The sequence below is a fragment of the Vicia villosa genome, linkage group LG1, assembly GCF_029867415.1.
Source record: "Vicia villosa cultivar HV-30 ecotype Madison, WI linkage group LG1, Vvil1.0, whole genome shotgun sequence".
NCBI lineage: Eukaryota > Viridiplantae > Streptophyta > Magnoliopsida > Fabales > Fabaceae > Vicia > Vicia villosa.
Window position 1 is genome coordinate 22,995,506 of NC_081180.1, and position 72,089 is coordinate 23,067,594.

Sequence of the window (72,089 nt, forward strand, 5' to 3'; positions counted from 1 at the left end):
GGGTTCGATCCCTGGGTTTAGTATATTTCTTTTACTCAATTGTGCCTTCAGATCCGGTGCAATAACTGGAGTAAAGCTTACGCTGCGCCCTCAGCTAACCACCATGAGATCTCCAATAATTCAGATCTGACGTCATGGTATACCATAGAACTCCAAAGGGCAGCTGCACAGGATTAATTCCAGGTTCTTTTATTTAAATTTTATTTACTTTTATTCATTTATATTGTTTAGTTAAATATTTAGATTAAAGATTAATGGTTAATTTAATTTAATTAATTTTTAATTTAGGATTAGAATATCAAACTAGGATTAGGATTAGGAATATAACATTTTCCCGATTATTCTATTACTTCGATTAAATTGTTTAATTAGCATTGATAAATATAAATCACAAAACCCTAGAACAATGATGTAAGTATTAGGGTTTACCCCATCCCATTTGGCCAAAGGATCAAATTATTAGGATTTAACTTGTTATTCGTTTCGACTAAATTTATTGGTCGCGATGGTTAATAATCGATTAATTTAATTAATCAAATCCTATAAATTAAAATAATAATTATTTTACTAAATGGTTTTAACCATCTTATTGGTTATGATGATTAGCATACTTCCCTTTATCAATTCGTTATTATTTGTAATCGAATCTATCGATTATGAGGGGTAACGATAAATTAATAATTATATTAAAATACATTAATTCATTATTAGTGATAATCGAATCAATCGATTTGAATTGGTAATGGTGCAAATCTCCTAATCTTTTAACTATGGTGATCAAACCTATTGATCATTGCGGTTAATAGTGCCATATCAAATCAGGGTTGTACGCCCGAAACATCAAAAATACACTAAACCACGACACTACAGAAAATTACCCCTTCAAACACTGCGATGTTCATAACTACGATAAGGTAATTCAAAATACCTTCGAACATTCGCATTTCAAAACAACTTCAAAACAACTTCAAATACATTCATAATTCTAATTCTAAGGCGTACAATCCTGTGCCCGAACTACATTGACTCTGATTCTCCATAAGGAGATACGTAGGCACTTGGCAACAAGGCGAGTCCCCTTCCTCAAAATCTCAATTTTCCCCCTCTTCCAAATCTAATCATGTTCAAATAATTAGCCTTTAACTCTATTTACTGTCTGTCATCTTTCTTTATGTTTTGCCATAACCCTTATCTTTGGAATGTTAACCTTTAGGAAAGGGTTGAAGGTGCCTAACACCTTCCCTCGACCTGAATATAGTATCTTACCCTGATCTCTATACTGCGTAGGGTTTCCTATTCGCCCTTCAGAATAGGTGGCGACTCTCTAAGCTATAAATTTTTAGGCAGGTTGCTACAACGTGTTATCGGTTCCCAACGTATTTACTCCTTAAAGACTTTGTTTGTTTCCCGATGTTTGCTGTTCCCCTTCTTCCTCTATAAAAGGAGGTCTTATGGACCTCTCTTTCTTTATTTCCCGCAGGAATGGGTGGAGCTAACAGGAAGAAGGTATCTTCAACCTCGTGTTCACATGGAGTGAAAAAGGTGAAGGAGAAGAAGAAGGCTTCGACCGGCTCTGCTTCTCGTTCTCATGGCTCTCTTAGTTCAGATGCTCGTGCTCGGGCGACTGGTGTGAGAGTCGTGGTTGACGCGAATGGTTCTGAGACCGAGTGGGATGAAGATTGGTATCAGTATATTCACTCGGAGGAATTCGCCAATCGGGAGGAGTGAAGCGTTTTCTTTTCAATTGATATTTGTTTTGTAATTTTCATGAATGATAAATAAAGTAATCTTGTTGTGTTTTACGGTTTATTTTGCATTTTTTTGGGAGTTTTTTGCTCGACTATAATATGTTGATCGCCAAGTGTGTGGAACTGTGGTCGATTACCGGGGACATGTGCCTGGCATATGGTGAGTCTCGGATTTTGTTGTATTGATCTCCGGGACTCATGGCGTGAACGACCCCTTTGCGAGCGGGGCGTTCTGCCATCATGGTACGTGTCTACGACGAGGATACTCTGTAGCTAGGGCTCCTCGAAGAACAAGGAGTCTGCTCGATTAAAAGAGCGGGCTCCCGTTGTTTTGCTTTAGTCAGAGGTGCTCGGCACGTACCAGACCGCACCTGTGTTTTTAACTGTAATACTGCTTAAGTTTTTCAGCGTTCCAAGGTCGAGCGAGTTCTTCTCCTTGCAAATTTTCTAGGTATTATGCCCCGTTCTCTGTCCTTGCTCGGACGCGATAGGGGCCTTCCCAATTCGCGGCCAGTTTGCCTTCTCGGGAGTCTTTGTGGTTTCTTTTGAGCACCAAGATGTCTACTTTAAATTCCCGTTTAATGACTTTCGCGTCATGTCTTAGGGCGATTTTTTGCTTGACTGAGGCTTCGCGGAGGGCAGCTCCTGTTCGGATTTCTTCGACCAGGTCGAGTTCCTCTCTAATTGCCTCACCATTGCCCTCTGTTTCGAGTGGTTCTTCGACGCGCCTCAAAGGCACGTGTATTTCGACGGGGATCACGACCTCCGTTCCGTACGTCAGTCGGAAGGGAGTCTCCCTGGTAGTGGAGTGTGCGGTGGTGCGATAGGCCCACAGGACGCTGTGCAGCTTTTCTACCCATCCCCTTTTTATCTCGTCCAGTCTTCTTTTGAGGCCCCTCAAAATTACTCTGTTAGCAGTCTCTGCTTGCCCGTTCGTTTGTGGGTGCTCGACCGACGCGAAATGTTGCTTCGTTCCCAATTTCGTGACGAACTCTTGGAAGCACCCGTCTGTGAACTGGGTGCCGTTGTCGGTGATGATAGCCAATGGTGCCCCCGAACTGGGCGATGATGTTTCTTTTGTAGAAGTGGAGTACGTTCAAGGACGTGATTTTGGCCAGTGGCTCGTCCTCGATCCACTTGGTGAAATAGTCGACCGCAACTATAAGGTACTTGTTCTGATTGCTTCCGGTCACGAATGGACCAAGGAGATCCATCCCCCACCACGCAAACGGCCAGGGAGATGATAAGGACTTGAGTTCGTTGGGGGGTGCGAGGTGCATGTCCCCGAAACGTTGGCATTTGTCGCATTTTTTCATGTATTCTTTGGCGTCGTCTTGCATCGTCGGCCAATAGTAGCCTGCTCGGAGGGCTTTCCGAGCGAGTGATCTTCCTCCTAGAAGTTGGGAATTGATTCCTTCGTGTATCTCTCGTAGTATGTGGGGAACTCAGCCCTCGTCTATACATTTGAGGAGGGGTATGGAAAATCCTTGCCGGTAGAGGCGATTTTCGACTAAGACATACGAGCAGGCTCTCCTTCGGATGGTGGAGGCCTCTTTTGGATCAGTGGGCAAGATGTCACTTGTTAGGTAACTGTATACGGGGGTCATCCAACCGGACGTGTCCCCAATTGCGCTTACGAGTGACAGTGAAGATGTGGTCTCGGTACTGGGTTTTGGCAATATTTCCTGGATTACGGATTTGTTACCTCCCTTCTTTCTTGTGCTCGCCAGTTTTGATAGGACATCTGCCCGAGAGTTGTGTTCCCTTGGGATGTGTTTTACTTTGGCGCTTCTGAATCGGGCCAGTCTTTCTTTCACGAGGGCCAAGTATTCGGCGAGGGCTTCGCTTTTGACTTGATATTCGCCTGAGATGTGGGATGCGACCAGTTGAGAGTCGGTGAACACCTCAATGTCTTCGGCTTCTAAGTCGTTTGCAAGGCGTAGCCCGGCAAGCAGGGCCTCATATTCGGCTTGGTTGTTGGACGTTGGGAATGATAGTGAGAGGGATACCTCTATAAGGGTTCCTTCTCCATTTTCAAGAATGATCACTGCTCCGCTGCCAGTTGAGCTTGAAGCATTGTCCACGTATAAGGTCCATCTTCGGGCGTTGTTGTTTGTTGTTTCGGGGAAGGCCATTTCGGCTACGAAATCTGCCAAGACTTGTGCTTTAAGGGCTTTTCTTCCTTCGTATTTGATGTCGAACACCGCAAGTTCCAACGACCACCGGAGCATCCTTCTGGCCATGTCGGGGCGTGCAAGCAATTATTTCACGGGTTGCTCGGTCCGCACGACTATGGTATGTGCTAGGAAATAGTGTCTGAGTCTTCGGGCCGCGGTTATTAACGCGAGTCCGACCTTTTCGATCTGTTGATATCTGATTTCGGGGCCTTGGAGTGCTTTGCTTGTGAAGTAAATGGGTTTCTGGCCTTCAAGGGTTTCTCATATCAAGGCCGCGCTGACGGCCTCGGTGGATACGGTGAGATAAAGGTATAAGATTTCTCCAGCTTCTGCCTAGATAAAACTGGTGGGCTGGATAGTGCCCGCTTGAGGTGGGAGAGGGCACGTTCGCACTCTTCCGTCCATTCGAAGGCGGTCTCTTTGCACGGGAGTTTGAATAGTGGCAGAGCATGCTGAGCGGATTTGGCCACGAACCTGGATAGTGATGTGAGCATGTCGTTCAAGGTTTGGATTGACTTCTTCGAATTTGGAGTGGGCAAGTCCGAGAAGGCTCTGCATTTATCCGGGTTGGCTTCGATTCCTCTTTCTGTTAAGTAAAAGCCGAGGAATTTCCCTGCGCGGACACCGATTGTGCATTTTTTCGGATTGAATCTCATTTTACACTTTCTGGCTTGCTCGAAAACCTTTTTAAGATGGGCGGCGTGATCAGTTTCCCTTTGGGATTTGACGATCATATCGTCCATATAGACTTCGAACATATCGCCTATTTCTGCTCGGAATACTTTGTTCATCATGCGTTGGTATGTCGCGCCAGCGTTCTTCAGACCGAAGAGCATTACGTTGTAGTAATAATTGCCCGATTCGGTCATGAAGGCCGTGTATTTCTTGTCAGTTTTAGCCATGGGTATTTGATTGTACCCGGAATATGCATCCGTAAATGAAAGTATTTTAAAACCGTCGGAATTATCGACTAGTTTATCTATGTTAGGGAGAGGATAAGCATCTTTTGGGCAAGCCCTATTAAGATCGATGTAGTCAGTGCACATGCGCCATTTTCCATTTGATTTTTTAACAAGTACAACATTGGAGAGCCAAGTGGTGTACTTGGCTTCAAATATAAAATTGGCCTCTAGGAGGTCTTTTACAGCTAGTTCGGCCGCTGCCGTTATCTCCGGTGATTATTTTCTTCTTCTTTGGGCGACGGCCTTGCAGGCGGGTTCGATAGTCAGGTGATGGCAGGCCACTTCTGGATCGAGTCCCGGCATCTCGGCGGCGCTCCATGCGAATAGGTCGGCATTTTCGCGGAGGCAAGCTTTGAGTTGTCTCTTTGCCAGGTCCGGTAGATCTGCTCCAATTTTTACTCCTTTGGTCGGATCTGCTCCGAGGGATACGAGTTCGAAATCTCCGTCTGGGATTGGCCGGAGGATCCCTTCCGTTGTTCCTGGGTTTGTGCTCTGCTCGGGGTCCCCCAGAAAATGACTGTCGAGGTCGACATTGTCGATGCGGGGCATTGATTTGTTGGGCTCGAAGATTATGTTGGTTGCCCCTTTATCTTGAGTTGGTTTTTTCAACGTGCATAGGCCTTTGGCAGATGCTTCGAAGCATCTCCTGGCAGCTTCGATATCACCATTGATTGTTGCGACTTGTCCTCTAGTCGTATAGTATTTAAGCTTGAGATGCACGGTTGAAGGGACCGCGATTAATTCAGCCAGAGTGGGGAGTCCGAGGATGCACTGGTATATTGATGGACAGTCGATGACTAGGAATTGGACTTTCACTGCCCTTGTGGCTTTTGCCGATCCGATCGAAACTATGAGTTCCACGAACCCCCATGGCTTGGTTACCGTGCCATTGAAATCTTATAGATCCGACCCTACGTATGGGGTAAGGTGACTGTCGTTCAGCTGCAGCATTTTGAATAGTTGGGAGTACATGATGTCCACTGAACATCCTTGGTCGGCCAATATGCGCCGCACATCAAAATTAGCCATCCGGGCTCGGATGAGGAGTGGGATGGTCGTGTTAGGTGCTCCTCCGGGCAACTCTTCTTTGTAAAAAGATATTGAGGAAGGACTTCCTTTGGCGTGGTCGAAGGTCGAGGCTATGTTCGCGCTGGCCAAGATGAGCTCGTCGAATTTGCGTTTCACGGATCCGACGGTCAGTTTGCTGAACCCCCCGACGGATATAACCATTCCGGACGGGAACATCTCTCAGGCGCTGTAGGAGGAGTTGGTGGTTGTCGCTGATTTTGCCCAGTCAGGGAGGTAAAAGTCTTCCGGCCTGGTGATGCTCATGGCCACTTGCATGGCGGGCGTATCTTCCGTCGGCTTTTCCTCGGTGACTGGTTTAGCTTCTCTGGTGGCCTCCTGCTTCTTCGCATATTGCTTCAAATGTCCCTCCCTGATTAATATCTCTATGGCATCCTTTAGGTGGATGCAATCCTTGGTGTTGTGCCCGTGGCCTTTGTGGAATCGGCAGAATTTCGATTTATCCACGTTCGATCGCGCAGGCATGGTTTTAGGGAAGCGGACCTTGCATGTCTGAAACTCGGCGTTTGCGCATTCGTTCAAGATGCGCTCCCTCGAAGCGTTCAGCGGGGTGTACTCTCGGAATTTCCCCGCAGGGGTTTTGTAGTCCTTAGGGTCTCGAGTTTTATCATCTTTTTTTTGTCAGTTCCTCGGCGAGACTCATCTTGGCGTGCATTTTTACTGCTCTCTTCGTGCCTGGAATTGCGGACAGCGTGGGCGGCTTCTTTCTCTTCATACTGTATGTAGGCTTGAGCTTTGAGGAAGAACTCGTCAAGAGTGGCCGGTGTTTCAATTCCGACGGCTTTAGCAAAGTCCGAGCGTGGTCGGAGGCCGCGCTCGAGCAAGAATTTCTTCATATGGGCAGTGGTGGATACTTGTACGGCTTCCTTATTAAATCTTTTTATGTATGCCCGTAGAGACTCATCTTTTCCTTGGATGATGGCTTCCAAGGAGGCTTCTGACTTGGGGTGTCTCCGGGATGCCGTGAAGTGTCTGGAAAAAAGTTTTCCGAGCACTTTCCATGAAGTGATAGACTCATCCAATAAACTTTTATACCAAGTCACGGCCCCTTTGCGCAGGGTGGTAGGGAACAAACGACATTTGATAGCACCGGGCACTCCTCTGTAGTCGAGAAGAGCGTCGATGTTCTCTATGTGTTCGTCCGGATCGGTGGTCCCGTCGTATGTGCCCAGTGGAGGGGGTTTTTCGAGACCGGTTGGCAGAGGAGCCTCCAAGATTGCCTGGGACAGAGGACCATGGCGCTCCTCTTCGTCGTCGCTGGCGATCGGAGAAAAAGATCAGCTTTGACTACGCCTGCGTCGCCTCCGGTTGTCGGCTAGACTTCCTTTTTGGCCGAGGGGACCGAGAACGGTGTCGGGAACGCTGGTCGCTCGACCCTTTCTTGGAAGAGGGATCCACATTCTCCCTGGGGGAGGGGGAACGAGGGCGTTTCTTGGTGACTACTTCACGTCGAGAACGAGTTTTATGATTGGGGGGAGTTTTTGAGTGGCGCTTCTACTCGAGGGCCCCGATTTGGTCACTTTGCTGCTGTATGAGCGCATTGGTCTGGGCAAGAGCAACTAGAACAGCGCTTATGGTCTGATCTTGAGGAGTCTGTCCTTTGGAGAGGAAAAGATTGCCCAGATTTTCTTCATGGTTGTCCTTTCCGCTCGTGTCTTCGAAGCGATGAAATTGATCATCTTGGAGATATTTTGGGGAAGGGGACGCTGTGACACTGTCTCGAGGGACGATGTTTCTGGAGGGCGGAACGACGGAGATGTCGTTTTTCTTGAGTATTGCAGCCTCTAATGAAGAAGGATCTTCGTTATTGCCGGCCATGAGTGATGATTTGATTAGAGCTTTGGTTCATGGGTTCTTGCAGGAGGCAATAATGAATCAAGAAGGTGCAAGAAGAGGAACGGGGGAGCTAGTATTCCCACAGACGGCGCCACTGATCTTACCGAGCAGATCAGATGGCCAGCAACAATGAAGGCTTGAAGTTCGGGATGATGATTATGAGAAAAAAGGGGTTGTACCTGCAAGGCACTCCGATGCCAAAGTAAGTATGTATTCCACAAGGTACAACAAAGTGAGAGAGTTTTGGGGTAAGAAAAGATTACCTCGCCCTTTGTATGTAGAGGGCTATTTATAGGATGTTTTTGGAGTGGAATCGACTCCTCCTTCTGGGGCGGATATTTAGGAGACACGTGGGCTGTTTGTTTGCCGGTCACGGGGGACCCTCGTGGTCGATCACTTGGCAAGTTTGCCCGGTCTGGTCGGATGGAAACTGCCACGTGTGATCTGACGCATATTGGGCCGAAGGCGGGAATGGCCCAATTGACTAGATTGGGCCGGTCCAGAACAGTTTCTTTTCATAGTCACAGTGATAGGTAACGCGCTGTTGGATTTTTACAATAGTTATCTATCCCCTACTGGTAAAGCTGGCACATGTTACCACACCTTACTTTACCACGGTTGATCAATCGTGATGGTAAACCTTTAAGAACCATGGTGAAAGGACCCTTATGTAGTAGGGGATGTTATTTGTTGATAAATAAATTTGTTTTTTTCTTAAGTTTTTGTCGGCTTGTCGCTCCCAGGATTTTCATCCAAGTACAAACGCGAAAGTGGCACGGACACAAAGTCGCCATCTGTGTGTATTTATCTCAAAAGAGGGAAAGGAAACACATAGTAAACCTGAGGGAAGAGGATAAGCAAAGTCATCGCAAACCAAGAGAAACGGGTAAGGGAGTCGGTTACATGAGGGGAAGGTGTTAACACCCCTCACGTCCATCGTACTCGATGGAATCCATGCTTTTTGTCTAATATATGGGTGTGAAAGTCTATGTCTAAAGCTAAGAACTAAAATGTAGGGAAAATAAAGAGTTGAGCTCGTTTGGGCCCTACCTGAATGCCTATGTATCCTTTTTGAGGAATCAGAGTTACTGTAGTTCGACTAATTAGTTTTGTTTGTTTTGTGTTTGTAGGTGAACAGTTACATTTGCATCCTAATGCAACTCGACCATTGGAGTCTCACCCAATGGAGGTATAAAACAAATAACATGCTCTTAAGTTCCGTGAGTCAAAAGAAAAAAAGAAAGAGTTGGTTTATGTTTTAATATGCATGAAAAGATAACCTAAAGTGAAAGGGAAATCTCTACCTATCTTGTCATACAAAAGGGAACTCTATTCTAAGCCTAGCAATCCTACAGGGAAAACAACACAAAAGAAAAATCACATAATCGAGCGCCGCTCGATAAACAAACAACTAACCATGGTCTGGGCACCAAGGTAGTGACCTGGGAACAGGAGGTGATTTAGCCAATGGGTCATATCGATCGAGGTAAACAAGCAAAAAAAAGTAAAAAGGGGGAGCTTTAGTCAAGGGGTCATATCAACCGAGACAAACAAGCTATCCATGGGAGAAAGGGGAAACCAAACACTTGTGCGTGCGTGCACAAAGCATCAGCATTGGTCAACGCGGGCTAGATATGGCATGGGGATCCGACTGCAAGATCCTTCGTCAAGGTCTTATTGAAACATGACTCCTACTAGCACAAAAAGTAAACACACAAAAATAGAGCCTCCTTTGAGGATTTCCAATATGCCTGCCAAGTGGCACGGTCTCCCAGTTCTACTTATCATGGCATCAAAAAGGAAAAAATGCAAAAATAGTAAATCGGTTCAAAAAAGTATACCGAACAGGTAGCAATCTGTAATAAAGCAAAAGTAAGCGGTAAAGAAACCCATAGACTTTTCACCAGCTGTCATCAAGCAAAAAACAAAGTCAGAAATCTGGTGTCAACATAGGCATCAAAGCATCATTGATGAGAAGACAAACCCCAAAATTGGAATGTGTGTCGAACATCCGAACAATACACCTGCAATAAATCGCAATCCAGACAAAGGAAATAAGAAGTGTATATATACATGTCTCAAAGAGTGAAATAAGATAAGTTGCAATTGGAAATGAATTCCTCTTCCACAAATAAAGTGGAATACGAAGTGCTCAAATCGGTGTCGGAAATCTCCTTCGAAAGTCCTTGCACAAGCTAGCAAACTTATTAGAAATAACAAGGAAATGCAACCAAAATTCAAATCAAAGGTGAATCATAAAGAAACGAGTAATCGACATGCATCGGAACCATAACATCAAACATGGGACAACATTGACATCACACAAGGAAGCGTACAAAAAGTTGTCGTAAAAACAAGCAAATATGATACCGATGTCAAGGAAATGTGTCAATAAGATCAAAGAACCAACTATCATGAATTAAATCACAACTTAGCATGCATTTAGAAATCGGGGGAGCCACACCGTAAGCGCATGAAAAGTCTACTTAAAAATGCACAAACGCAACAACAATGGTCCACAATCGAGCAATTAAGAGTAAACATGCATTAAATGAGTTTCGGATCACAAAATACATGTTAAAACAGAATTGGGACAACATTTCATCAAGTCAATGAAGCACATGGAAAATCACACCGGAATCGGAATTTATCGATTGAAATCATCATTAAACGCACAACCTAAAATCGGAAAGCGAATTACGACATATTTGCATTTCCGGGCAGCAACACGCACATGAGTTAATATCCACCAAAATCGGAATTAAAACCATGAATTAGTGTTCAAAAGCAATTACCAACTCAATTTATGTTCCCACAAAAATGGAAACGTGTCGTAAACCGAAAATTCACATTAAGAGCGGTGTTTCTCAAGCACGGACACATAATTCAAGAGTTGACAAAATTCATATTCGAACCGGAATTTTAGTATTGGAAACAAGTGTTCAACAACAGATTTGAATCTAAATTATATCAACTCATGAATTCAATATCAACTCTCAACAAAAACTCAATAATCAAGAATAAGAAATCATCACAAAATCAAGGTTCAACTCAATAATTCAACATTAATCATGAACTCAATTATCTAAACAATCAACAAATCAAGCATCATAATACTTCAACAATTAAAATTAAATTCATGCAAGATTTTCAAATAACCACTTAATTCTAAAACAATTATCCAATTAAGCACTTATATCAAACAAGTTCAAGAAACAATTATCGAAATGACGCGAAGAAGAGATTGGAAATATGATAGGGGAGAAGACGGGGGAGGTAGGTCGCAGAAATCGCACGGAGGAGGGAGTACCGGTCACGATCAGAACAATGGCGGAGGGAGTGTCTCACGCCACGCGCAGTTTTCTGACGGAAGGCGGACGGTCAGTCGTCGGTGGGGCTGGCCAGAGCTGCGCGGTGATGAACGGAGATGGTGAGTGGTGGTGGTTCATCGGAGATGATTTGATCGGAGAAGGAGAATGAAACTTGCTTGATTTTTGAAGTTTTTGGTGAATTTGTTCTTGGTGTTCTTGATAAAGTTCTATGAAGTTGTTGTGAAAACTCAAGAGAAAAAAGATTTTGATTCAAGAGAGAAGGAGAGAGAATTTGAGAAAGTGTTTTTGGGAATGAGAGTGAATGAGTGGGAAAATAGGAAAAATGAAATATATATGTATATATATATATATATATATATATATATATATAATGCTCCCAATTTTGAATTTCAAAAAGTGCGCCAAAATTGAAATTAAGCACCGTCGACAAGGAAACTCGTTTCGGTGCAAAATTCAGACTCGGGACCAATGAAAAAATTGAAGATGATGAAATTTGTGAACCGTTGCCGCCAGAATGGACTCAATCTGATAAACGGTGAAGAAGTTATGCGCGTTTGAATGACGAGAATCATCTGGTCATATGAGGTGGAAACTTGCGAATGCGGAATTTTCGTGCGCACCTCTAAAAGAATGCGAAGAAATTTGACATTCCAATCAAAATTTGAACTCGGGGTCTAAAGAAAAATCGTAACCGACAAAATTTGTGAAACGATTCGGCCAAAATGGGCACGATTTGATAAAATTGAGGAAGTTATGAATTTTTTAATCTTGTCGCACAGTACTAGAAACTCCATTTCGACAATTAACTTTCAACGCTTTCGCAATATTCTAGAATTTCTGGTGTAGAATTGGACTTCGGTCCGAACATTGAAATGTCGGGGACATCGAGCTGGAATTTTCTATCAGAAGTTATGAATTTTCGAACATGCGAAAAGTACTTGAACAGTAAATCTGGATTTCAGGTAATTTTCACTTTCGAGAATCTTCCTCAAAGAATTGACTTCCGACCCGAACATGAAAGATGTGGAGAACGTCAAAATAGTTCCAGTTTCACGACAACCAAGCTAATACGACATTCTAGTCGGAAGTTACAAATTTTGCACTCGTACCGTAAAAACAGACTTTTGATCCGAACTGTCTCGAAACAGCAAAAAACTCTTTAATCTTTTTTTTGAACGACGAAATAAACGTATTTTATAACTTATAAAAGAGGGGGGGAATTTTGGGGTACAACACTGCTATTACTCTTCAATTTTATGTTGAAGTCTATCCTATGGAGGTACTCAAATTGGATTGGTGATTGATTTTTAGGTTTTGCCATAAACCTAAATAAAGTTATGTCTTGGCTCGAGTGGGAATAACATGTCTTTTTGCGTGTCCATAGAGTTTTGAAAAATCCAAACATCTCAGAAATAGATAGAGAGGTTTGCATTTCTCGAACGAACCACACTCCTTCATATACGTCAAGAGTCCATTTATGATAATGGGAATGGGAAAACATGTATGAGCCTCTTCAAATGGGACTTGTGTATATTGATTCTATGATCTCTATAGGGCATGGCCAGCAAGAATTATTTAATGGGGATAGACAAACAGGTAAAACTATAGTAGCTACATATACGATTCTCATTCAATAGTGATTTTGAGAGTGAAGTTTTATATATGTGAGGTGTCTGGGTCTAGTGTAAGGGCGTTATTGTAAAATATTATTGGAAGAATTTTTTGTAAGGTAAAACATTTTAAAAGCTCTTGTTTGTTTCTTAAGGTAAACCAGTTAAAACCTTGGTTTTATTAAGGATGTCTTAGTAATTAAAACTCTCAATCGGCTTGTGAGCTTAACATGGTGTTAAAAGCTCTTAATTGGTTGGAGATTGTCCTTGTAGTAAAATCTCTTGGTTTGAATGTCTCTGTAGTTAAAACTCGGTGTTTGGTTTGAAATTTACCCATTGTGAAAATCCAATCATTGTGTAAGGAGGTTCGTGGAAACACTCAAGAAAAATTCTCAGGGAAAACATGAGGTCACATCATAGTGGAAACACTTCTCACGGTTGCTAAAATAATCTACATGCTTAATATATAAATAGTGAGAAATACATAATGGCAAACCTTAAAGTATATATCTATAGCTCATTATAGATACCCTTCCAACCACAAATATGAATAACTTCTTTTTTTAAACATGCAGTATATGTGATGATTATAAATTTTTCAATGTTACTAAATTCAACAACAAAAGTATTATATATATGAGATATGCATTCATTTTGCAATATTAAGTTGTTGATTATTGATAAGGTGAAACACAAAGATACCAAACCTCAAAGTTAAAAAGCAAAAAGAACAGACACTTTATTAGTACATTAAAAACTTGTATTAAGGAGACAACAACAAAGCTAGAAAAGGACAGTAATGATAGTATCAGTTGTAATTAGGATTAGCCAAAACGTAACCCTCAATGGCTTTGAAGAGAGCATCACTCTTAGCTTTGCCTTCCTCAACCTCCTTTTCAATAGGCTTAGCATCTCCTTTGGTGTGATATTTAACACTCATCTTCCCGACGGATCCTCCATTTGGACCTTCAAACAATTTGGCCTCAAAAGATATCTTTTCAACAATGTCAGATATACCGACACCTCCAACTATACTGTAATTATATTCCAACTTTACATCATCAATGGCTTCAACTTTGTGCAACACATACAAGGTTTGTCCTCCTTCGACGAAAGTGAGCTTCTTGACAGTGCCGGGGCCACCATTTCCTTCAACGATTTCAACAGTCTTGATTGAATCAGTAACCTTTGGAACGATGACATCTGCGTCATGCACCACAGCTTTGAAGAGCTTGGCAGGAGCAACGGTTGAAGTGGTATCATTCTCACATGTGAAAATACCCATAATGCTTGTTGATAGTATAGTATTAGTGTGTATGTTGGTGTATGTGATAATGAGCATAGGAAAGGTTTCTATTTATAGGCAAACTGCCTTCTTTGCTTGCCGACCATAATTTATTGCCCTGCTGCTAGTGAGACTCTGTTGACTCACTCTAACAAACATCACACGTTGTTGGCCCATTGTTTTCAATTTTCTATTATCAACAACTTCATGCTGCTATATCATCTGTTTTCAATTATTTTAATAATGTATCAAATTCAGCAATTGTGTGCTGTTTGTTTACTTTAAATGTCGTGAAATAAATGATATTCAGAGATAAAAAAGAAAAAAAAACTTTTTAATTTAGTTTTTTATTTTGAACTTCAAATGTTTTTTTTTTTCATTTTTGACATAAGATTCAATAAATTTTTAGTCCACTTATCCTGATCGGAACTATTGAAGAAAGAAAGAGAATGATGGCCCCTTTCGCCCAAGGGGCATCGTATGTACAAATTTTACTTGAATTTTAGTATCTAATTATTTTGTTTTTATATTAGTTGTAATGGTATGATTCTTTTGTTTAATTGTAAAAATTTAGCTAAATCCAGCAACTATTCCTCCCCATGCGACTCCTCTAGTTTTGCACAGCCTGTAGCCAAAGATCCTTTGAGTTTGGAAACCTTTAACCGAGGTTCATTGACTATTTGATATGGATACAAAACAACATCTAAATCTTAATCTAAAGTTGTACCATTTACAAATAAAGAACCAAAGTGTTTGATAGGGGATTGAATAATCATAATCATATCTGTGCATGGTCCAAATTGTACAATTTCATTCCGGAAAATGAGATTGAATGCAAACAAAGAACCAAAATCAACATTAACATTAACTTGTACCAAAAGATACACATATTTGTAATAATATACTAAAATTGTTCCGGCGAAACTCTCTTAACAAACTAGTTTGACAGCAGGATACAGCAAATGAGAATGCAAGATTGATGTTAAAGGATCAAGATCATACCTTAATGCAATTCAAGACAAATCCTCTCACAGTGCAACTATTGTAGACAGAGATAAAAACCCTTATGGAAAACATTTGTGGAAAAATTTATAAACCTTCTGCCATTATTCCACTACAATTCCTTCTCCTTTATTCTCATGATAATCTTGCCAATTCCCCTGTATAATTTTTTACAAGATAAAAAAATTTGTTTGACAAGCCACCAACCCCACATTAACAACTTCCTTATTATTGGTATCCTATAAATATAACGGCATACACATACAATGAAATAAAATGACCCTATAATAAGAGCAAGAAGAACAAAGACTAAACACCAGAAACATGTCCTCAGTTTGCGGAAAGGTTCGTCTTCTGCCCTCATCTTCCCATAAGGTGTGATCTTGAACTTGGTTGCGGATCCAAACATTGTTAATTTTCCCAAAATCATTAGTCTTCTAAAGATTAATGCTTCCAATAGATGATTTTCAGAAAATGACTCGTCAGTTTGAACAATAGATGCCTTAATTTTCCCATAAGATTTATTCAAGTTCATAGCATCTTGCTCTATCCTTCTCATTAACTCTTCCAATTCAGGATTGTAGTTTCCTTCCTCCAAGGATTCTTCAATGCTAGAGCTTGAAGCTTCCTCTGTACCTGCAGGCTGGCATTTCAATTCAACAATTATCACCTTTAGGTCAGGTGTCGAGGCTTCATTGCTAGTCCCAAGTCCCCAGGAAAGTTGGTTTTGCCTCTTCAACACTGGTTTGTAAAATGGATCTCCCAGTTTTATCTCCATGGTTCCCCAAAGGCGTCGGTTTCTTGCTCCCAATGCATCAGTATACTCTAGAATAATAGGCATACCGATGTCCAAGCTATTGTCTTCCGTTAATTCAACCTGTGCCCTCAATATCCTTTCCAGAACTCCACTTGCAATTTGAAGATCTTCAGGAGATAAATCAGCAAAATGTTCTGATATATTCTCTTCTATCATCTCTAATACTTGAATCACATGCTCTACAGAATCTTCACGGTCTTGCTTTAGACTTGCCCCATAGGCAGAGGAAGAAGTCTTTTCTATAACTTCAGCCTTGACATTTCTCAAAGACCGCAAAAGCACTTTTAAAGACCCAACTGGACCTTCATCTGATTCTAATAGAGGCAAATACTCATTAAACATGTCTCTTGGATTAAAATTTTCCAGCACATGTTTCATTTGCTGCTCTGGTGTCCCCTTTGGAACCAAACATGACGATGGCATGTAGGAACATGAACTGCGATTGGGAGGTATGAATTGGATATCGTCCATGCTTGTTTCTTGCTTGTACACATAAACTCCCCACTTGATCAAAATCAAGTCCGAATCATATTGAACCTGAATGGCCTTCCAGTCATCTTCAAGACTTGCATCAAGGTCCTGCCATTCTTCATCACTAAACAAAATTCGCAGGTCACACAATAGCACATGATCTTCCCCTACATTGAAATAATGGAAATCCCTGCCACATATTTCTCGGCCATCAATAAACAAATGGAGGCTAACAGTGTGCCAGTCTTTGACTCCAGTCAACAAATTTATATAATCTACAAATTTAAAATTACTGTCTGTCTGTTTTTGGAACACTAATGCTAAAGCAACAACGGGAAACTTCCGTCGAGCCCAAAAAAGTGGAATCTCTTGAGTGCTAACGCAGTCAAACCATTCTGGAATCTCCATTTTCGGCATTGGCATTACAACTTGTATTCTTTGGATTTCTTGTGAAACCTGTGATGCCAAAAGACATTAGTGTGTCTGCATCAACATGCTGCTACTTATAGATTGAAAGTATCTTCTATAATGTAAATAATGGAGAAAGAAGTAAAACCTTAGACCAGAGCCAACTTGATGCCTCTGAAGTTAAGGATTGACAGTGTCTTGCATCTATTTTCTGAATACTCAATGGAAGTTCTGGAACTCCTGTAAGATTCCTGCAAAAGCTCACATCAAGATTTTTCAAGTGAATAGATCCTCTGATGCAATTTGGGAGGGCAACAAACCCATTGTGTGAAACTTTCAAATCTTCCAGTTTTGGAAATATTTCAATAATAGCATTAAGATCTTCAAATGATAGATTAGCCTCGCTAAAATGAAGTGTTTCTAAATTTGGATAGCCGTTTGCCACTGAATGGCGCTCTTTGAACCTTTGAAATGATTCTCCTACTTGAGAGCATCCATCAATTTTCAAAGAGATCAGCTTTGGAAGCAATAAGAAGCTACTTGATAGATCTTTGAGCCCTTTGCAAATTGACATGTCTATATACTCAAGGCCTGTAAGGTTACCAATTGATTTTGGAAACTCCTTAATTGCAGTACTTATCTTGTGAATCTTTAATGGCCTATCCATCTTTTGCATTACTTGTGGGAAGTGTTCAAATTTTTTGCAGAAATTAAATGAAAGCACTTGAAGGGAGGGCAAATACATTTTTGGCACAAAACTTTTGAGCTCAGGGCACCCTGAAGCACTTAAATACACCAAATTAGGCATAAATCCAACAGATATATCAAACTTTGCTAGTTTGTGGCATTTATCAAGTGTAAGCACTCTTATGTTTTTAGCTCCAGATAGATCAGGAATTTGAGTTATGGATTGACTATGAGAGAGATTGATGAATGTTAAATCCCCAAAAATCTGCAAAAAATAATATAATCGAAATGACTAGAGCATAGTCAACTATGTTAATTTTTAAAGCTTCTAGTCACAGTGACAATTTTACCACATCTTTAAACAAAAAAGTCGAAGAAAATGTGCATACTTGAAAGGGCTTTTTCAATATCATCGAGCTATGAGGTAACTTGATGTCAACAATTCTATACGGATAAAAATCTGGCGGGAAATTCTTTGATGAGTACCACTTCCAATCGAGTAACCGTAAACTATTCGGAAGATTACTAGGTCCTGATGAAAACAATGTATTCCTAACAATTAAGATTCTAAGGTTTTTCATCTTCTTAAAGGCATTACAAGCCCAGTGATCTACTTTTTCTTGTTTTGGGGGATGAAGCATTACTCCTTCAACCTTGGCACTTCCCTATAGAAAAAACATGAAAAATATAGATAGTATGAGAATAAGTATATTTTCCAAAGTTCAAAGATAAAAAAGTATATTAACAAAGTAAAAATGATATAATTCTTACTAAATTTCCTCTCAGTACATCAAGAACTTCTCTATGGGACCATAATCTGGTGCGTTCCCCTGGGTTTGATGTTGATTCCTTCCGAACAATATCTCTACCCATGTCTTGGATTAGATCATGCATTTCTAAACAACCATTTTCATCAATTGTCATGAGACATTTACTAACAAATACTCGAATAACTGGGAAGAAATCACAAGCATCTAGTATCCTTTTAACATAATCCCATCTTTCCCCTTTGAAAAAACAAGCAATGTCTAGAAAAATTTTCCGGTCCAAGTCGGATAGGCATTTGTAGCTTATTTCTAGTACACCTTGAATCTCAGCATCTGGAACCTTTCTATATTTTTGCAGTTCAATATCCCACTCCTCTATGCTCTTAGCTTTCAAATTGGATCCTATTACTCTTAAAGCCAATGGAATACCCTTTGCATAACTTATTGCATGAGAACAGATTTTTGCAAAATTTTCTACAGGTATGCTCATATTAAAGGCATGCCAACAAAAGAGTTCAATGGACTCACGATGGTTTAGCTCTTCGAGTTTATATGTTTTTATTCTAACATCATGTTTATGCAGAACATCTGTATCCCTTGTTGTTACTATGATTCTACTACCAGAACCAAACCAATCATGTCCTCCAGCTAGTGATTCCATTTGTTTTACTGAATCAACATCATCTACTATCAGAAGAACTCTTTTTTTGGCAAGACTGTTCTTTATTTCAGAACTTCCTCTAAATGTGCTTCCCAACATGGTTTTTGATTCCTCACCCATCTCATACAAAAGTGTCCTTTGGAGATCTTCCAGACCTGTAGTGCTTTCATTTGATTTTTCTCTTACATTAGCAAGAAAACTTGCAGCTTCAAATCGATTTCTGATTTTGTTATATATATCCAAGGCAAATGTGGTTTTGCCTATTCCACCAGCTCCATAAATCCCCAACATGCTAACAGTATCATCAGAATCAATATCAATAAGAGATTTCACCTGTTCGAAACGAGAATCGAGTCCGACTAGGTGCTTGATTTGTAAAGGCATGGGAGTTAGTTTAGCAGAGATGTCTCTAACAATCTTCTCAATAAATTCAGATTCATAACTGCGTAGAATACAATACAAAGAATGAGAAATCAGAATAGAATGAGGAGAAAATGATTCAACAATACATTGCTCCACTAAAAACAAATCTTAGAGAGATGATAACTTATAAATCACTGCTCCCAAAGGACAAAGGACTTTCACAAAGTCGACTAATCACTTTTTTCATACAAGCCAATTCTATTTTGATCAAATAAAATTGATTTATATAAAATATACTGTGTTCATACTCACTTTAATTGGAGTGTTTGAATCAATTTAAGTAATCATGTTAGTATCCTCACGGCCGGAATTTTACCACTTAAAAGATGAATAAGCGAAATGTCGCAAATTCAAACTCACACGCAGGGAAGTTAGTGGTACAATTCAGTCAGAAAACGAAAATGAAACCGAACCAAACCAAATCATAGTAAAAAGTCACTCGAACTAAATCGAACCGTTTCAATTTACTCATAAGCGAACAGAATCAAAATTATTGATCCAGTATACCGTTTCGAAATTTCAAACCATACTGGAATATAATTTAAGCAAAACAATACCTATCGTCCTTGCAATGTAATCCGCTAAGAGCAGAAACTCTGTTCAAAGCCAATCTCCAGGCCTTCACCTTCTCCGATTCGCTTCCAAATCTCTTCTCATGTTCAGCCATAGCAACTTCATAACTATTTCTCTGATACCTAACATCAGAAGGTTCCACCTTATAGAAAACAACCAAAACTGTTCTCCCCTTCCTTTCATAATAACAGTCAACGATCTTAACAAGTTCGTCAAGGCACCAAGTGGAAGAAGCGTAGTCACGACACAGCACAACAATCGAGATTCTGGAACCTTCGATTGCATGTAGAAGTGAAGGTCCGATTTCGTTGCCGATTTTGAGATTTTGATCGTCTCTGAAGACGATGATTCCGTGGCGGAGAAGTGAACGGTAGAGATGATCGGTGAAGGAGTAGCGAGTTTTGCCTCTGAAACTCAGGAAAACGTCGTGTGTGAAATTATCGCGATTCGCCATTCATGGATTTGTGACCTTTTTTGGTTTTTGTGTAAGTGGAAGTTTTAAGCGTTTGAATATGAAATGAAGCTTTGAGCTTCAAAACAAAATTCACAACGCGGGGACTACAAAGAAACTGTCTGCATGCTGCCAAAAAAATTAAAATATTTAATAATTTATTTATATATGATTTTTTATTGACAAATTTTAAAATAAAAAAAAAACTAAAAATGATAAGTGGTGCATAATTTTTTTTAGATGTCTTTATTTATAAGCAATTATCCCCTTATAATTGTCAAGAACGGCTAATAAGTTTAGAATTGTTTATTTGAACTCATTTTTTAAAGAGAAATGCTAACAAATGTCCTAAGGATAATCGTTAAAACTTTAAAATAATAAATTTAATTTGGTAATCTGTGCATTTATTGCCTCGAAAATTGAAATATTAGATTTTTTATAAAATATTTTTTTATATTTTTATATACAAAAATTTAATATTGATCCAAACATTTTTGTAAATGATATCTAAATAAAAATAATATTTGTATATGAAAAAATCTATTATTTACGAAAAATGGTATTTATTATCCAAATATTTTTTATTCAAAAATGATATACGGGAAAAAATCTACTATTGATCTAAATATTTTTTATATACGGAATTTACTATTAATCTAAATATTTTTGTAAATGATACTTAAACAAAAATGAAGTTTGTATACAGGGAAAAAATCTATTATTCATCTAAATATTTTTATATATGAAAAATGTTATTTATGATTCAAATATTTTTTATTCAAAAATGGAATAGGCCAAAAAAACTACTATTGATGTAAATATTTGTATATATGAAAATTTGATATTGATCAAAATATTTTTGTAAATGAAACCTAAACAAAAATAATATTTATATATATAAAAAAAATTATTATTTACGAAAAATGGTATTTATAATTCAAATATTTTTATTCAAAAATGTTATACGGGAAAATAATCTATCATTGATCTAAATATTTGTATATACAAAATTTACTAGTGATCCAAATATTTTTGTAAATGATACTTAAACAAAAATGAGGTCTGTATATGGAAAAAATCTATTATTGATATATATATATATATATATATATATATATATATATATATATATATATATATATATATATATATATATATATATATATATATATATATATATATATATATATTCATATACGAGAAATGGTATTTATGATCAAATATTTTTTATCCAAAAATGTTATACGGGAAAAAATCTATTATTGATCTAAATATATTTTTGAGTGAAGACCCATTTTGGTCCCTCACAAATATTACACGAGCCAAATTAGTCCCTCACAAAACAATTGACCCAACTTAATCCCTTCAACAAAATTTAACCGGATCATATTAGTCCTTCTACTAATATTTTTCTCAAATCATTTTTTTCCTACTTATAAACCGGTTCTTTTCATACTTTTAAACTGTGACTGGACTGACATGTTAGATTTTTTTATTTTTTAAATGCTAAATTAATTTTTATTTTTAATTTCGTTTTTAAACGGAATAATATCAAAAAAAAGTCAAAATTGTTTCTTATAAAGTAATTTTTAAACAAATAATTTCCATGATTTCTACTAATATTAAAAAATTTCTATACATACATTTTTACCTATGAGATCTCAAATCCAAGTCCCTTCAAGTTAAATGATTTTCACTTTACAACTAGACAAATCAATTTCTATCGTTAATAAAGTGACTATCATTTAAAACTAAAAAAATCAATTTCAATTGTTAGTAAAGTGACTATTATTTACAACAAGATAAATTATTTTTTATTTTTAATAAAGTGACTATCATTTACAACTAGACAAATCAATTTCTATTGTTAGTAAAGTGACTATCATTTACAACTAGATAAATCAATTTCTATTAATAAAGTGATTATCATTTACAATTAGACAAATCAATTTCTACAGTTAGAAAAGTGACTATCAATAACCACTAGACAAATAAATTTCTATTATTAGTAAAGTGACTATCATTTATAAATATAGACAAATCAATTTCTATTGTATTAAATTGACTGTCATTTAATCTGAGACTTAGCTTCGAGACCATATTGATACAAATTTTGTATTTTTTATTTTAAATTTAAAATTGTTTAAGATTAACCGGGCCTGAGTTCAACTCCTTATACGAAACAATTTTGACTTTTATATATTATTAATTTATAATTTTTTAAAAATAAAAATAAAAATAAAAATCAATTTAGTATTTAAAAAATAAAAAATAAATAAAATCTAATGTGACAGTCCAATCACGGTTTAAAACTAGGAAAAAAACAGGTTTGAAAAAAATATTAACAAAAGGACTAATATGATCCGGTTAAATTTTATAAGGGATTAAATTGGGTTTATTTTATTGTGAATGACTAATTTGACTCGTGTAACATTTGTGAGGGGCCAAAATGGGTCTTCACTCTATATTTTTATACGAAAATTTAATATTGATCTAAATATTTTTGTAAATGATACCTAAATAAAAATAATATTTTTATTATTATTTACGAAAAATGTTATTTATGATCCAAATATTTTTTATTCAAAAATCATATATGGAAAAAATCTACTATTGATGTTAATATTTTTATATACGAATTTACTATTTATCCAAATATTTTTGTAAATAATACCTAAACAAAAATGAAGTCTGTATACGGGAAAAAATATATTATTGATCTAAATATTTTTATATACGAGAAATGATGTTTATGATCAAATATTTACTAACCAAAAATGGTATACGGGAAAAAAAAATCTATTATTGATCTAAATATTTTTTTTATACGAAAATTTAATATTGATCCAAATATTTTTGCAAATGATACATAAATAAAAATAATATTTGTATTTTTATTTACGAAAAATGTTATTTATGATCCAAATTTTTTTTATTCAAAAATGGTATGCGGGAAAAAAATATACTATTGATGTAAATATTTTTATATACGAAATTTACTATTGATCCAAATATTTTTGTAAACGATACATAAACAAAAATGAAGTCTGTATACGGGAAAAAAATTTATTATTGATCTAAATAGTTTTATATACGAGAAATGATATTTATGATCAAATATTTTTGATCCAAAAATGGTATACGGGAAAAATCTATTATTGATCTAAATATTTTTTTATATGAAAATTTAATATTGATCCAAATATTTTTGTAAATGATACCTAAATAAAAATAATATTTGTATTATTATTTACTAAAAATGTTATTTATGATCCAAATATTTTTTATTCAAAAATGGCATACGGGAAAAAAATCTACTATTGGTGTAAATATTTTTATATACGAAATTTACTATTGATCCAAATATTTTTGCAAATGATACATAAATAAAAATGAAGTCTGTATACGAAAAAAAATTTATTATTGATCTAAATATTTTTATATACGATAAATGGTATATATGATCAAATATTTTTGATCAAAAAATGGTATATGGGAAAAAAAACTATTATTGATCTAAATATTTTAATATACGAAAATTTAATATTGATCCAAATATTTTTGTAAATGATACCTAAACAAAAAAAATAATATTTGTATACGGAAAAAAATCTATTATTTACGAAAAATGGTATTTATGACCCAAATATTTTTTATTCAAAAATGGTATACGGGAAAAAATTTATTATTGATCTAAATATTTTTATATAGGAAATTTAATATTCATCCAAATATTTTTGTAAATGATACCTAAACAAAAATGAAGTCTGTATACGAAAAAAAATATTTTGTTGATCTAAATATTTTTATATACGAGAAATGGTATTTATGATTAAATATTTTTAATCCAAAAGTGGTATACGCGAAAAAATCTATTATTGATCTAAATATTTTTATATACGAAATAATCAATTATTTATCGAATTGTTTTTTCTTTTTTAACATTTTTATTTAAAATAAATGATGTTTTCAAATTCGCGTAACCGAACAGAACCCGTGCGTATGCACGAGTTTATTACTAGTTTCTTATAAATATTTCTTTTATAAAAAATTGAGATTTAGTTAAAAAATAGTCCCACTTAAATGAAAGAGACCTTAAATGTTATTCAAAATTTTAAAATATCAAATATACAATTCCTCTTTAACTTTTAATTTTTAAGGTGATATGAGATTTTTTTCTTATCAAGTAGCATAATTTCTGAGAATTTCATCTTTAAATATGAATAAGTAATATGTCATGATTCGAATCTGCACTCTTGCATTTATATTTGATGTCGCTATATAACTACCAACTGAATTGTCGTAATGGAACATCAATATGAAATTTATGTTACAAATATGTATTATAACAATTTTCTCTTGTGATCGTCCACTTATACATTTGACCATCACATTGTCAGGAAGCAAAAAATTGATTCCTTAATTGATGGGTCAAGAGAGAAGCATGTACCTAGAATTAATATAATATTTAATAGATAAATTGATATGTATTCTCGGTGTAAAAAAAATTATATCGTAAGTGCATCACAACCATTCATTTTTTTTACATAAAGTTAATTTCAACAGGAATACAAGCATTATGCAAAGATGCTCATTTGGTACATGTGCCAACCAAATTTCACAACGATTGGAAACAACAACCAAAGTGAAACATAGAACATATAACCACAATTGATTGAAACAACTGTAGTTATTCTACTTTCAATTTTTATATAACAATAAATGTTAAGGGACACTCTGATTACCGTAAAAATTTGATAAACAAGCGCTAGTCTTCCAAAATATTAATCTTTTGGTTACTCACATGATCGACTAGATTGATCTTAGGACATGTGCTTCTGATTTTAAACTTTGTTCTTGAGAATGAAGAACAATTCGACCGTGCTCAAGTTCTTACTAAAATGTTTGTTTTGATCTAAGTAATTATTTAAAGCAATATTATAAACTTGTAAAGAAACGAAATAAAACCAATCGTTAGTTGATCCAGTGGTGATTGGCGCTGGACTTGGTAGGGAGAACCGCGGTTCGATCCCCCGCAACTGCGATCGGGAGGGGGGTGGAACCACTTGATGCCAGAACTCGCCCCCGAACCGGACTAAATCGGTGGTATAAAGCCACAAAAAAAGGAAATAAAGGTAATTGAAAGTAAATTACAAGAAGTAAAATTCACGTACATTCTCAAAAGACTATTTTCTTAATACACATATACTATGAGTTTTTTAGTGAGTTTTGTATCCTTTCGTCCTGAAGCTTCACGCGTCTTCTGATAAAATGGATAAGGACGAAAATGAGTTATTTCTTCATTCAAACGCAACTTCTCTGAGGAATATTATTCTTCTTCGTCGAACCAACTACAAAACTCAGCAAATATTTATAAGTCCAAGTCCAACACTTCTCTCTATAAGGAGTGATTTCGACGGACTTTCAGCAAACGTGCCATTTTTGTCGAAATATTCACAATATCTCAAAAGATATTTCCTTCCCTTTATTAATAACATGGTGTCAAAATATTCAGCTAACGCACGCACTTATTTTTATTTAAAAATGGAAAATTGTTGATGTTGAGATTCAAAATTTGTTGCCTAAATTCTTTGACCACAGTTATTATTAGGAACCGTGATAAAAAGTGGTTTAATAAAATAAAATCATGCACGCTAAAAATAAGATATTACTATGGTTGACAAAATGAATGTAGTAATATAGTGTTACCGAAGACATATTTCGTAGTAGTGACATTAACCAACTTCAATACTTTATTAACCAATAAAATACATGATTCTATGTGATTTTGAGGTATCTGGTTTTTTAAAAGTAGAATTAATTTTGCATCCAAAATTGATTTTATTTGAAGCTAAAATTTGTAACTTCTACCTTCAGAATTGATTCTGAGTGATTTTTATATTGAAATTTATCATTTAACTTAGTTTTACATAGATGTAATCAAATATAAATCAATTATGTTATACTCAATTCTATTAAAATTAATTCTATCAAACTCAATTTTATTAAAATCAATTATATTCACCGTTAATCCAAACATACCCTGTATAAGTCCTACTATCTACAATGGAGTCTATTATTATAACCGATCCACATTTATCTGACAATGATCCCTAGGCTAACCCCAACAAGGATAACAACCAACTAGAGTGCATTATATTCCACTCACTTTATTAATAAGGTTCTTACCTCCTAGATATGAACACATAATCAATTCACTCGTGTACTACCTTCTACGACCTATCTAACTTATGCATCAAAGCATCTTGCGCAGTTACACCCTCTTCATTGCATCACCAAAATCATTAGGAAAACAAGAGTAGATTCCAACAATACGAATAATAATATTTATCACACATAAACTACACTTTCAATCCATCAAGTAATTTCATACAAAAACATTGGCCCCTACTATGGAGATCGGGCTCCTACTCATTAATTAACTTTCGCATTCAATAAAAAGACAAGGCATGCATAAGGATCTAGGGTACATGACAATTCACAACCTAGGAACCATATATAAACGACAAACAACGCAGTTGGTGTAATGGAATATCATATCAAGATTCTTAAGAAAGAAAAAAATTGGAATGAAATCCACAAGAGACCTCAAAATCCTACCTCTTGGCTTAACGGTACTTCAGAAAAACAACATTCAGTTTAAATTGTAGAAGAAAGTTTAGTTGGTAGGCATGAGACAAAAAGAGAAGGAAGGAAGACATCATCTTATCCCCTTCATGAATCATATCGACACCCTAACCCTGAGAGGATTTCCATTATTTTCCTTCCTACAATGCTAGGAATAGGTACTAATGGGCCTTATGTAGTTAAGAACAACCATTCCCTCAATCATCTTTTCTAGCAAAAATTATAAGGGCAGTAACAAAGCTAGCTATATGGGATGATTATAAACTTTTCAAAGTTACTAAATTCAACAGTATATTATATGGGATATGCTTTCATTTTGCATTAAACTTTTGATTATTGATAGGTGAAATAATACAAAGATACCAAAACTCAAAGTTCAGAACCAAAAGAAACAGACACTTTATTATTATTAAAAGATAACTTGTACTCCATCCGTTCCTTTAGCAAAAAACTCTTCAACCAAGATAGTGGATTATTAGAGTTATTTTTCCTATTATATCCTTATTTATTTTTCTCTCACCAAATAAATTCAATCATACACTCTCTTTTTGAAAAATTCGAATTGGTTCGTGAGTACCGGTTCGCGGTACTTTTGTGAACCGGTTCATGACAATTCTTCCACAATTCAGGAAAAACTTACGTACCAACGAACCATACTTCCTAGAGCCAAAAATTTAAACTATTTTGGTGCTATTAAAGCATGCACTTAATTGTCATTAATATTATATTATTAATGACTACTTATGCTTGGCCCCACACTTCCCAGGACTTATTGCAACAAAGGATAGTTGTTTGCTTTGTTTGACTGCACGTTAGCAGTCCTTTATTTATAAGCTATTTGTACTCTCTATGCTATCAATATATCTCCGATGTGGGACTTTCATAAGCTACATTTACTCTACATGCTTTCAATATTTATAAGCTTACATTTAGTTTTTTCTCATTTATTATTTTATACTAATAATTTTTTAATTATGATATGGATTATTACATTTCAACGTATCACGAATTCAAACAACGTACCACGAACCCAAATAACGTACCAACTATGCATACCCCCCACGTACCGAATTGGCGAATTCTTTTAGGGTGGCGAACCACGGTTATGCAAAGGGTTATGCAAAGGGTTATGCAAAGGCAATTCGCTTCGGTTCGTGGTACGAATTCGGGTACGCGGTTCGCCACCCTAATAGTTTAAATTTTTGGCTCTAGGAAGTGTGGTTCGTTGGTACGTAAGTTTTTCCTGAATTGTGGAAGAATTGTCATGAACTGGTTCACAAAAGTACCGCGAACTGGTACTCACGAACCAATTCGCGGTTCTCTAGGGGGACATGCGAATTATGTAACTATGTTCCACCTTATAGAAAACAACCAGAACTGTTCTCCCCTTCATTTCATAATAGCAGTCAACGATCTTAACAAGTTCGTCAAGGCACCAAGTGGAAGAAGCGTAGTCACGACAAAGCACAACAATCGAGATTCTAGAAGCTTCGATTGTGTGTAGAAGTGAAGGTCCGATTTCGTTGCCGATTTTGAGATTTTGGTCGTCTCTGAAGACGTTGATCCCGTGGCGGAGAAGTGAACGGTAGAGATGATCGGTGAAGGAGTATCGAGTTTTGCCTCTGAAACTCAGGAAAACGTCGTGTGTGAAATTATCGTGATTCGCCATTCATGGATTTGTGGCTTTTTGGTTTGTGTGTAATTATCGTGATTCGCCATTCATGGATTTGTGGCTTTTTGGTTTGTGTGTAATTATCGTGATTCGCCATTCATGGATTTGTTGCTTTTTTTGTTTTGTTTGTGGGAGGGGAAGTTTTAAGCGTTTGAATATGAAATCAAGCTCTGAGCTTCAAAACAAAATTCAGAACGCGGGGATTACAAAGAAACCGTCTACATGCTGCCAAAAAATTTAAATATTTAATAATTTAATTATATATGACTTTTTTTACATTATAAACTTTTCAAAGCTACTAAATTCAACAACAAAAGTATTATATAGGATATGCTTTCATTTTGCATTAAGTTCTAGATTACTGATAAAGTGAAATACAATTATACCAAACCTCAAACTTCAAAACCAAAAAGAACAAACACTTTATTAGTACATTAAAAGATAACTTGTATTAAGGAGACAACAACAAAGCTAGAAAAGGACAGTAATGATAGTCTCAGTTGTAATTAGGATTTGCCAAAACGTAACCTTCAATGGCTTTGAAAAGAGCATCACTCTTAGCTTTGCCTTCCTCAACCTCCTTTTCAATGGGCTTAGCATCTCCTTTGGTGTGATATTTAACCGTCACCTTTCCAACGGATCCTTCATTTGGACCTTCAATCAATTTGGCCTCAAATGATATCTTTTCAACTATGTCTGATATACCGAATCCTCCAACTATACTGTAATTATATTCAAACTTTGCATCATCAATAGCTTCAATTTTGTGCAACACATACAAGGTTTGTCCTCCGTCAACGAAAGTGATCTTCTTGACGGTTCCAGGGCCACCATTTCCTTCAACGATTTCAACAGTCTTGATAGAATCAACAACCTTAGGAACGATGACATCAGCATCATGAACCACAGCTTTGAATAACTTAGGAGGTGCCACGGTAGAAGTGGTATCATTCTCATATGTGAAAACACCCATAATGCTTATTGATATGAAGTTGTAAAGAAGAGTTTGAGAAGAAGAAGAAGATAGTAAGTAAGTATGTATGTATGTTGGTGTGTATGATGAGCATAGGAAAGGTTTGTATTTATAGGCACTCAGCCTTGTATGCCGACCTGAATTTATCCCGCTGCTCCATGTGTGAATTTGTTGAAAAAGTTGTCAGACTTTTATGATAGGAGCATTCCAATTCAAAGAAGTTCGACGGATCAAATTCAACAATAGTATACTGTTTGTTTACATCCAATCTCATGAGTTAAATGACGAACTAGAAACAAATATAATAAACAGGAGAAACATACCAATGTGGACTGATTTATTTTACTCCTTTCAGGAAAGAAAAAAGCACTATCTATTTATTTATTTTATATTTTAAATTAAATTTTAATATATTAAAGTTTAAAATTTATTTATTTTGTATAAACTTTATTATATTAAAATGGTAGTAAAGATTGAGAGACGAAAATTATACTTTAAATATTAAAGTTAAATATGTTTTTCTATAGAAGATGGAATAAGTTTTAATCATTATAAATTTTTTATTTTTTGTATTTATTTTATATGTTTGGTTTATAATTGGAAATGATTGATAAAATGATGAGGTATGCCTGGCCTTGTTCTTAGATTTGTAAAACCCCGTGTAGGTTTTTCGTACATCAGTAGTAATTAAATTTTGAAAGATTTAGACATTCACATGTTGAAACATTCTGAGTAGATCTTGCTTCATTCTTTACACGATCCCGGTGAACTAAGGTCCAATGCTAGAGAATCTTTTCGTGTTTAAAGTCAGAGGTCGTTCTTGTCGGAACATTGATCCGCTATCGCTTTGTCGTTATGCATCCTACGAGGATGCGTTTTTGTAATATTATGGGTACAATATTAAAAAACCCTGATGAGGTTTTTGATCACCCTATTCTCATGATAGTGTCATATCCCCGATGAATTTTGTTTTCTTTACTCAATTTGTCCCCTCAACCGGATATAGCATATGGCTGATAAGCCCCTAACGATTTTAATTTGCTAAGGCATAAGTCATGTTGGTTCGAGTATTATGATAATTTGGGCTCTATTGTCGGCATCCCTCACAATACTCTGATTAAATAAGATCCGGTCAGCCCTCAGGCTATTCAAGCCGGGTTCATAAATCATGACCGAAATATAAGTAGGATAATAATTTTCAACTGACCACCGATTGTCCTAATCGGACCGTACTGAATCTGATTAGGCGCACATATCATGATGCATTTTTGAAGGTCCTAAGTACTCCCACCATTCCTTACTATAAATAAAATTTCACTTCTTAGATACATTGAATAATTAATGTATCTAAACTATATATAGTCCTAATACATTAATTATTCAATATATCTAAAAAGTGAAATTTTGCTTAAAATAAGGAATGGAGGGAGTATATTATATTGACCTGACCAGAGGTACTTTGACTTCGCCGGTTGGGTCAGAGGTATGCTAACTTGGTATTTTTAAAAAGTCGGGGGCAATGGGTCATGAGTGACGTTCAGAGCGCCACTTGGCGTTGACGTCAATAAGGGTCATAAGTTTTACTGAACATGACAGACGTTCAGAGCGCCGCTTGGCGTTGACGTCAAAAAGCGTCAGAGGCTTTTATTTGCATGACCGAAGTTCAGAGCGCCATTTGGTCTTTGTACCTGGTATACAAATTAAGAGAACTCAATCAATTAGTAGTAATTTTATAATAGGTTGTCGAACTTGGTGTAAGATTCTTTCTCGGATGAGATGAATCAATTTTATCCTCTTTGATTCCTACTTTTGTTTTCTGGTAAGACATCTTGGTATCTTTCGACCATAGTGTGTATTGGTATTTTATGGAGAGTTCGACATCTTCAATGATACATAGGCTCTTTTCAACAACCATTCTTATCCCTAAGGATGGATCTAGGCCTAACTCAACCCTACAAAACCGGCGGCTTGTAGGGTGAGGACTGCCCCCACTTATAAGGACATGTTCAGGCCATATATTGTCCGATGTGGGACTCTTAACACACCCCCTCACGCTCAGAACTAGACAACTGGAGCGTGGAAATAAATGGTGGGTGGCCCGATAGCGGAAACCATAGAAGGTGGCCCACCGGATCTTAAACGAGGCTCTGATACCATGTTAAGAAATGTGGTTAGGCCTAACTCAACCCTACAAAACCGGCTTGTAGGGTGAGGATTGCCCCCACTTATAAGGACATGTTCAGGCCATATATTGTCCGATGTGGGACTCTTAACACCTCCTGCCCAAACAGGAGAAAGGATCGACGCTCTTTATTCGCCTTGAACTTTAAAGGAGTTACACAAGGTAAAGACAACAGCTCGCCTTATCCAAAATAAATTACAACATAAATTAACCTAAATACAATCATGGATTCTCGTAGCCTTCAAGTCCTCCATACTCCGCAATATAATTAACCTTAGTCTTAAAGCCTGATGCACCTACGCGTAATGCTCGACTTTGTCGATCCCTGCTTCAACAACATTTATCAGTAGTAAATGATAGTGCAGTCCAAGAAGTTCAGACAAGTGTGTGTATAATTTGGAGAACGAAGCAGCTTCCTTATTGTGATTTCCACTGCCAGTAATATTTACCGAAAAAATCCGTTTGGAGTATTCATTCATGTGTCATTGAAAGAGAACAGCGATATCTTGTATTGTGATATATATCAGGCAGCCAACTTGACAGTAATCAAGAATAGAAATTGGCATATATTGTCCATGATCAGAACTGAACCATTGGACTTTAATGCATATATTGTCCCTATATGAAAAATATTGCTTAATTAGACTCCATATATAAGATTAATATTCACAAGGAAAATTCAAAATTCAATTGCACTGTAGGAGTTTATCCAAATTAACCATACTGTTATACAACGAAGTTTCTACACCAAACTTATGAACTTAATAATGAGAAATGAGGATGTTACTATTTTCAACTAGATTCAAACTCATCCAATCTTTTCATATGCTATCATAGAATTCACTTGTCCCAAAATAACTATTAAGTTGTTGATTATTGATAAAGTGAGATACAAATTACAAAGTACCAAACCTCAAAGTTCAAAAGCAAAAGTAACAAACAAGACAGCAGAACACATTATTACATTGAAAGCTAACTTGTATTAAGATGACAACAACAAAGCTAGAAAGGAAGGACAGTGGTGTTTGTATTGCATCATCAGTTGTAATTAGGATTTGCCAAAACGTAACCTTCAATGGCTTTGAAAAGAGCATCACTCTTAGCCTTACCTTCCTCAACTTCCTTTTCAATGGGCTTAGCATCTCCTTTGGTGTGATATTTAACAATCATCTTTCCAACAGATCCTCCATTTGGACCTTCAAACAATTTTGCCTCAAATGATATCTTGTCAACTATGTCCGATATACCGACTCCTCCAACTATACTGTAATTATATTCAAACTTTTCATCATCAATACCTTCAATTTTATGCAACACATACAAGGTTTGTCCTCCTTCAACGAAAGTGATCTTCTTGACAGTGCCAGGACCACCATTTCCTTCAACGATTTCAACATTCTTGATTGAATCAACAACCTTTGGAACGATGACATCAGCATCATGAACCACAGCTTTGAATAACTTAGCAGGTGCGACGGTAGAAGTGGTATCATTCTCATATGTGAAAATACCCATAATGCTTATTGATTTGAAGTTGTAAAGAGGAGTTTGAGAAGAAGATAGTATGTATGTATGTTGGTGTGTGTGATTTATGAGCATTGGATAGCTTTGTATTTATAGGCACTCTGCCTTGTATGCTGACCTGAATTTACTCCGCTGCTCCATGTGTGAATTTGTTGAAAAAGTTGTCAGACTTTTATGATAGGAGCATTCAAATTCAAAGAAGTGCGGCAGATGAAATTCAACAATAGTATACTCTGTTTGTTTACATGGAATCTCATGAGTTAAATGACGAACTATAAACAAATATAATAAACAGGAGAAACATACCAATGCGGTGGCGTTCAATGTGGACTGATTTATTATACCCCTTTCGAGAAAGAAAAAACAAAACTATTTATTTATTATTTAAAATTAAACTTCAATATAATAAAATTTATATAGAAATAGAATTTATTTATTTTGTATACAGTTTATTATATTGAAGTGGTACTAAAGATCAAGAAGAAGAAAAATTAAACTTTAAATTTTAAAATTAAATATGTTTATTTTATAGAGGATGAAATATGTTTTATTTATGGATTAATATTATAAATCTTTAATTTTTGTATTTATTATATATGATTGGTTTAGAATTGGAAATGATCGGTAATGTTATTCAATTCAGTTAAGGTCTTTGGGACAATTTTATACTCTTGACATTCTTTTTCAATCTTCGATAGGGGTGGTAATGTTTAAGAAATCTTCAATGTCTAAGATAAACAGTTTTCATTCCCTTTTCCAACTGATGTAGTGTTTAAATTGAAAATTTGGTAAAAAAATGTTAGTCTTCCAAAAACAAAAATTTTTGGTTACTCAAAAGATCGACTAGATTGATCCTAAGACATGTATTTTTTATTTTAAGCTTTGTTCTTGAAAATGAAGAACACTTCGACTGTGTTCATATTCTTATTAAAATGTTTGTTTTGATCTAAGTAATTCTTTATAGCAATATTGTAAACTTGTTAAGAAAACAAAGTAAAGGCAATTGAAAGTAAATTGCAAATTCTGGAAATGACAAGTTAAGTGAGATTTAAGAATGTAAAGGTAATTGAAAGTAAATTGTAAGTATGTAAATTTCTCGGAAGACTCCTTTCTCAATACACATATACTTTGAGTTTTAAGTGAATGAACACACTTTAGTCTAAGGCTAAGACTCATATATATATATATATATATATATATATATATATATATATATATATATATATATATATATATATATATATATATATATATATATATATATATATATATATATATATATATATATATATATATATATATATATATATATATATTAATGCATTAACCTTCTCTCTCTTGATGAATCCAATGGTTGATATTTATTCCTCTCATCTCTCATTTTAAAATGCTCTCACTTGATATGCTCCCTATATATATATATATATATATATATATATATATATATATATATATATATATATATATATATATATATATATACACACACACACACACACACACACAAAATCGAACATAACCGCTTTCAAAGGTCTTTCGCTTAGAACATGTCACGTTTCGCTCGACATGATTTTCTTTCGCCCAGAAGCCCCACGCGTCTTCTAATAAAATGGATAAGGACGAAAGGCAGTTACATCTTCTTTCAAACTCAACTTCCCTGTCGAATGCTCCTCTTCTTCGTCGAACCAACTACAAAACTAATTAGCAAATATTTCTAAGTCCATGTCCAACACTTCCTTTAATAATGAATGACTTCGACAGGCTTTCAGCAAGCATACCGTTTTGTCGAAAAACTCATAATATCTTTAAAAAATATTTTTTTCCATTATTAATAACATGCTGTCGAAAATTTCAACTAACAAATTGCTCTCCAAAAATGTCATTTTTCGATGTACCGAAGAAAAAGACATTTTTTGATGATTCGTTTCGACACTAAACCTTTTGGTTCCAATGACGTCATAATCATTACGATGTTTTTTCCCAAACGTATCTTCAGAACCTTGTGTGCAGATTTTTTCAATCATGACGCTCCTATGTTCTAGGAGATCGTGGGTAGCCTACTGTTGAAAGAGTATTGTGGTGTACTTTTCGTTATTATCGTATCCACAGAGATTATTGCGATATCACCGCCGTTCTATTGCCTATTTTGTCTTGAGTTAATGTTACTTTAGTTTTAGGTTTGCAAAAGATCATTCAATTCTTTTAGTAGCAAAGAGTAAATTAATGAAAGTTCTAAGTTAAAGAAAATGTATCAAGATTCGATTTCATCGACCTAAATTTGTATGTCTCCTTATAAATATACGTATATGAACATGGTAACGATCAACATAATTACGTATCGACGCCTATATCATCCGTGTCCGCAATGATATAGTTAGATTTACCGTATTGTTTAACCGACGATTTCTCCATCCTTTAAACAATACAAATAACGTTTTAAAACCGATACTAAGTAAACATCAAACGCTAAATCCATGTCTGCAATTTATAGTTTGATAGATGATAAAGTTAGATCTAGATACAAATATTGATGTCTCAAACACTTATACCAAAGAAAAAGCTTTAATAAACAAACTAAACCATCTATATTGATCATTACTTGTTCATACATAATATATTCACAAGAACACATACAAAAAGCTAGGAAGATTACATCTTATCTTGATACAAAAGAGATTTAGCTATCCATGAGAATGGTAGCTTGCTCAAGAAGTAAAGGATGAAGATCAACAAGCATCAAAGGCGATTAATCGACGATCAAGGCTTCCAATCTTCAATTCTTAGTTTGCTACAGTGATTAGGGTTTATGAGCTCTTAAGAATAATTGTCCACACTCCAAAAATCAGAGTTACTCTTTATATAGTAAAATCATTTTCTGTCCAGGGCGCGTCGCGCCCTCCAGCGCGCTTCGCGCCAATACACTTAAGAAATTTAAACCGCCCATGCGCGTGACGCGCGCAACTCTCTGCTTTGAAGCTCCAAAATATCTTGCCCAGGGCGCGACGCGCCCACATCTCCGCGCGACGCGCGCTTACTTCTGCCAGGCACTCTCTTGCAAAGCTCAAAACAAGCTCCAAACTTCCCCAAAATTGGCTAAAACCTACAAAATCATAACTAAAACACATATTAACATAAAATGAAAGCTTAATATTATAAACTATAAATAATTATCTAAAACTTCAGGGAATTGTACGAATATCCGATAAAAACGGTCGAAAGGTGCCATTAATTATACTAAATATAAACACATTTTGGCACCTAACAACTCTCCCCAACTTAAACTCTTGTTTGTCCTCAAACAAAACAATGATAAATTACCGGGAACACAAAATATCACAAATGAAACAACAAGGTAGAAACAAGAACAATGGAATGGTTCAAATTCCAAAAGTACACAAAGATCAATCCTTACCAGTTTTCATCAAAGTACCATGATAACAATGCTAATCCTATATACAAATTCTATGTCAGAAATTCCACAAAGCAAAAGAAGTTCAAGAATGAATCACACCTACGTATTTCTCTACTGAGAGAACAAAAATGGAGGATCCTAACACTCACCAGACAATGACGCAAACATACCGAATTAATTATAAACTCATCTAAGCACAAGACATATAAAAAGTATATAAGCATGAATCACTAAGGACTTTCGGGTTGTAGCTTGGCTTGGTTAACAAGGAAGTGTCTCATATCTCACGGCCATTGAATCGAAAGTGTCAAAACCTAAGAGAGCATTCAAATTCAATTATCACAACCTAAACAACCAAGTTTACCACATTATTCATTACTTGCTCAAGGGTCACAAATTTTTTTTTCTTTCTTTTTCCTTTTTTTTTTTATATATATATTTTTTTCTACTCTTGGTCTTTTCTTTATTATAAACATAAATATATACCCCTTGAGCACTATCTTTTGATTTATCCTCACCAATGTACACCTTTATTTCATTCTCCCCAACTTGTATATTACCAAGACATCACTAAGAATGCTCCCTATTCTAAGGCAAAAAGGAATCAATCCTTACCATATCAAATGGCAACAGTTCAAGGTAGAAAGAAAAGAAAGTCATCAAGATTCTATCAAAAATCGGTATAGAGATCTATATACAACATAAGTTTAACCGATAAGAATCTTGGAAAACGGCTCAAAGTGGTTAGCAAATACTCACACACTCACCGGGTAGGTTACATTTGGATTGGAAGTTTTTCTCATAGTGCAGAACAAAACGCCTTGATCACTTTCATGCTTAACACAATTTAATAACAATGCAAGATTAATCATAATAAATACGAGTTAAAACGCACATTGCTGGTATCCAGCACAATTTATATATATACACAGTGGAAAGTCTCCTCACAACTACAGCTAGGCTAAAGTGATTCACAATTGAACTAATTTTATCCACAGAAATTAATGACACCTAATTTGTACAATTAAAAGCATCACAATCAAAGGTACTTGATAAATAAAACAATAAAGGATGTACCTTGCGCGTACAGTTTTCAACTTATATCATCACCACTCAAATTGTGTTGCATCATCCAAATTCATCGTGGCAACAAAAATTTGTGTTCCAGCTAATTAATCATCACGACAACTTATCAAACCATTATTTCTAAAATATAAACACTAAACTAAAATAAACTACTTAAAAATAAATAAATGCAAAAATAAAATAAACTGAACTTATATAAAATAAAAACCACACCAAACGGTGTTAATTATCCAAAGGCGTAAACTTAGCCTTTCAAAGTACCTCATCCACCAGGATGGAACAAAATTAAAAACAAAGACAACTAAAAACTGTTCTAACATAAAACTAAAAACAATAAAACATAAAGCAATAAAAAATAAAGTCTACTCCTCATCGGAAGTCTCCGGATCATCCTGCTCCATCCCCTCCTCAGGATCTGGCCTGCCCTCAGGCCATGAAGCATAGGCAGATAAATCATCCCTGGAACCAACAGGCTGCTGCAGAGAAAGCTGCCGGATAGAATCCTGCAAAAACATAAACGCTCTCTGATGCGCCATATGCATCTGATAGTTCCAATCACTTGCATCACCATACTATGGACCAGCAGGCGGTGCAGCAGCAACCGGAACAGCTTGAGAAGCATCGGGAAGGTCAGATGCACCAGCAGCAACACCAAAAGGACGACCTCCAGGCAAACAGTACCTGTTAGCAAAAATATCATCTATAACACCATCCATGGGAATCCTACCACCAGGTGGAAACCGGACATCAGCCTTCCTGCACAAACCCATTATTAAACCGGGAAAAATCAACCTACATTTCACCCCATCTCCATGAAGAGTCCCATTCAGGGCGACTCTTTTCAGCTCGTTCGCCACAATCCTGGACACATCAATGTTATCACCATTCAAAATACCCTGAACCAAACCTGCCGTATCAATGGTGAGGGAGGAAGTGTGACTCCGTGGCCTAATGTTGTAAAGGACCACCGAAGTCACCAACTGAGCCTCCTCCGTCAACTGACTACGAGTAAAAGTCTTTGGCAGCCCAGCTTTAGTCAGAGTATAGGTGAAACCAGTCCTGCAAATCCTCTCCCTAATACTCTCCACGTCCCAGTTTCCTCTATTCAACCTGGGATGGTACTGGCATTCTTCTACCAAAGCAAGAGGGTTATCCAGAAAATCAAAAATAGCCTCTTTGCTAAAATCAATGGCCTTACCTCTCACCCATGTTTTAAACGGGTAAGCTTCAGTACCTGACCAACCGCTCGGAGGCAAGGCGTTTGCGTAGAATTCTTTGACAATCTCCACCTGATAGAATTTTGGTGGAGCGAACAGCTTGTCCCAGAATGTTTCAGACAAAGCAGTCCACGCCCTTTGGCTTTGGAAAAGACCGTGGTCAATAGGAACCACTGTGCGTTCACTCCACACAACTCGGCTTTCAAGCTCATGGTATCTCGCCTCTTGCTCCGGACCTAGAAACTTCGTCCGATCAAACCTGCCAGCTTGTGAGGAAGATCCCTCACCAGAACCAGTCTTCTTTATCTTCAAAAAGGGTGCCATTCCTGCACAATTTCAAATCAAACAAAACACACAAAAATTGAAGCAAAGTTAGCATAACCTTTATTTTAATAGCCTACATCAATCCACATTCATCATCAATCACAAAACAGACCCTATACAACTTCACAGAATGCATAAAAAAAATTCAAAGTTTAACCCAGGGCGCGACGCGCGCTTAACAGGGCGCGACGCGCGCTCTGCGAAACCCAGAAAATTTCCTTCAAAAACTATAAAACAGAAGAGGAGACAAGCTTCTCCTCCCTTCCAAAGGTTCCAGAAAGCAAAAGATACATTAAACGATTGTCTTCTACCCTAGTTTTTTCAAAATTATTCAAAATATTCCTAAATCTAAAAACCTAATAACTAAAACTAATTTAATGGAAATAGAGAAGAAGATAGAACATACCTTGATGATTGATGATGGTAGAGAGACAAAAATAGTGAGGAAATGCAACAATCTAAATGAACAAGTGTGTGTTGTGTTTTTCTTTTCTTTGAACAAAGAGGAGAAAGGGAAGAATGGAGGCAAAACCTCCAAAAACCCTAAGAACCTCTTCTGCCACGAAACCGGGTCGGGCCCAGCATGGGTAGGCCCAAACCAAAATTATTTTTTTTTTCAAAAATACGTACAGCGCGCGACGCGCGCAGAATAGGCGCGACGCGCCCTCATCTCTGCCAGGAAGGGGGTTCTTGAATTCACCCAGCGCGCGACGCGCGCATATGGGTGCGGCGCGCGCTACACCAGAAACAGCAGAAAAACTGCATTGTTTCAGCACGCCCAAAAATACCGGTAGATCGTTTCTGGCTCGACGACAACTCAAAAATCCCACCTGCACAAAGAACACAAATACAAGTGAATATATACAACTTGGGGTGCCTCCCAAGAGCGCTTTGTTTAACGTCGGTCAGCTCGACGGTCAAAGGCAATCAAGGATCGCCAAACGATAAAACGCAAGTTTCACGATTAAAATCGCTTCCTCGATAAACCTTCAACCTCTGACCATTTACTACCCACTCTTGGTTTGATTTTTGGTCCTCTATCACAATAGCCCCTTGGCTTCTCACTTCTTTGACCAAAAATGGTCCGGACCATTTAGATTTCAACTTTCCCGGAAAAAGTCTTAACCGGGAATTGAAGAGTAAAACTAATTGCCCTACCTTAAAGTCCTTCATTCTAACCTTACTATCATGATAGAATTTGGTTTTTTCTTTGTAAATTGAATTAGACTTATAGGCATGCAATCTCATCTCTTCCAACTCATTTAATTGGATTTTTCTTCTCTCTCCACACAACTTGTGGTCAAAATTCAAAAGCTTCAAGGCCCAATATGCCTTATGTTCTAGTTCTACGGGAAGGTGGCAACTTTTACCATACACCATTTGGAATGGTGTAAGACCGATCGGTGCTTTGAAAGCGGTCCGATACGCCCACAAGGTTTCATCTAACTTCATTGACCAATCCTTCCTAGAGCTAGACACAGTTTTCTCAAGAATTCTCTTAATCTCTCTATTGGTCCTCTCAACTTGCCCATTAGTTTGTGGATGATATGGAGTAGCTACCTTGTGCTTTACTCCATATTGCTCCAACACTTTTTCAAGCGGAGCATTACAGAAATGAGATCCACCATCACTAATTATCACTCTTGGTGAGCCAAACCGCGAAAATATATTTTTCTTCAAAAACTTTATCACGGTCTTACCATCCGCTTTGGGTGAAGCAATCGCTTCCACCCACTTAGACACGTAATCCACAGCTACCAAGATGTATTCATTTGACATTGAGGAAGGGAATGGTCCAACAAAATCAATGCCCCAACAATCAAATACTTCTACTTCTACAATACTTTGGAGGGGCATTTCCTCTCTTTTCCCTATTCCACCAGTTCGTTGACAACTGTCGCATGAGGCAACATGGTGGTAAGCATCTTTGAACAAAGTAGGCCACCAAAATCCCGATTGAAGGACTTTTGTGGCCGTACGCAAACCATTAAAATGACCACCATAAGGCGAATTGTGGCAATGCCACAAAATGCTTTTTGCCTCCTCATCCGCGACACATCTTCTCAAAAGATTGTCACTACTCAACTTAAACAAGTGAGGATCATCCCAAACATAAAAATTAGCATCGTTTAAAAACTTTTTTCTTTGATTCCAAGTTAGATCCTCCGGTATCCAGCCAGATGCTTTGTGATTAGCCATATCTGCGAACCAGGGTCTAACTTTTTGTACCATGTACAGTTTTTCATCGGGGAATTCTTCCCTCACTTCTTTTTCATTGTTTGTCACCTCGGTATTCACTAACCGAGACAAATGATCCGCAATCAAATTTTCTGTACCTTTCTTATCTTTCACTTCAAGATCAAATTCTTGAAGCAAAAGAATCCACCGAATAAGCCTCTGTTTTGAATCAGGCTTGGTGAGAAGATATTTGATTGCGGCATGATCAGTGTAACACACCACTTTAGAACCAATGAGGTAAGAGCGAAACTTTTCCAATGCAAATACAATTGCGAGCAATTCTTTTTCGGTAGTGGCATAGTTAATCTGTGCCTCATTTAAAACTTTGCTCGCATAATGTATAGCATGGAATTGTTTGTTCTTCCTTTGGCCTAAGACCGCACCAACCGCATAGTCACTCGCATCGCACATGAGTTCAAACTCAAGCGACCAATTAGGAGCGACAATTATGGGTGTGGTGGTCAAATTTGCTTTAAGTTCTAGGAAAGCTTTTAGACATGATTCATCAAAATTAAATTCCATACCTTTGTTGAGCAAATTACTCAGAGGCTTTGCGACCTTGGAGAAATCCTTGATGAATCTTCTATAGAACCCAGCATGTCCCAAGAAGCTCCTTATGCCTTTCACATTCACCGGAGGGGGAAGCTTTTCAATAACTTCAATTTTTGCCGGATCGACCTCAAGCCCCTTTGAAGAAACCTTGTGGCCAAGAACAATCCCATCCGTTACCATGAAAGTGCACTTCTCCCAGTTGAGAACCAAATTTGTTTCAATGCATCTCTCCATTACCACATCAAGGTTCTTTAAGCACAAGTCAAATGACGACCCGTACACAGAAAAATCATCCATGAACACCTCAATGCTTTTCTCGATCAAATCTGAGAAGATAGCTTGCATGCACCTTTGAAATGTTGCAGGAGCATTACATAGTCCAAATGGCATTCTTCGGTATGCGAAAACGCCAAAAGGACATGTAAAAGCAGTTTTCTCGTGGTCCGCCGGATTCACTGATATTTGATTGTATCCCGAATAACCATCCAAGAAACAATAGAAATTTTTTCCGGCTAACCTCTCTAACATTTGATCCATAAAAGGTAATGGAAAGTGATCTTTTCTTGTTGCTTGGTTCAACCTCCTATAATCAATACACATACGCCACCCGGTCACCGCTCTCGAAGGAATCAACTCGTTCTTCTCATTTCTCACCACTGTCAATCCACCCTTCTTAGGAACCACATGCACCGGGCTCACCCATTCGCTATCGGAGATGGGATAAATCATCCCCGCCTCTAATAACTTCACAACCTCTTTTCTAACAACTTCTTTCATGGTTGGATTCAATCGCCTTTGAGGTTGTGCCACGGGCCGAAAATCATCTTCTAACATAATCTTATGCATACAATAGGCCGGACTAATACCCTTCAAGTCGGATAAAACCCATCCTATTGCTTCTTGATTCTTTGTCAACACTTCCTTCAACCGATGCTCTTCCTTGTTAGACAAACCACTATTAATGATAACCGGCTTAGTAGAATTGTCACCGAGAAACACGTATTTCAAGTGAGATGGTAACACATTCAACTCCACCTTTTGCTCTTCAACTTTAGGTTCATCCTTCAACTCTTCAATTTGAGTTTCAAATGGATTCATCTCCTCACAAGCCTCTAAATTTCTCAAGCAATCTTCAATTTCCTTCTCTTGATCTTTGGTGAGAACTTCGAGAGCTTCCATTAAAGTCTTCTCAAGAGGATTCGACAAGTGCATTTGATTCTCCACTTTCATAATAGCCCTTTCGGTAGCATCGATTCTAAAACAATCATCCTCATCACTAGGATGCTTGATGGCTTCAAAGAGATCAAGACATAATTCTTCATCTTGGTACCTTAATTTCATTAAGCCATCATCAATATCTATCATCATTCGGGCCGTCTTCATAAAAGGCCTTCCTAAGATCAAGGGAATCTCAGGATCTTCTTCCATGTCTATGACAATAAAATCAACAGGATACCAAAATTTGTCAACCTTGACAAGCAAGTCTTCCGCAACTCCATGAGGATGAGCTGTGGATTTATCCGCTAATGATAACGTCATTCTTGTCGGCTTCAAATCGTTGATTCCTAATCTTCTCACCATAGACAATGGGATCAAATTAATGCTAGAACCGGTATCTACCAAACCTTTGCCTATGTGAACATTTCCAATAGACACCGGTAAGGTTACCCGCCCAGGATCATTTGATTTTATCGGAGTAGTGCGTTGAATTAACGCATTACAACAAGAGCTCACCGTTACTACCTCCGGATCCAAGAATCTTCTCTTCTTAGTGATGATGTCTTTGATGAATTTTGCATACATCGGCATTTGCTCTAATGCCTCGGAAAAAGGAACATTAATTTGCAACTTGCTAAAAATATCCAAGAACCGAGCATAGTGCTTTGCATCTTCTTTCTTTGACGGACCGGGAGGGTAAGGTAATTTCTTCACTTGTATAGAATCATCCACCTTCTTCTTTCCCTTCTCACTCACACTCAATTTTTTTCTCTCTTTTTCTACAACCTTCTCAAGAGTTTCTTTTTCCACTAATTCTTTCTCTTTCTCATTTTCAACTAAATCACCCTCAACATTTTTTTCTACTTCAATCACCCTATCTTTTTCACTCTCAACAATTTCCTCCTCAACTATCTCTCCTACACCCATATCAATATTTCTACCGCTACGAGTTAGAATTGACTTACAATGCTCACGAGGATTTTCTTGTGTAGTAGCCGGAAAAGGACCTTTGTTTTGATCGGCAAGTTGCTTTGACAATTGCCCGACTTGAGTTTCAAGGTTCTTTATTGCGGCATCCGTACTCTTTTGGCTTGCAATTTGCAATTGCATGAATTGGCTAAGAGTGTCCTCGATTGAAAGCTTTGTTTGTTGAGGTTGTTGATTGTAACCGCCTTGATAAGGATTTTGACGATTCGATGGGCCCGCTTCCGGCCTCCATCCTTGTTGATAACCTTGATTACCTCTTTGTTGGTAACCTTGGTTATTATTGTAAGGTTGTTGTTGTTGTCTCCCACCATATCCTTGATTAGGATTAGACACATAATTCACCTCTTCACCCGGTGGAGGACAAAAACCTGTTTGATGGTCACCCCTACACAATTCACAACACATCACATGTTGATTTTTAGAAGGGCTCCCATTTATCTCTTTGATTTTTTGAGGGAGTTTTGACATTTGTTGAGTGAGCAATTCTACTTGTTGTGTCAACAACTTGTTTTGAGCAAGTATTGCATCACTAGTATTCAATTCAAGAACTCCCGGTTTTCTTTGCGATGCACTACGGTTGTGTTGCCCTTGATGATCATTCAAAGCCATCCTATCAATGATAGCAATTGCTTCAGCAGCTGTTTTTGACATCAACGAACCACCCGCGGTAGCATCTAAAAGAGTTTTTGGTTGAGGTTGGAGTCCATTCCTAAAGATATGGATTTGAGACAATTCATCAAACTCATGACCTTTGCATTTTCTAACCATGGACTTGAACCTCTCCCATGCTTCATTGAGAGATTCATTCGAACCTTGAGAGAACACCGCAATAGAAGTTTTCGCTTCCATGAACCTATTGTGAGGAAAGAACCGATCCAAGAACTTCTCTTCTAACTCGTTCCAATTTGTCATGACATTATTTGGTTGATCAAGGTACCATTCCTTAGCTTTTCCAATTAAGGAATGAGGAAAAAGTCTCCTGAACACCTGTTCTTCTTGGTCTTCCGGAGCACCAATTGTTCCGGCGATCTCGTAGAACTTTGTTAGATGAGTAAATGGATCCTCGTGATCTGCCCCTGTGAACGGATTTTGGTATAATAATTGAAGTAACCCCGTCTTCATCTCGGAGTTTCTTCCATTGGCTTGATCACGAGCAAATTGTGCATTGAGTCGAGGGCTATTAACACAAGGCCCTCGAGCTGGAACATTAGGGATCTCTCCTGCCATTTCTCCCTCAACTAAGTTTTCAACCAGAGTTGAAGAAGAAGATGCCTCTTGTTGTTGTCTTCTTTCCCTAGCTAGTTGTCTCCTCCTACGAGTTTTGCTATTCTCTCTACGAGCAGTCCTCTCAATCTCAGGATCAAAAAGGAGTTGATCTGCAGGTACACGTCCTCGCATAAACTGTAATCTGAAAAACTAACCAAGCAAATTAACAAACACAAGAAAAATAAATTTAGAAACAAGATATTAATTATAAGACTTAATACAAAACAAACTATTGCAATGCTTGCAATATCTAAACAACAATCCCCGGCAACGGCGCCATTTTGTTGAAAGAGTATTGTGGTGTACTTTTCGTTATTATCGTATCCACAGAGATTATTGCGATATCACCGACGTTCTATTGCCTATTTTGTCTTGAGTTAATGTTACTTTAGTTTTAGGTTTGCAAAAGATCATTCAATTCTTTTAGTAGCAAAGAGTAAATTAATGAAAGTTCTAAGTTAAAGAAAATGTATCAAGATTCGATTTCATCGACCTAAATTTGTATGTCTCCTTATAAATATACGTATATGAACATGGTAACGATCAACATAATTACGTATCGACGCCTATATCATTCGTGTCCGCAATGATATAGTTAGATTTACCGTATTGTTTAACCGACGATTTCTCCATCCTTTAAACAATACAAATAACGTTTTAAAACCGATACTAAGTAAACATCAAACGCTAAATCCATGTCTGCAATTTATAGTTTGATAGATGATAAAGTTAGATCTAGATACAAATATTGATGTCTCAAACACTTATACCAAAGAAAAAGCTTTAATAAACAAACTAAACCATCTATATTGATCATTACTTGTTCATACATAATATATTCACAAGAACACATACAAAAAGCTAGGAAGATTACATCTTATCTTGATACAAAAGAGATTTAGCTATCCATGAGAATGGTAGCCTGCTCAAGAAGTAAAGGATGAAGATCAACAAGCATCAAAGGCGATTAATCGACGATCAAGGCTTCCAATCTTCAATTCTTAGTTTGCTACAGTGATTAGGGTTTATGAGCTCTTAAGAATAATTGTCCACACTCCAAAAATCAGAGTTACTCTTTATATAGTAAAATCATTTTCTGTCCAGGGCGCGTCGCGCCCTCCAACGCGCTTCGCGCCAATACACTTAAGAAATTTAAACCGCCCATGCGCGTGACGCGCGCAACTCTCTGCTTCGAAGCTCCAAAATATCTTGCCCAGGGCGCGACGCGCCCACATCTCCGCGCGACGCGCGCTTACTTTTGCCAGGCACTCTCTTGCAAAGCTCAAAACAAGCTCCAAACTTCCCCAAAATTGGCTAAAACCTACAAAATCATAACTAAAACACATATTAACATAAAATGAAAGCTTAATATTATAAACTATAAATAATTATCTAAAACTTCAGGGAATTGTACGAATATCCGATAAAAACGGTCGAAAGGTGCCATTAATTATACTAAATATAAACACATTTTGGCACCTAACACCTACAGCTGCCACCACTTTCTCACGAATCGAGCTTCTTACACGCGTCCCACTCAGTAAATCTAATTTCCAAATACTTGACGGAAATGGTTCCGATTCTCAGCCTATAAATAACTTCTCTTCACCATTTCAAACGTTTTTCGTCCCACTCAGTTATACAACAGGTATCTAAGTACACAAAGAAAAGAGAAATACATGTCTAACTAGTCCTTTTTCGTCCGAATGGGAATGAATTAGATTCAATCGTATTATTATGTTTTGATGGGGAGACGAGTACTCAAAATACAAGATATACAACAGGTATTCGATTATCAGGGGGAAAGAGGGGTATACGCCTAACTAGTTCTTTTTCCGTCCATTTTTATTAAGAAAAAGATTCGGAAACGTTTTTTATTAAGCGATAAAAGAACTTGATGTTGGCCATAGGGTAAAGAAAAGATTGAGAAAATTACACTTCCAATGATAGTAACCATAGGGGAAAGAAAAGATTGAGAAAATTTCTTTTTCAGAACTAGAAATCAAGAAATTGAAACTTGTATATGGTAACAAGAAGAAGAATTAAGGACATACACCAAAGGAAACTGAAGTATATGAATTGAGAAAAGGGAAAGATAATTAGAACAAAAACGAGAAAATGCAGCGGAAAGACTGTTCAAGGTGGATACCAGATTAATTCTGATACCATGTTAAGAAACATGACATCCATGAAAGGTGGGTAAGAAAAGCTTCAAACTCATTGTGTTAATCAAGATTAAATATTACAAATGAGTATAGTTATTACATTTGACTACACTTAGGCTATATATATATATGGATATCAATTTGCATCTGTTAATGGAGATTTCTATGGGAATTATATGTTTGGAGTACCGAAGTTGGAGATTTTTTTCCCACGGGAATGGAGGAAAAAGCCCCCAGTGACACTTTGGGGCGGGGATTGGGAAAGTACCCCCCGCCCCTTGGATTCCCCGACTCCGACCATATTATTTAATTTTTATATTTTGTATATTATATAATATATGATTATAAAAGTTTACATAAAAAATCTTAATGTATTAGAAAATGAAGAGTCATTAGTGTAACATTTTATTTTTATGTGTTATTGTATAATGTATTGTTTCGCTACCCAAGTACCTAACTCTAGAAAGTACACCCAATACATTAAATATACACACCGTCTCCTCGTTTTCTTTTCTCAATTATCTTTATCTCCTCCATTCATCATCTTCTATGTTCTCTTCATCATCACAACAACTACTCTCTTTGTTCATTATACTTATGGTAATTACTCTTCAAATATATGGTAATTACGAAATACTAGTGCCATAGTTTTGATAAAAAAAAGTATAGAAATTTTCTTAAGATTCGATCTCAATGGATTTCCGTGGAGATCTGTGGGGATGGGGATTGGGGAAATATCCTCCCGTGAAAGAGATTGGGGATGGGGATGGAGAATAAATTAGGTGGTGGAGTGGGGAGTGGATAAGCTTCCTCTGAACATTCATTGTCCCGTTGACATCCCTAGCTATATATGTCAGATAGTATTTAAGATTCATTTATTTATCTAATATCAAAAAGAGTTAAAAAATATTCTAATAAAAATTAATGCCTTTGATTCTTCATTAATAACATTGCTTTAATACATGTTTAACCTTTTTAATCGAGTGTGAGATTTTTCTAGAAAATCTATAAAGTGGGTTGAGGAAAAGAAAAACACAATTTTTATACAAAAAAAATTGTCTGAATTATCGGACACGTGTTGTATGAATGTCATATGGATATCGATACCGATTAAAAATGTGTCGAAACAAAGAAAAAAATTAAAAACATTTGTCCGACTTTTTCGATACTTATTTAATTTTTCTAACACGTGTCGTTCAGGTGTCATACAAATGTCGGACACCACAACACATATATTTCTAAAGGTGTTTGTGCTTTACCAATACTCACTCATAGCTATTTTCTATATATATCTCTAATAATATCATATCAAGATTCTTAAGAAAGAGACAAATTGGAATGAAATCCACAAGAGACCTCAAAATCCTACATCTTGGTTTAACGGTACTTCAGAAAAGAACATTCGGTTTAGATTATAGAAGAAAGCCTAGTTGGTGGGCATACTGAGACAAAAAAGAGAAGGAAGAAAGACATCATCTTATCCCCTTCATGAATCATATCGGCCCCTTAACCTAGAGAGGACTTCCATTATTTACCTTCCAATAATGCTATAGCTAGGAATAGGTACTTATGGGCCTTATTATATAGTTAAGAAGAACCATTCCCTCAATCATATTCTCTAGAAAAAAGTACAAGGGCAGTAACAAAGCTAGCTATATGGGATGATTATAAAATTTTCAAAGCTACTAAATTCAACAACAAAAGTATCATATAGGATATGCTTTCATTTTACATTATGTTCTTGACTATCGATAAGGTGAAATACAAAGATACCAAACCTCAAACTTTAGAAGCAAAAGGAACAAACACTTTATTAGTACATTAAAAGATAACTTGTATTAAGGAGACAACAACAAAGCTAGAAAAGGACAGTAATGATAGTATCAGTTGTAATCAGGATTTGCCAAAACATAACCTTCAATGGCTTTGAAAAGAGCATCACTCTTAGCCTTGCCTTCCTCAACTTCCTTTTCAATGGGCTTAGCATCTCCTTTGGTGTGATATTTAACAATCATCTTTCCAACAGATCCTCCATTTGGACCTTCAACTAATTTTGCCTCAAATGATATCTTCTCAACAATGTCTGATATACCGAATCCTCCAACTATACTATAATTATATTCAAACTTTGCATCATCAATAGCTTCAATTTTGTGCAACACATACAAGGTTTGTCCTCCTTCAACGAAAGTGATCTTTTTGACGGTTCCAGGGCCACCATTTCCTTCAACGATTTCAACAGTTTTGATGGAATCAACCACCTTTGGAACGATGACATCAGCATCATGCACCACAGCTTTGAATAACTTAGCAGGTGCGACGGTAGAAGTGGTATCATTCTCAAATGTGAAAACACCCATAATGCTTATTGGTTTGAAGTTGTAAAGAGGAGTATGAGGAGAAGAAGAAGATAGTAAGTATGTATGTATGTTGGTGTGTGTGACTTATGTGCACTGGATAACTTTGTATTTATAGGTACTGCCTTGTATGCCGACCTCAATTTATTCCGCAGCTACATATGTGAATTTGTTGAAAAAGTTGTTGGCCCATTGTTTCTATTTTTCTATTCAGACTTTTATGATAGGAGCATTGTAATTCAAAGAAGTGCGGCAGATGAAATTCAACAATAGTGTACTGTTTGTTTACATCGAACCTCATGAGTTAAATGATGAAACACAAACAAATAATAAACAGGTGTTTTATGTAGACTGATGGTTGGAAATTATTAATATTTAATAATATTTAATCACCATAGGTGTGTTCCAAAATGACAAAAAAATGTCTATGTGAAGTTTGTATTTTGAATATGAAAATAGGCAACACTTCGTGAAGTGTTGCAATAGGCTGTATGTAGTTTGAATCAGAAATAGGTAACACTTCGTGAAGTGTTGCAAGAATGAAAACATGCAACTATTGGTAAATGTTGTAATAGGCCAAGCATTGTAACTTTTGGAAAAGGAACTGTTTTACGAAGGGTCGCTACCTTATGAAATAATACTAAAGTGGCCTATAAGAACTTCATTCTTGATTCATAAATTAATAACAAAAATGTACACTTGATAAGCCTATCATCTTCACTAAAATTCCAGACACTCTTCGCTACATCCGAGTTTTCGTCGGTCTTACGCAAACTCGATAAAAGGCTGAATTATTCTGGGTATTCCTGCGTTCCAACTCTAAGACATATTGAGAGTGCTTGAAATACTTATAAGGAAAGTGATTCCGTTCACGATTCTAGCCTCGATCCATTTGACCTGAATTGATTTTTCTAACAATCTTATAAGTATTTTGTGTAATGGTGATCGAGGCTTCCGTTTCAAGTGTCAAATAGAAGGAAGAAAGGAGAGAAGAATTCGAATAAAGAAATCAAAGAACCGAACAAGAATCGTCGTCATAGATTCAGGTACAATCTTATTGTTTTTCATTGAAATTAGAACACTGTGAAAATCATAATATCAATCTTGAATTAATTTTCTAACAATTAATATGAAAGTAATAGTTACGGATGTTATGACTTTGTTAAAATAATTTAATATCAATCGGTTGTATTTATGACACATCCATTTTGTTTTGCATTTTTGTTTAAAAAATAATACTGAAATCGAATTGTTTTTGCATATCATCATAAAAAAAAATGAAATTTTTCTGCACTGTGTTAGAGTACAGTGCGTTAAAATTAAATTACAATATTGCATGTGTTTCACTTTAATGCATTATGATAGACATTGTGAATTTTGCTGCTAATATAATGTTAACTATAGAAATGCATTGTTAAAAGTGCCACCTTTGTCAACCGGTGTAACAGGCAGGACCGTCACTTTCCAAACAGTGTGATTGTTTTGAAAATTTGTTTTCATTTATCGTCGGTTAATGTTGCACGAAAAGAAGCACAGCGTGAATGCCATACAAATGTTAGCATATATGTCATGGGAATATTGTGTGTCTCACAAATACTGTGTTCAATTTGATTAACATATATATGCATGAATTCCATGTTAATTTTAACGTTATAAATTACCCATAATAAGAACATCTTGTTTATAGTCGGTTATGCGATGCATCTTGAATAGACAATTTATATATAGACTAATTAAAGATAATGAATAAATGAAAATATACATTATTTTTTGTTTCGATAAATGAATCATTAAAGTATATAATTGAAAGTAAATCTCATTCTTGAATAATAGTTTTCGGAAATAGCTTTGAAAATTCGGAATCAAATTGTGGGATGTGAACAGTAGGTATTGTTAGTACTGTATGATAAGATTTTGAAAAAAAAATAAAAAATTATGCGGTGTTAAATCAGTGAAAAGCTAAATTGAAATCGAAAAATTTGAAATTTTAAAGTATGGATTGGTTGATTAGTAAAGTAGTCAAATTTATTAAAATTCATGATTTCAAATTATACAATTGAGTTTTGATTTGGATTCTATGTGAACAACTTGTTTGTGTTCAAATGAGACTTATTATAAGGCATATAATGATAATTCAAAGATGAATCATGATTTATTATAAACCTCTGAATTTGGAGTCTAATATAACTATTAGATCCTGAGATGTGGAATTTTGAGAACCTTATCGTGGAGGATAAGAAATTTGAGTTTCTCACAAATGAAGAACCTCATGAGAAAGGTTTTTCACACGGCTTGTTGAACCGAAAGTTCTTCACGAATTGTTGAAATATATTCCGAACTAAAGACAAGGTAGAAAGTCTGAAATGCTAAGGATCTAGGACCGAACAAAATTGTTTTTTGACTTATTTCTCTTGTGTAGAAGGAAATAGTGAGAGTTTTGTTGGTAAGATTTCTATTATTCTTCAAGTGGAAGATGATCCTAAGATTTATAAGGAATAATTTTAAAGGACTCCTCTTGGAATGATGTTATCCAAGATGAAATGGATTCAACAATGTCAAACCATACTTGGTTGGATGCAAGTGGGTGTTTAGAAGGAAGTATTATAAAGATGGTACACTAAACACCTACAAGTCTAGATTAATAGCCAAGGGTTTTAGACCCAAAAAAAAAAGTGTTGATTGTTTCAACACATATGCACTAGTAGCAAGCACAACGAAAATTGGAGCTTCGTTTGTATGACCCTATAGTTCATCAAATGTACGTCAATATGACACTCCTAAATGGAGATCTCGATGAGGAGATTTATAAGGAGAAACCACAAGGTTATGTGCTTCCTGCAGGTAATGAACAAAAGGTGTGAAAGCTTGTTAAATCCTTGTATGGATTAAAACAAGCATTGGGACAATGACATTAAAAGTTTGACTTTGTCATTGCAAAGTTCACAAATTAAAGGGGAGACACACAAGTTATGGGGAGAATTTTCAATCTTATCAAAACAAGAATTCAAAGAGTTTGTCATCATCAAAAAGAGGGAGATTGTGAAGAATATATCTTATATCTAGTTTTGATGAAGACAAAGGTTATCAAAGAGGAAAAAAGATCAAAAGTGTCATGCACGTAAATGATGTAGTTGATCAAGAAGGTTGAACATACAAGTTCAAGAGAAGATTTGAGAGAAGTGAACATAACTAAGGTACTCATTGTAATTCAAACTATTTATTTTAAATTTCTCATAAATTTATCTCTCACTTCATCTAAAAACCTTCTTGCATCATCATGCATGATTATCTAAAAACATTCTTCATCTAATTCTTGGGATAAGTGTTTGTACACAAAGTTGAGTAAGACTATTGTGATATTTCTTTGTCTCTATGTTGATTAAATGTTGATCATTAGCAATGAGATGAATTGAATCTTAGAAACAAAGAGGTTTCTAGCTTCCACATTCAAGATGAAAAATCTTGAAATAGTGGACACTCCTTTCGATCAAAGTAAAGCGAAAGAGTGGGGGTTTAAAACATAGTCAAATACACTATATTGAGAAAACTTCCACATTCAAGATGAAAGATCTTGGACTAGTTGACAATTTTTTGGGGATCAACGTAATGCGAAAATAGTGGGGGTTATGAACTTAGTCAAATACACTTTGTTGAGAAAGTTCTTGATAAGTTCAAACTGTCACGTTTCAAAAAGTGAATATTCAATTTGATCTTAGTGCTAAAATGATGATGAAAGTGTTATGGCTATATTAGAATACACAAGTGAAATTGGTTTTCTAATGCAATATACTATATGCAATATAGCAGTTGCAATTAGTAAATGAGTAGATTTACTAGAAATCCAAATAGTGAGCATTGGAAGGCCATCACAAGGATTTTCGATTATCTTTTAAATAAACCAAAATCTTGACCTCCATCATGGTAGGTTTTCTCATATTAAAAAGATATACCAATATGAGTTGGATATCGAGTGTTGGAGATCATAAAATTACAACTGAGTGGATATTTACACTAGTTGTAGGTGAGATTTCTTGGAAGAGCAAGAAACAAACATGCATCACTCTCTTGACCATGGAACCGTGGTGTGTGGATCTCGCTTCCACTAATAAAAGAAGTTAAATGGTTGAGGGACCTTCTGTCGGAAGTTCCATTGGCTAAATATAGTGTTTCAAAGGTGTTAACACAATGTGTTAGTCAAGCCAATTTAGCAAGAGAATTCAGATAAGTGTAAAATGGAAGTCTGGGCACTGAGGCCTTAGACATTCGTGAGAAAATTGATTAAAGATGTAATCATTTACTCGCATATATATGATCGATCTATAATTTGGGAAATTCATTTACTAAGCCACTGGCCAGAGACTTAGTAAAAACAACCTCGAGATGTAGGAGGTTGAAACTCCTTGAGTAAGAGTTCCGACAATGGCGGTAACCCAATCTTACGTTAACAGAACATTAACCTCAAGATTTTCAATGGGTAACAACAAGTCGTTGATTTGGATAATTGTCAAACATTTCGTGGTAATGTTGACCTTAAAACGAGGGTTGAGTTTTATTTCAAACTCTTAATGAAGTTCAATACCGAGGGTACGTGTCTCATGGAAAAAGACACAATATGAATTTCACCTATGTGAATTTCGAGATGGTGCCGTCTGTTTACCCAGAAAAATGGTAAACAAGCGCTAGTTTCCTTTTTAAAGGTTACTTTTGCGGAATCAACTAGAATACTCCAGGACTAATTGCTTTATTTTGTTATATTATGTGTATCTGGTTTGTATTGAATGTAACAGTGACTTCAAAGTAAAAATAAAACACTGAAATTAAAGGCTTTAAAGTAAATCAAAGCAATAAAAAAGGCAGTAAATGCGCACTAAAAGATGAAAATATAAAGCAAAAATGATTGCATAAATCAAAGTGGTACGCATACATACATTCCAAGGTTGCACTCTTTACTCATTATTGCACAGAGAATTGAGTTTACTTGTGTTTATGTAGAAAATGCGGACCCCTAACTATTCCTATGGAACTTGCTTAAATAGTAAAATAAAATAACTACTAATAACGGTCGACTGATTATCAGTCAACACGTGTCTTTGACATGCAAGATCTTCAACTGTGAGACCTCCACGCGTCTCTTGTAACTGCTGAAAACTGTCTCCTTTTAACTTCTAATACCTCTCGACTTCCACTTCAGTTTCTGCAGCAAAATTCTTAAGTCTTCGCATACTTCTGATCGAACGCTGAAGCCTCTGATAATCTTTCTAGTCGAACAGCTTCGACTACTAAGCATTACTTAGTCGAACCACTTCGACCCAAATGGCAATGTAATTATTTAATTGAGGCCCAATTACCAATTTAGGGCCTTTCTACCAAATTGAGGCCCAATTACCAATTTTGAGCCCCAGTTGCCCATTTGTTGGTAAGTCAAAAACCTAGGGTAACAAATTGCCCCCCAAGCGACTTCTTTCGACTGTCTCCAGAAAAGAGGAAGATGGCATTTCATTTCCTTTTCAGGTTTCGACTTCCTTAATTCCCATTATGCCATGATTACATTTCATTTTCCCAGGCACTAATTATTACCTAAACACTAGGTAGTGGGCTATTTTACCTGTTCCCAACTTGCTTGTGTCAGTTTCCAAGATATTTGATACGACCTTTGGTTTTCTAACTTCCTTTCCCACGTTTGTCTTGCTGAAGTAACTACATATTTTCTATATATATAGCCTCGTTCTTTCCATTTCCTTTTGCACTCCCCTACACACAACATCTTAAGCATTTTCATCCTTCAATCTCTGTCTTCAAACCATGGCACAACCTTTAACATATGCCCACATAAGATCCTGTATTAAGAAAGAATTTAAACTTTCTGAAGAAGAGTTTGCTGCGAACGATATCAATGCTTGTGCTCTTTATGCCGATCAGGGACTTGAGTTTTACCCTAAACTTTTGGATGGTAACATCTATCCCTGCATGCTGACTGAATTTTGGATGTTCGCGTCTCTGCGCATAGATCCAGAAGGGAGGACTACTATAACCTCCAACATTCGAGGGGCTCATGTTCTTATCACTCCCTCAATAATCTCTTATCTGTTGAAATGCGGTAATACCGGGGAAACTTTTGGTGATAATATTTTCAACCTGAGCACTTCTAATATGTTAAAGGATCTCATGGACAACGACCCCTTTTGTGCCAAGGTGATCAAGATTTGGCACCAACTTTTGGTGGGCAACTTTCGTCCACGCACCCATGATGAAAATAGCATCATGGTGGAAGATTTAGAATTCATTTTCTGTGCTCTTCAGGGGAAGAAGATCAACTTTCCTTTGTTGATTTTTAAGCAACTTGTGGAAGCTGTTTCTTTGACTGCCTCACGTCAAGGGGTGGTGACTTGTCTTCCTTATGGAAGACTCTTATCTTACTTATTCCTCAAGCAAGGTGTGGTGAGGAAAATGCGCGATGCTGGGAGTATGGATATGTTCGAAGCCGAAAGTCTGCCCCTATTATCCTTGGAAGACATCGACCGAAGGGTTAACTAATAGTGGGTGTTTTTAGTGGCTTTGGCGGAGGATTTTTTTTTTTGAATGCTCCTCTTTTGTATGCTTATTTTTGTAATAGGTGGCTATTTTATAGCCATCTTTAATCTAATATTTCAGCTTTAGTCTATTATGCGTATTTCTTGAAGCGTAGGTTTATATTTTTTCAAATATTTACCATTCACTCTCAAAATTCGACCATCTGAATTTAATTCTTCAATTTCATATGCATTGTTTGAAAACACTTGCAAAATTTTGAACGGGTAGGATAACTTTCCATACATAATTACCTACCATGAATGTCTTCTCTTTGACTTTCTTGTTGTAAGCCTTCGCCACTTTTTCTTTTTGTCTTATTAACCTATCCAACGCTATTAGCCTTTCTTCGTCTAATTCTACTAATTCATCTAACATCATATTCCAGTATTCGTCAGACGAGAGACTATTTTGTCGTTGAATTCTTGTCGACTGTAGATGAATCTCTGCAGGCAATACAGTATCATGCCCAAAAGTCAAACGAAATGGGGTAGTATTTATTGCTTCCTTTGGTGACGTCCGACAAGCCCAAAGGATTTGGTCGAGCGTTTGATGCCAATTTCTTGGCTTTTTCCCCACATGCTTCTTTATCAAATTTATAATAACTTTATTAGCAGCTTCGACTTGACCATTGGCCTGGGCGTAATATGGAGTGGATGTTAGCAATTTAAATCATGTCTCTGCTGCAAAAGCTTGCATCTTTCGACCAACAAAAACTGATCCTTGATCAGTAGTAATAGTTTCTGGAATCCCATATCTATAGATAATGTGTTTTTGTATGAAACTAATCACTGCTTCTTGATCAGCATTAACTAGTGGGATTGCCTCTATCCATTTAGTAAAATAATCTATTCCTACTAAAATGAATCTTTGTTGCTTAGAAGATGCAGGTTTGATCTCTCCTATTAAATCCAAAGCCCATCCTCTAAAAGGCCAAGGTTTGACAATGGCATGCAATTCACTGGCTGGAACATGTTGAATGCCTGAAAATTTCTGGCACTCTTGGCATCCTCTTGCATATTCAATACAGTCTTTTAGCATTGTCGGCCAATATAAACCTTGTCTAAACAACAGCCATTTCATCTTATGGCCTGACTGATGAGCTCCACAAACACCACTATGAACTTCTGACACAGCCAAATATGCTTCAGCTTCACTTAAGCATTTCAAAAATACACCCTGTCATACCCCAATTTTTGACCTAAGATACCACCTCATATCATTGCATATGCATCATTTGCATCTCTAACAAATTGCATTAGCTTGTGTTTGCTACTTGTGACTCAGCAGGGTTTAATCAAGAAAACACTCATCAGTACAAGTAACAATCAATTAGGGTTTTGTTCTCCCTTCATCTCAAAAGAACTATCTTCATCAACAATCAACATTTGGTCCCCAGAGATTCACTTCAACAAACTCAACAGCTTTGAATCGACTGAATTAGGGTTTTGACTGAAGACAGCATACTCCTGACTTTTGCTCAGGATTTGACCTAATGACTTGGGACATGACCTCAAAACCCCAAGTACATCATTTTGACCTAATCCATTGGCTCAGAACATCTCCTATACAAAGATTGATCAGACAAATCCTCAGATCAGGGTTTTTGAACTATCAGGGACTGAAATCAGGGATCACATTTGGGAAACCCTAAAAATCCCCAGGGAGTCAATCAAAGGTTTCAATCATCTTCAAATAATCCCTATGACAATATACAATGGAAATTGTATCTCAATCCAAGACCTACAGGCATCAATTTCATCAGGTCGACAATTAGGGTTTTTTGACCTAATTCACTAAACCACTGACTTTTTAATCAGGACATGGTGCCACAACTCAAATCATGATTCAATATCCTCAAATGCTTCAATATGATCCATTCATACTATTCATTTGATGAGGATAGCTTGTTTCATTTGAAATCTCCAAAAACGCGATTCGTCTGAAAAAGTCAACTGTACAAGAACACCTTTGACTTTTGGGAATTTTGGTCAACCATGACTTTTGAAGTTTTGAATCATCAATATATGATATGAGAAGTCATTTGATCAAGAAAAATCAAGAAAATCAATCAAAAATCAAAAAGTCAAAAGTTTGACTTTTCATACTTAGAAAAATTTCTAAGTGTTTTTCATGGTTTTTTCCAAACTTTGAAAGGGAATTTCTCAAAATTTCACCTACAAACTGAAAAAAACTTCCAACATGAAAGTTGTAGATTTTGATCCAATAAACAACTTTGACACATATAAATTTTTTCCATAAGATCAACCATTTAAGAGATATGGTGCTTCAAAGTTGGTACTTTTTGAAAACTTCACTTGAAATCTCATTTTCTTCAAAGTTCATGGATCTTTTTCACCCACTTCCTTAAAGATCTTGAAGAAACTTTCAACTAGGGTTTTGAAGTGTGTCATATGAGCTTTCCAAAATGTCTAAGAGCATGGAAAAATATGGAGTATAGCTATGGTTTTGATTTTTGCAATTAGAAGCCATTATGCATGAAATTATAAGCCATTTTCACTAAGTTCAAATGCTATATGGCTTATAATTCAAGTGATGACACACCAAAGCAATGATTGAATGATATTTTTCTGATTTGAGATCAGAATGGAAAGAGATAAGAAGCTTAGAGAAATAACCATGGTTAAGTCACTTTAACCATTTTGCATTTAATGGTAAGATTCCTTTCTATCCCTTAAGTGCCAAATCACCAAAGAAGAAGCAAGTTGCAAGGGCTTGGTATTCAGAAAGCTTGGCCTATAAATAGAGGTGCAAATCACTCTTCAATTCACACCAAAACCTCACAATTATAGGTTTTCTCTCTTCTTTCTTGAATTGCAAGTTTCTTAAGTTTCAAAGAGGTAAAATGCTCAACCTCTAAACCTTTGAAGTTCTGAGCAAAATGATGCTTCTCACAACTCATAAACATCATTTGAAACTTGTTTGAACCACTCATACACCCCAAAAACACCTCAAGCTCAAAATCACTACCTCACTTCTCAAATATGCATAACCATGGCCTTATCATGCCAAAATCCATTCAAGGTCATTTCTGTCCAAACTAACACTTCCAACACCTCATATATATCACATATGAACTATCCAAACACTCACATATGATCTGAAACATCTCCATCTTCAAATTCGATTCATACTTGAAGCAACTGCAGATCGGGTGCCATGGCCGTGTGTAATACGGTGAACTGACTTTTATTGATCGAAATGTCGCGGTTAAGCATGAGTCGCCACCGACTTTTATTTTATCCAAACAAATTCAGAAAGGCTAAAAGAAACAGAAAAAACCTTTTAAAGAAATCTAAGTTCGGGGGGTAATTTATGCAAAGGGAAGGTGTAAGGCACCCTTTGCATCCATGGTTTTCCATGGGCTCTTAATTGCTTTGCTTGCTCGCTTGTTTAGAAAATGTAGATGAAAGAGATAGGGACTTTAGCTCGTAAATGAGCGTAGCCCTTTTGAAAAATTATGAGAAAGAATATAATAAAAAGGTTTGAGCATTGCAAGGCAATTAGGGGCAATTACCTTAAACTCAGATGATAGGTCTCTTTTTAGCCTTTCAGAATGAAAGGGTCTATCCTTGCCATAAGAGGGCAGGAAGCCTTTCGTTTGGAGGTTGAAGGGTCATCGAAGCATCCTTTGCCATAAGACTGTCCCATGCCATAGGAGGGCAGGTAGTCTAAGGCAAGGATCAGAATAAGCCTTATTCGTAGGCAGCCAGAAGATACCTCAGCCTTTTTCCGTAGGCAACTTCCGAGGGTCAAGGTCATATTTGTGTATCGAAGGCAGCATCATTTAGGGTCGTGACCTTTTTATCGAGGCAACGTGGCTGAGGTATCCTCGAATTCGAGGGACATGGCTTATTCTGCAAAAAAACACAAAGGCAACAGGCAACAGGCAACAAGGCAACAGAGAGGGTTACCCAAAAGCGTGCGTGTGTGCACCAATCACGTGATTATGTTCAGTTATGTTATCTTATAAAATTACGTGATGCTAATTCAATTAATAAGTTGCACTCCCTATAATTACTAACCACACAATAATATAACAATAATAATGGGGAAGGGAAATTGTAACCAGCGGAGGAGAGGGGAATTGAAACCAGCGGGATATAAAAATAAAAGGCAAAAGGTTTAACACAAGTAATAATTTGTGAATAGGGTTTAGGGTTACCAATACTCGTAGCTTTGGCAGTTGACAAACCCTGAAAATTGGAAAAGAAAGAATAAACAGAGGGGTGAGTGCATTATCGGTTCGGAGGCAAATGAGGTTAACCTTAATAAAATAAAAGATAAATAAATTAATAATGAATGATAAATAATACTTAGCTTTGATTTGGATTTGATCTGATATGGTTGGTTAGAGTCGGAGGAAACCTCGGGGGTAACCCTGAAAAGACAAGGCAGAAAGAGAGGGAGTGAATGTATGCACAGTTCAGAAATATAAGGACAAACCCTAAAATTAAAAAGGAAACAGAATAGACATCGAATAAATAAAATACTTAGCTTTTGTATTTTGATCGGGCGTGTCATCGGAGTGACCCATGTTGATAACCCTGAAAAGGCACAAAAGAAATATTCAGTGTAGTGGGATGTTCGTCGTAAACCCTGATTAGGGTACGAATTTAAATAAGAAAATATAAATGATTTAATTAATTATTGGTCTCGCGACCTAATTAATTAAATCGGGATAAAAATAGAATCGAGTACAGAAATAATTTTTAGGAAATTTTTTAGGATTAAAACAAAATAGATATGAATTTTTAAAGTAATATACATAATTAAATATATATAAAATATAATATATAAAGATAAAAAATAAACTAATGTAAATAAAATAAATAAATAAAACATATTATTTATATAAATAAATATATTATATATATAAAAAAAAATTAGAATAAAAGAAAATAAATAGTTTATTATTAATAAGAAAAAGAAATATTTAAAATGATATATATACATATATATAAATAAAATAAAAACAAGTTACATAATTAAAAATAAAAAAATTTGGAAAATTCTTAGCTTGGATCTGGTGCTACACGCGTGTGCATTCCATGGTGGACTGGCAGGCTAAGATCCGTTGGATTGATTTGAGGATCAGATGGATGGCAAGGCTGATGAGGGAGCATGATAGCGTATACATCTTAACGCACAGGATCTGCTCGTTCCAATTCAAAAACGCGCGCGCGAAGCTGGCCAATGGGGAGGCGACGCGTCATCGTCTCCAACCTTCCCTCCGTCGTCTTAGCCCTGGTAATAAGCTATAGCAACGGTTTTGTTCGTAGCTACAACCTGCACCCTACGAATACATGCAAACGTACACAAAAATATTTCGCGAGACCCCCTTTGAATTCGTCTGGGCCTCGTGAATTCAACCATGTCCATTATTTAACCTAATTTCACTCGTATGCAGAAACCCTAATTGGAATTGCAAAACCCTAATAATGGCGAAACTCACATCACAGCGTATTAATGCAATTAGGTTTCCAGAATTAATCAGAGCATCCATATAAACATGATCATGCATCAAGAATTCATTAATTATGCGTGTATGATCGAACTCGATGCAAGTTTAAAAGGCATAAAAACATGACTTACAGAGTAGTGTTCTTGAGGTATTAAGGCCTGGGAATAATCCAAACAGCTTCAGAGAAGATCGAGGAAGGTATTTGAATGCTTGTTACGCCTTGAATTGCTCTGCTACTGAAAATTGGATCTTGGAATTTCCTTCACCTTTTCAAGTCGGTTTAGGGGTTTCTTGCTGCAGAATTCGTGTCCTTTGCATCTGGCTTTTGTTGTGTATATATATGTGAATGTTTTAGGTCAACAAAATTGAAAAGAATCTCTTTGAATCAAGAATTTAATATGGTGAGAATTTGATTGAAAATATGATTTTGAAAATTTCCAATTATGGCCAATATTGACTCAATCTCCTCCCAATCACATTTGCACGAAATTACATTAGATATGGAACATATTTGATGATAAAATAGATCCAAATCATATCTTGTACCAATATTTGATTTTCTTTTTAATTTATTTGATTTTAATCCTTTTTTAAATGAATTAAAAATTCATAATAAATCAAATAAAGCTTATGATTTCGTGGGAAAAAGGTTTTGGGCCTTTGATGACTTGTATAGCAAGATTGGATCAAAAGAACTTGGGCCTTTTTGCAAAAAGTGTTCAATTCTTTCACATTTTCCTTCCCAAAATAGCCTCACTTTGACAAGGCCTATCTCCCTCAATTTTTGGGGTATGGAAGTGTTCTAAGACATTTTGGAAACCTTAGAGAGTCCTCTAACCAGTGTCTTTGGTCTCATGTAAAAATTATTTTCCATGTTCATTTCATGACCTTTTGAAAAAAGTGTCTTTTTGTTGACTTTTGAAAAGGACCTATAATGTATGAAGCCATATCTCTTAAACCATTGACCTGTGAGCTTTGATTCTTGGACCATTGGATAGAGGAGTGACTTCCCTTCAAAATGAGCTTTGGTGGGAATTTTTCTGATGAAGTATGAATTTTTGGTGAATTTTCAAAGTTTGGTTGACTTTTTCAGTTCATGCCAAAAATAGTAACTCTTGACTTTTGACTTCTCTGATATTTCCTTGCATCATCATGATCAACCCTTGATCAAATGATGGTTTTAGGGTTATGAGGATGTTGTTGACCTAATATCTTGAGTTTTGACTGTATTTTGACTTGAAATGACTTTTTTGCCCTTGAAGGTTGACTGTTGACCTAATCAGGATTTGAGGGACTCAATTTGCTCTGTTTGACTTGAAACTTTGCATAGAGATTCTTTGGGATGTTGGTGACCCTATGGAGCCACCCTGAGCCATTGATTCAATGATTTCCTTTTGACTGACCTAAACCCTAGTTCAGAGCCTTGTATAGGGGAGTGAGTTTTAGGAGCATTGTATTTTGATTTGGTTTTGTGCAGGAGAAAAGTATGGGCAAATTTTGGGGTATGACAGCTGCCCCTGTTCAATTATCTTAAACCTGAAGATGTAGAGTGGTTTGTATGCCAGTCGGTATCTGAAGGTGGAAGGTGATTGAACACTAGAATACCAAGAAATTTGCCCTAGTTGAAGTAGGGACTTTTGTCGGAGATGGGCTTCAAAGATGCCATCCGGTAGTTGAAGTTTGAGAAATGTCGTTTGCGCGTTGATCGTGTCATTACCGTTCGTAGTAAATGAATTAGATCTTTTGGAGGGATAATCGTGTCTACATCGTTCGTGATGATAGAATTAGACTCTCTTGTCGTGTCAGCACCGTTCGTAGTAACTGAATTAGACCGTGGACGTCAGTGATCGTGTCTACACCGTTCGTGATGATAGAATTAGACCTCTGAAATTTGATCGTGTCAGTACCGTTCGTAGTATCTGAATTAGATCTTCTGTCGTGTCAGTACCGTTCGTAGCAGCTGAATTAGACTGAGAAGGTCAGTGATCGTGTCTACACCGTTCGTGATGATAGAATTAGATCTCTGAAATTTGATCGTGTCAGTACCGTTCGTAGTATCTGAATTAGATCTTCTGTCGTGTCAGTACCGTTCGTAGTAGCTGAGTTAGACTGAGAAGGTCAGTGATCGTGTCTACACCGTTCGTGATGATAGAATTAGATCTCTGAAATTTGATCGTGTCAGTACCGTTCGTAGTATCTGAATTAGATCTTGTGTCGTGTCAGTACCGTTCGTAGTAGCTGAGTTAGACTGAGAAGGTCAGTGATCGTGTCTACACCGTTCGTGATGATAGAATTAGATCTCTGAGAGTTGACCGTGTCAGTACCGTTCGTAGTAACCGAATTAGATCTTTTGTCGTGTCAGTACCGTTCGTAGTAGCTGAGTTAGACTGAGAAGGTCAGTGATCGTGTCTACACCGTTCGTGATGATAGAATTAGATCTCTGAGAGTTGACCGTGTCAGTACTGTTCGTAGTAACCGAATTAGATCTTTTGTCGTGTCAGTACTGTTCGTAGTAGCTGAATTAGACTTTGAAAGTAGTCGTGTCATTACCGTTCGTGGTAAATGAATTAGATCTTCGAGCGTTGATCGTGTCAGTACCATTCGTAGTAGCTGAATTAGATCTTGGAAAGTTGGAGATTTCGTTCATTTGTCGGTACCTGTATTCTGAAAAAGGTAAGGTTAATCTTTATGCAATGTCATGATGCATGGGTTATGTAATGAATCCCTCAAAATAAATGAGAGCTTTTGCATGTTATGTATGAGTTCATTATGAGGTAATGTATGCAGTGTATGAATATGTTTATATGATACGTGAATATGATTTATGTTGTCTTTGATTAAGAAAGTAGATCTTTATGTCCTTGTAATTGTACTGTCTGATCTTGTCTTGAAGATGCTCAGCTGGGAATTTATGATTTCTGCTTGGAGATGATCAGTGACTTGATGTTCCCTGATTGGTGATAAAGATATTGATAAATCATGTTGGAGGTGAGCGACAGTGTTGAAGATGTAAACTCTGTTGGGCAGCCATGTCTTTATCGGGAGCGTTTGAAGGTATCTTCTTAATGATTACTCTGTGGGGATATGATCTTGTGAACCCGGCTTCGTGGGGAGACATGGGTGAAAGTTTCCCCCAGTATTATAGTAACTACTACTTGATTTAGGACACGTCACTTAAAATGTCAAACGGGACTTGTATAGATTTGCCCCAGTTAGCAGGAACTTTGGAAAGATTCACCTTGCGAGGACTTTATAAGATGTGCACTTTAGGAGACATGCCCCTAGTAATCATATGCCCAATATGATGTCCTATGTTGGTTGAGAAGTAGCTTCAGATCTTCTTGGATGCGTGCCCCTGATTATTTTGGCATCCTTGAGAGATTCTCGGAATCTTGACTTGATTGCCCCAGATTGTTTGGACAAATAGTTTGAAACCCACTTGAGGTGTATGCCTTTGATTGTTTGGCTTTTGAGAGATTCTTATAATCTTGACTGGGTTGCCCCAGATTGATTGGGCAAAGCATGCCATGCCCCTTGTATACGTACGAGACATTGCTTCTCGGAGTAATCTTGTCCGTTGGGATAACTTTTAGTCATTAGTTGTGCCATGTGCAAGTTCTTTCTGATGCTAGCTTTTGAAATTATGTAGCAGAATATGTTTAATAATGAATTCATGAGATGCAATGCATACGTTTGTCTTGAGTTTTTGAAAAACATTAAAGCAAGAGATGTAAAAGTGTGATGTTTGTAAAAACATGATATTTGTAACGACGTGTTGTTTGTAAAACGTGTTATTTGTAATAACGTGATGTTTGTAAAAAAGAAATATCAACTCAGCATTTTTGGTAAACCTTAAGGAGTCAGGATACCTTTTTGGTGACAGTATGCTTTCGAACTAACCATGCTTCAATTAGGACTTTCAAGGGTTGTAACGTGGCTTGGTTCACGGTTTTAAGAAACAAAGGATAATGGCTCAAAGTTTATTGTACCCACCCCTCTTCGTGATGATCTTCAGTCCTAAGCTCAGCTAAATCAAACTTATGCATTCAGGTTCCAAGAGACTTTTGGATTTGCACCTTTGATAATGATGATGGTTCACCAACAAAGATAACTTTTGAGATGGCAGTCACTTCTTCCTTTTGGTAGTCACAACGTTGTGTTGTTCAGGAATTTATTAACTTCTCTTTTTTCATTTTTTTTTTAACTTTTGCCTGAACTGTCTTTTTTGAGCTTACAGTCAGCGGGATGCCTTGATTTTGCCTAAGTCGTTTTTTTGATTTTTGACTTAGCAGGCCTTTCTTTGTATATATATTTTTCATTTTTTCTTTTGAAGATGTTGACTGTCTTGTTTGATGACTGACGAACCATCATTGTCTTTTGATTGACATCTCCAACACTTCTTTGATGTGTGCGGATGACCGTTTGTGATTGAAACCTTTGTTGAAAGGTGTACTGAATGATTCTCTTAAACTAGAATGCACAGCCAAATTAACTGAGAACTACCCTGCCCCAGGTTATGATCGAAGGTTTTAATTAGTACAAGAAAGAAACTTCTACTTCTTAGGCTCAAAGGGGTTGACGAGGGATTAACATCCTTATATCTCCACTGTTTAGGAATTGAAACAATGCCTGTACATCGTCAGCATAGTCCGCTCAAAAGCATACTGTATGAGGTTGCGGTATCGTTTTCGTCCTCCTCCCTCAAAAGGTATACAACTTTAGCAGGAGTTGAGTATCACAAAAACATATGCAGAATAAAGACATAATTTAAAATGAGTGATAACGAAATAATTTATTCAAGACAAATATATGCAATGCACTGATGATGATTATTAAAACAAATAATGTCTATCATAATTTGAATGTTTAAACAAACAGAATAGAAATTGCAAATGAAAGTAAATCTAATGATCTAAAGTTCATCCACTATGACATTAATCATTCTTGTCGTGATTGTGCCTGGGAGCAGGGATCACTATAGGAGTCTGGGGATGAGGGAATTCAATTTCACCAGCATCGATCATGTCTTGAATCTTGTTCTTCGATGGCCAACAATCATTTGTATCATGTCCAAGGCTATTGGAGTGGTATGCGCACCTCGCATTGGGCTTATAGCTGGGAGCGGAAGTGTTGGGCTTTACAGGAGGATCTCTTAAAGTAATCAAGTTCTCTCTCAGCAAATGTTGTAATGCCTGAGCCAGTGACATATTGATCTTTGTAAACTGACGTTTAGATGTATCTGACCTGCGTCTTTGTTGCGGAGCTAATGTAGAGGTCAGAATTGTCCCCACAAATTGGTTGGGTTCATTGTGATCTTTCTGGTCGTACACGACGTGAGGTTCCTCAGGAGACTGGCAGTCAATGATTTTGTCATCGATTAAGTCTTGGATCTTATTCTTCAGTGTCCAACAGTTATTAGTGTCATGTCCAGGACTATCAGAGTGATACGCACACCTTGCATTAGGATTATAACGAGAAGAGGAAGTACTAGGATTCCTCGGAGGGTCCTTCAAAGTGATTAGCCCTTTCTTCAGCAATTGTTGCAACGCTTCGGCCAGAGTCATATTGATCTTTGAGAATTGGCGCTTGGGTGTATCTGACTTGTGTCCTTGTTGTGGAACTGGTGTAAAGGTCAGAATTGTCCCCACAGATTGGTTGGGTTCATTGTGACCTTTCCGATTGTACCCAGTATTGGCCATATGAGGTTTCTCAGGTGAAATGACGTCAATGATCTTGCAATCAATGAGGTCTTGGATCATGTGCTTCAATGGTCCACAATCCTCTGTATCGTGACCGGGACTGTTTGAATGATAAGCACATCTTGCATGGTACTTGTACCCAGGAGTGGGATTAGCAGGAAGTGAATATGGAGGCAATAGAGTTATCAAGTTCTGATTGAGCAGTTGTTGCAGAGCTTGAGACAGCGGCATGGGTAACGGAGTGAATGACCGCTTAGGCTTGGACTTCCATTTATCTTGCACACCTTGCCCCCTTTGTTGGTCCTTCTCCTTCTCGGACAGAAGTGCCTTTAATTCTTCTTGCCCCTTGGCCAAGTGAAAGATTATTTTCTGGAACTGGTTGTTCTGAGCTTGGAGATTCTTCAAAGATTGTTCGAGATTCATCTTTGTTACTGAAATAAACAGCACAAAGATGAGGCATTTGATTTTATGAAACCTGCGATGCGACGTTTATGAATGATATGATTATGCATATGCAATGTTTCGAGGACCTTTAGAATTCAAATTTGTTTAAAACAAAACAAAAGGAAATTTTATTAATAATAATTAAGAAAAAGTAATTGTAAATTGTTTTATTGTTGTCTTTTACAATAAGGAAAGTATAAAACTAGAAAATAAAATAAAACTTAGAAAAGATAAATTCTTCAGGTCTCCCATGGACGCTTCCTCTTTGAACCAATGAAGTTGTTGATGCCTTGCTCTGCTTGAAGTAATCTTGTGAGTTCTAACACTTTCTTTTCTTTGTCACGAAACTGAGCTTCGAAAGTGTCTCTTTCTTCCTTTAGTTGAACCCAGGATCTCTTTAATTCTTCGATGTCAGTTGGCATGTCTGGATGAGTAATAACTTGAGGAACTCTTTCCTCGCAATCAGGCTCCACTATCACAGGTAAGACATACGGATAAGGCATGATGAGACGTTGAGCACGAGTGCGTACCCATCTAAGGTAAGGCCCCAAAGGAATGGAGTTTCTTTGTCCCAAGCTTTTGTTATCAATTCTATTTACCATATCCCAAGCTCGTATGAACTTCCGGCGGTGATTCTGAGTGTCATCTTCATAATCAAACACAATCCCTTGTATAAGCATATGGTGAGGACCATCTCTTCGAGCGTAACCAAATTGTCGTAAAGCCAAGCAAGGATTATAAGTGATACCCCCTCGTATGCCAAGTAAAGGCACATTAGGATATTGTCCACAACGGTCGATCATGGTGAAACTTTCCTTGGATAAAGACAGCCAACGGATATCAGAATGTGAAAGTGACATTATTCTCTTGTGCCATTTCAACCTTTGGTCGTTCCTCATTACTGAGCGAGGCAAGTGCGAAATAAACCACTTAGATAACAAAGGTATGCAACACATAAGAGTCCCTCGCTTCTTCATAGTACGAGTGTGAAGAGAGTGTAGGATATCTCCAAGCAAGGTAGGAACTGGATTGCGTGTCAGAAATATTTTTATGGCGTGCACATCAATGAACTGATCAGGATTAGGGAACAACACCAAACCATAGATAAGTAATGCTAATATGTCTTCGAAGGCTTGATAACTCATGGACTTCAGAAACATGCGAGCTTTCCCAAGTAAGAACTTAGCGAGGAATCCCTTGACTCCACTTCTGGTTTCCCAATGACCATCAATATCAGACTTCTTAAGATGTAAAGCGGGAGCAATAACTTCTAATTTTGGAATTTCTTCCAAACCAGTGAACGGAATCTGATCTCGGATGGGGAGTCCAAGTATGTCAGCAAACTCTTCCATAGTAGGTACCAACTGATAATCCGGGAAAGTAAAACAATGATGCTCGGGATCGAAGAATTGAAATAGTACACTCATCATTTCTTCGTCAAAGCCTGAAGTAACTAAACTGGGCAAGAGACCATGTCTTTCAGAGAATCGGGAACCTCCAGGAATCTCTAATACCAATTCTTTCAGTTCGGAAGGTATCTTCACAAAGTTAACTCGAATGGTGTTTCTAGTCTCCATAACCTACAAAACAGAACAAAGATGAATTCCTTGGTCCTCGAATGGTTAGTCATGATGTTATGATGCTCATGATGTTTATGATGTCATGAATGCCAAGTAGATAACAAACACAAACAAGTCACACAATTTTGCCTTAAGGTTAGGCTTGCATGTGGTCTGGGGGTGCGTACCCTCCCCACTGAAGTTTAGTCGGTTCAAACCTGTCCTATATACAGATCGGGTTCTAAGGAGCTCATATCGTTGACCTTTCTCGAAGGCGCTTATCTCAGTTCGGCAATCGAATCGCCAACCGAAAAGGTCCTGAAAGTCCAGTCCATATGAGTGTAGCTTCGAGTATCAACCAACTTTAGTCGGAACCAAAGCCAGCCATCTCGCTACTTTCTAATAGGCTAAAGTCAAGTTCGACTAAGGTTCTAAGGGCAAATTAGTGCTTAATGACACCACGCGGCAGCCAAGCATTTCCTTAGGTCGGATCCCAAGGAACACCAGGACAAACCAATGTGTCACACTAACGATGGCCATCAGATCAACCACATCAGTGTACGCTGTGCAGTCTCATTGATCTCATGCCATTTACCTAAGGTACTCAGATCCGGGTTAGGATCTTTCACACAGCAAAATACCCAAAACAGCCCTGCAAAATTAAAGCAAACAAAGCAAACAATAGAAAACATTTAAGGTGAATCCTAAACTTTTAAGGTAACCCCTCTTTTATCGAAATTATAAATCCCCAGCAGAGTCGCCAGTTCTGTAATACGGTGAACTGACTTTTATTGATCGAAATGTCGCGGTTAAGCATGAGTCGCCACCGACTTTTATTTTATCCAAACAAATTCAGAAAGGCTAAAAGAAACAGAAAAAACCTTTTAAAGAAATCTAAGTTCGGGGGGTAATTTATGCAAAGGGAAGGTGTAAGGCACCCTTTGCATCCATGGTTTTCCATGGGCTCTTAATTGCTTTGCTTGCTCGCTTGTTTAGAAAATGTAGATGAAAGAGATAGGGACTTTAGCTCGTAAATGAGCGTAGCCCTTTTGAAAAATTATGAGAAAGAATATAATAAAAAGGTTTGAGCATTGCAAGGCAATTAGGGGCAATTACCTTAAACTCAGATGATAGGTCTCTTTTTAGCCTTTCAGAATGAAAGGGTCTATCCTTGCCATAAGAGGGCAGGAAGCCTTTCGTTTGGAGGTTGAAGGGTCATCGAAGCATCCTTTGCCATAAGACTGTCCCATGCCATAGGAGGGCAGGTAGTCTAAGGCAAGGATCAGAATAAGCCTTATTCGTAGGCAGCCAGAAGATACCTCAGCCTTTTTCCGTAGGCAACTTCCGAGGGTCAAGGTCATATTTGTGTATCGAAGGCAGCATCATTTAGGGTCGTGACCTTTTTATCGAGGCAACGTGGCTGAGGTATCCTCGAATTCGAGGGACATGGCTTATTCTGCAAAAAAACACAAAGGCAACAGGCAACAGGCAACAAGGCAACAGAGAGGGTTACCCAAAAGCGTGCGTGTGTGCACCAATCACGTGATTATGTTCAGTTATGTTATCTTATAAAATTACGTGATGCTAATTCAATTAATAAGTTGCACTCCCTATAATTACTAACCACACAATAATATAACAATAATAATGGGGAAGGGAAATTGTAACCAGCGGAGGAGAGGGGAATTGAAACCAGCGGGATATAAAAATAAAAGGCAAAAGGTTTAACACAAGTAATAATTTGTGAATAGGGTTTAGGGTTACCAATACTCGTAGCTTTGGCAGTTGACAAACCCTGAAAATTGGAAAAGAAAGAATAAACAGAGGGGTGAGTGCATTATCGGTTCGGAGGCAAATGAGGTTAACCTTAATAAAATAAAAGATAAATAAATTAATAATGAATGATAAATAATACTTAGCTTTGATTTGGATTTGATCTGATATGGTTGGTTAGAGTCGGAGGAAACCTCGGGGGTAACCCTGAAAAGACAAGGCAGAAAGAGAGGGAGTGAATGTATGCACAGTTCTGAAATATAAGGACAAACCCTAAAATTAAAAAGGAAACAGAATAGACATCGAATAAATAAAATACTTAGCTTTTGTATTTTGATCGGGCGTGTCATCGGAGTGACCCATGTTGATAACCCTGAAAAGGCACAAAAGAAATATTCAGTGTAGTGGGATGTTCGTCGTAAACCCTGATTAGGGTACGAATTTA

The 72,089-nt window shown here is 36.8% G+C and overlaps 5 protein-coding genes across 5 annotated transcripts; all 5 read right to left on the minus strand.

The window, feature by feature from the left end:
- Positions 1-13,465: 13,465 nt before the first annotated feature.
- LOC131602664 (ABA-responsive protein ABR18-like) lies at positions 13,466-14,079 on the minus strand. The gene has a single exon (XM_058874837.1). The coding sequence runs from the start codon at positions 14,034-14,036 to the stop codon at positions 13,560-13,562; it is 477 nt and encodes a 158-aa protein (XP_058730820.1). The 5' UTR covers positions 14,037-14,079; the 3' UTR covers positions 13,466-13,559.
- A 380-nt stretch (positions 14,080-14,459) lies between these two features.
- On the minus strand, positions 14,460-20,381 carry LOC131631141 (TMV resistance protein N-like). Its single transcript, XM_058901921.1, has 5 exons — positions 19,830-20,381; positions 18,193-19,291; positions 17,811-18,086; positions 16,883-17,686; positions 14,460-16,782 (listed from the first exon to the last, which is right to left on the minus strand). Exons 1-5 carry the CDS (start codon positions 20,297-20,299, stop codon positions 15,151-15,153), a joined length of 4,281 nt encoding a protein of 1,426 aa, XP_058757904.1. The 5' UTR covers positions 20,300-20,381; the 3' UTR covers positions 14,460-15,150.
- Positions 20,382-29,014: 8,633 nt separating this feature from the next.
- Positions 29,015-29,689, minus strand: LOC131602675 (ABA-responsive protein ABR18-like). Its single transcript, XM_058874847.1, has one exon. It carries the CDS (start codon positions 29,587-29,589, stop codon positions 29,113-29,115), a length of 477 nt encoding a protein of 158 aa, XP_058730830.1. The 5' UTR covers positions 29,590-29,689; the 3' UTR covers positions 29,015-29,112.
- Positions 29,690-32,615: 2,926 nt separating this feature from the next.
- LOC131602686 (ABA-responsive protein ABR18-like) lies at positions 32,616-33,368 on the minus strand. Its single transcript, XM_058874858.1, has one exon. It carries the CDS (start codon positions 33,284-33,286, stop codon positions 32,810-32,812), a length of 477 nt encoding a protein of 158 aa, XP_058730841.1. The 5' UTR covers positions 33,287-33,368; the 3' UTR covers positions 32,616-32,809.
- A 16,082-nt stretch (positions 33,369-49,450) lies between these two features.
- On the minus strand, positions 49,451-50,190 carry LOC131602695 (ABA-responsive protein ABR18-like). The gene has a single exon (XM_058874869.1). It carries the CDS (start codon positions 50,118-50,120, stop codon positions 49,644-49,646), a length of 477 nt encoding a protein of 158 aa, XP_058730852.1. The 5' UTR covers positions 50,121-50,190; the 3' UTR covers positions 49,451-49,643.
- Positions 50,191-72,089: the final 21,899 nt, after the last annotated feature.

Excerpts from the sequence above, each read along its gene's own strand:
- LOC131602664 (XM_058874837.1), bottom strand. The coding sequence starts at position 14,036 with ATGGGTATTTTCACATGTGAGAATGATACCACTTCAACCGTTGCTCCT.
- LOC131631141 (XM_058901921.1), bottom strand. The coding sequence starts at position 20,299 with ATGGCGAATCGCGATAATTTCACACACGACGTTTTCCTGAGTTTCAGA. Across the intron at positions 18,087-18,192 it reads ATGTACTGAGAGGAAATTTA|GGAAGTGCCAAGGTTGAAGG; the intron begins GTAAGAATTATA and ends TTTTTTCTATAG. Across the intron at positions 17,687-17,810 it reads TATTGAAAAAGCCCTTTCAA|ATTTTTGGGGATTTAACATT; the intron begins GTATGCACATTT and ends TATTTTTTGCAG.
- LOC131602675 (XM_058874847.1), bottom strand. The coding sequence starts at position 29,589 with ATGGGTGTTTTCACATATGAGAATGATACCACTTCTACCGTGGCACCT.
- LOC131602686 (XM_058874858.1), bottom strand. The coding sequence starts at position 33,286 with ATGGGTATTTTCACATATGAGAATGATACCACTTCTACCGTCGCACCT.
- LOC131602695 (XM_058874869.1), bottom strand. The coding sequence starts at position 50,120 with ATGGGTGTTTTCACATTTGAGAATGATACCACTTCTACCGTCGCACCT.